General features: G+C 38.7%; 2 protein-coding genes and 1 pseudogene across 5 annotated transcripts; all 3 read left to right on the top strand.

Annotated features, from left to right (window-relative positions):
- The first annotated feature begins 37,095 nt into the window (after positions 1-37,095).
- LOC107785963 (uncharacterized) lies at positions 37,096-42,587 on the top strand. Of its 4 annotated transcripts, none has more exons than XM_075250466.1 (4): positions 37,096-40,180; positions 40,247-40,306; positions 40,430-41,347; positions 42,449-42,587. In XM_075250466.1, exon 1 carries the CDS (start codon positions 37,203-37,205, stop codon positions 40,176-40,178), a length of 2,976 nt encoding a protein of 991 aa, XP_075106567.1. In that variant the 5' UTR covers positions 37,096-37,202; the 3' UTR covers positions 40,179-40,180; positions 40,247-40,306; positions 40,430-41,347; positions 42,449-42,587. The 4 variants fall into 4 exon arrangements, with proteins under 4 accessions (XP_075106567.1, XP_075106566.1, XP_075106565.1 ...); XM_075250465.1 differs by having other exon boundaries at positions 40,247-40,334; XM_075250464.1 differs by having other exon boundaries at positions 37,096-40,334; positions 40,430-40,642; positions 41,208-41,347.
- Positions 41,713-43,468, top strand: LOC142161756 (phosphate transporter PHO1 homolog 9-like). Its single transcript, XM_075248571.1, has 5 exons — positions 41,713-42,094; positions 42,449-42,585; positions 42,972-43,043; positions 43,127-43,256; positions 43,374-43,468. Exons 1-5 carry the CDS (start codon positions 41,713-41,715, stop codon positions 43,466-43,468), a joined length of 816 nt encoding a protein of 271 aa, XP_075104672.1.
- On the top strand, positions 42,736-49,756 carry LOC107797704 (phosphate transporter PHO1 homolog 9-like; annotated as a pseudogene).
- Positions 49,757-72,089: the final 22,333 nt, after the last annotated feature.

The raw sequence follows: 72,089 nt of genomic DNA, 5'->3' as shown, positions 1-72,089 counted from the left end.
AGTCAAGAACTAGCCTAGACCAGCCTTAGCTACAGAGATTCGGAGTTTCTTGGGATTGGCAGGCTACTATCGTCGGTTCGTAGAGGGGTTTTCATCTATTGCAGCCCTAATGACCAGGTTGACTTAGAAGGGTGCCCAGTTTAGAGGGTCAGACGAGTGTGAGGCGAGCTTTCAGAGGCTTAAGACAGCTCTAACTATGACACCGGTGTTAGTTCTGCCCATAGGTTCAGGGCCTTACACCATTTATTGTGATGCATCTCGCATTGGGCTTGGTGCAGTGTTGATACAGGAGGGCAAGGTTATTGCCTATGCTTCGAGGCAGTTGAAGATTCATGAGAAGAACTATCCAGTGCATGATTTAGAGTTGGTAGCCATTGTTCACGCATTAAAGATTTGGAGGCATTATCTGTATGGCGTGGCATGTGAGGTGTTCACTGATCACAAGAGTCTTCAGTATTTGTTCAAGCAAAAGGAATTGAATTTGAGACAGAGGAGGTGGTTGGAGTTGTTGAAGGATTATGATATCACTATCTTATATCACCCGGTAAAGGCCAATGTGGTGGCCAATGCTTTGAGTAGGATGTCAGCCAGTATGGGCAGTCTTGATTATATTCCAGTCGATGAGAGGCCGCTTGCTTTGGATGTTCAGGCCTTGGCCAATCAGTTTGTGAGGTTGGATATTTCTGAGCCTAATCATGTATTGGCCTGCACGATCGCTCGTTCTTCGTTATTGGAGCGTATCCGTGATCGGCAGTTTGATGATCCCCATTAGTGTGTCCTTAGAGACACGGTGCAGCGCGGAGGTGCCAAGCAGGTTACCTTAGGTGATGATGGAGTTCTAAGATTGCAGGGTCGAGTTTGTGTGCCTAATGTGGATGGGCTTCGAGAGTTGATTTTAGAGGAGGCCTATAGTTCTCGGTACTCTATCCATCCGGGCGCCGCGAAGATGTATCAGGATTTGCGGCAGCATTATTGGTGGCGTAGAATGAAGAAGTATATCGTAGCATATGTGGCCCGGTGTTTGAATTGTCAGCAAGTTAAGTACGAGCATCAGAGGCTTGGTGGTTTATTTTAGAGGATCGAGCTTCCCGAGTGGAAGTGGGAGCGGATCACTATGGACTTCATTACTGGACTTCTGCTGACTAGGAAGAAGTTCGACACAGTTTGGGTCATTGTTGATAGGCTGACCAAATCAGCGCATTTTATTCATGTGGCAGTCTCCTATTCATCCGAGAGGTTAGCTGAGATCTATATCCGGGAGATTGTTCGCCTTCATGGTGTGCCTATATCTATCATTTCGGACCAAGGTACGCAGTTCATCTCGCGTTTCTGGAGAGTAGTTCAGCGAGAGTTGGGTATGCAAGTTGAGTTGAGCAGAGCATTTCATCCTCAGACGGACGGGCAGTCTGAGCGGACTATTCAGATATTGGAGGATATGCTCCGGGCTTGTGCTATTGACTTCGGAGGTTCATGGGATCAGTTTTTGCCTTTAGCAGAGTTTGCCTACAACAACAGCTACCAGTCGAGTATCCAGATGGCTTCTTACGAGGCTTTATATGGTAGGCGGTGTCAGTCTCCGGTTAGATGGTTTGAGCCGGGAGAGGCTTGGTTGTTGGGAACAGATCTGGTTCAGGAGGCGTTGGATAAGGTCAGGATTATTCAGGATAGGCTTCATACAGCTCAGTCCAGGCAAAAGAGCTATGCGGACCGCAAGGTTCGAGATGTGGCTTTTATGATCGGTGAGCGGGTATTGCTCCGAGTGTCGCCTATGAAGGGCGTGATGAGATTTGGGAAGAAGGGCAAGCTTAGCCCTAGATTCATTGTCCCGTTTGAGATTCTGGATCGAGTGGGGGTGGCTTATAGACTTGCATTGCCACCGAGCTTATCAGTCGTGCATCTAGTATTTCATGTGTCCATGCTTCGGAAATATCACGGCAATCCATCCCATGTGTTAGATTTCAGCACTGTCCAGTTGGACAAGGACTTGTCTTAAGAGGAGGAGCCGGTAGCTATTCTAGACCGGCAGGTTCGTCAGTTGCGGTCGAAGAGTTTTCCTTCTGCTCGTGTCCAGTGGAGGGGTCAGACTCCTAAGGCATCGACCTGGGAGTCTGAGTCCGATATGCGAAGCCGTTATCCATCTTTTCCCCGACTCAGTTACTTCCTTCTTCTGTCCGTTCGAGGACGAACGTTGTTTTAGAGGTGGAGAATGTGACGACCCAAAAGGTCATCACTTGTTTTAAAACGAAATTTGCATGTTCTCAAGCCTTGAAAACCTCATTTAGAGCCACCTCAATTTGCGTGCGCAGTCCAGATGCATAGCCGGAAAGCTTAAATATGATAACCTATGAAAAACGATAAGTTTTGATTTTAAAATGAGCTAATTTGACTCCGGTCAACATTTTGGGTAAACGGATTCGGACCCGTGATTTGACGGTCCCGAAGGGTCCGTAGGAAAATATGGGACTCGGGCGTATGCTCGGAATCGAATTCCGAGATCCCAAGCTCGAGAAATGAATTTTTAAAGGAAATTATTTTCTGGAATTGTTTAAAGAATTTTGAAATGAAATTTGACTAGAACATGATGGTATCAGGCCCGTATTTTGGTTCTGATGCCCGGTACAGGTCTTATATATGATTTAAAATATTTTTGTGGAATTTGGTGAAAAACGGATGTCACATGATGTGATTCGGACTTAAATTGCAAAATTTATGTTTAAAGAAGTTTTCAGAAAATTTCATTGATCTCGAGATTTAATTTGATGTTCATGAGGTTATTTTGATGATTTGATTACACGAGTAAGTCCATATGATATTTTTGAGTTAGTATGACATTTGGGTTGGATCTCCGAGGGCTCGGGTGAGTTTTAGAATATTTTTACACTTAGGAAAAAGTTGCAGATTCAGAGAAGTTGCAGGTCTCTGAAGCCAGGTCTCGCGGTCCGCGGTGGAAGCTTCGTGGCCGCGGTGGTGACTCCGCGACCGCCGTGGGATTTGTGCGGTCTGCGGTGAGCAAGGCCAAGCCTTCGCGGCCACGCTCGATTTCTTGCGGTCTGCGGTGGAGCTCCGTGGTCGTAGTCCTTTTTATGCGGTCCACGGAGAGGGTCTGAGAGGAGTATATTAAATAGACTTTTCAGTTATTTTCCACTTTTCAAAACCCTAAAACATAAGAGGCAATTTTTCAAACAATTTTTCTTCTCCAAAGCAATTGTAAGTCATTTTTAACTAGTTTTCTTCAATCATTAACATCTTTTAACATGACTTCAACTTTAAATCAACGATTTTCATGGAGGAAATTGGGTGTTTTGGGTAGAACCTAGGTTTTTCAAAAATTGGGGATTTGGACCTCTATTTGAGGTCTGATTTCAAAACAAATTACATATTTGAGCTCGTGGGGGAATGGGTAATCGGGTTTTGGTTCGAACCTCGGGTTTTGACCACATGGGCCCGGGGGCGATTTTTAACTTTTTGGGTGGAACTTTGGAAAACTCATTTTCATGCATTCAAATTGATTCATTTAGCGTTTATTAATATAATTAAGTAACTTGTGTCTAGATACGAGCAAGTTGGTGGTGGAATCAAGAGGTAAAGCAATAGTTGAGGCTTGAATTGCGTTCGTGACATCGAGGTAAGTGTTTGGTCTAACCTTAGCTTGAGGGATTAGGAGTTGTGTCCTATTTGCTATTTGTTCCTCGTTGAGTACGACGTATAGGCATGGTGACGAGTATCTATGCTTTGGTGTCAAGCATGACCGTGAGTCTTATATTGTGATTTTCATGATTTCGTTGTATTATTCATGCTTTGGTAAAGATTTCTATTTGTTGTGTAAAGTTGTGAAAAGAATTGTGACCTATGAACATTGAGGAGCGTTGGCTCCAGTTGTATAACGAACTGTGAAAGTATAAGTGATAATCGAAACTCTAGAGCATTGGCTCGAGTTGTGAAGTGAATTGTGAAGTAAAAGTGAGAAGGAAAAGAGATCATTATGTTGCCCCCTTGTCGGGCTATTGTTGAGTTGAGGTTCCCTTGCATTGTATTCTTAATTGATATTACGGACGCTTAGGTTGATGATTCTTCGTGTTAGGTGTTGTAACAAGTTTGGTTATAGCTGGGTAGTTAGGTGTTGTAACAAGTTTAGTTATAGCTGAGGTAGTTAGGTGTTAAAACTAGTTGAGGTATAGTTGAGCTAATTAGATGTTGGAACAAGTTTGATTATGGTTGTTTCTCCCTTGCTGGGACGTATATACTTGTACTGTTGAGTTCTCTTACCAGGATAGATGTTGAAACTATTGTTGATCCCTTGCTGGGACGGTTAATTATGATTATTGTTGACTGTATATTTGGAATGGGCTGCACGCTGCAACAAATATTATATTGGATCGGGTTGCACGCCGCAACAGTTATATATGTGGATCGGGTTGCACGCCGCAACAGAAATTATATTGTAGCGGGTTGCACGCCGAAACAGATATTATATTGGATTGAGTTGCACGCCGCAACAGATATTATATTGGATCGGGTTGCACGCTGCAAAAGTTATATATATGGATCGAGTTGCATGCCGCAACAATGTTAAATGATAAGGGATCGGGTTGCACGCCGCAACAGTATTGTCATTGTATTGATTGTAGACATCGAGTGTTCTTTCATACTTTATTAAGTTTCTGATAGAACTGATATGTTTCCCCCACCCTTTTAAACTGTTATTACCTGTTTATATTTCCGCTGTATATTATATAACTGCACAGGTTTATCTGGAGTCTGGTCCTAGCCTCGTCACTACCTCGCCAGGGTTAGGCCAAACACTTGCCAGCACATGGGGTCGATTGTGTTGATGCTACATTCTGCACTAATGTGCAGATACAGGAGCGGCACTTGGTCAGCAACATTAGGGGAGCCAGCCTTCAATCCACCGAGACACCGAAGTAGCCTTGCAGGCGTCCGCAGGCCCGGCGTCTCCTCTATCTTTTATTATGTCCTGTTATCTCATGTATCCTAGACAAATAGTGTTATTTTTCTTTCAAACTGTTGTATGTAGTACTCTTATAGTCCGCAGATATTATGACATCAGTTTCTGGGTAGAGGCATGTGTTGACTTTTGAAACATTTTGGTTTTATATTTATTTAAGGCTTCCGCTTAAATCTCATATTCCGTTGTCATTTAGATGTTTATCACTTGTCAATATAAGTTGTAAAAAGGATTAATAGTTAAAAATTTCTAAGTTCGTGGCTTGCCTAGTTTCTACGAGTAGGCACCATCACGACTCCCGAGGGTGGGAATTCCGGTTCGTGACACTTTCGCATTTGCGAAACAATTGTCGCATTTGCGAAGAAGATATCGCATTTGCGATCATAGAGGATTTAGGCGTGCATCGCATTTGCGATGGCTACTTCACATTTGGAAAGATGGGTGCCCAGGCCAACTCTCGCATTTGCGGTGCATGGCTCGCATTTGCGAGACTGGCTTCGCGCAGATCAGAAACACACCAGCTATTTTTCAAAGTTCAAAATGCACCCGTGGCCTATCCAAAACTCACCCGACCCCTCGGACACAGAATTTCATTTTAAAACAAGTGAGAATATATTAAATTAATTTAAAATAAAATAAATTAAATAATTGAATAATATTCCAAAATATTATTTATAGATTTAAATAGTAAAATAGTTTCGAGTAAGAGAATAAAAGCGTAAAATATATTAAATTTCAAGAATTAAAAAATAGTATTTATCGATAATTATTAAAAGGATAATAAGCAAAATATTAAGTCAATTAGTAAACCGAAAAACTCATATGAAAGTATAATAATATTAAATAATAAATAATTTAATAATTATAAGCAAAGAACAAAAAAATTGTGTAAAATTTAAAAGAAGAAGACTTATTTAAGATTTAGACAAAAAAAAAACTAATACTGAGAATTTTATTAAAATAATATAATTTAAGATATTTAAACGAGACAAATCACCACATGACATAGTTAGTAATTTTTAATATTGATAATGAAATGAAATTCAAGTACTAAAATTAACCTATTGGATTATATAAATATAGAAGAAGAAAACAGATTATCTATTATGAGATTTGTGAAATGGTTTCATGTCTTCCTTCTTAATTAATATCTAGTGATTATCTATAAATTTATCTGGAAGGTTTATATTTTAAAATTATTTATACATAATTCAAATAATCCAAATCACAATCCGACATGATTTGTGTCCGCGCATCGCGCGGGTACTAATACTAGTATTATATTAAAGGAGAGTAGTGAAGCATGTGGTTAAGCCAAGTGGCAAGCTAAAAAGAAGCCACTTGGAAATTTTAAGACAACATTAATAATTAGAAACTATAAATGGAAACATAATTAATGAAAGTATTTTAATAAATTTTATACATAATCTAAATAGATATGAGACAAATCTGATCTATATATCTATATTTATATATACATATTTATAACTAATGGAAATCCACCGCTAATTGATCAAGCTTTATAATTAATGGAAATCCACCGCTAATCTCAGCTTTAAATTGTTGGATTCTATTTGTATAACATTAATAAAAGTTATTAATTGATATTTTTTTTGTATCTAATTAATAATTGGATTTTTTGAATTGCATAAAGTGTCACCGAATTGTATAACTAAATAGTACTAAATATCTTTTCATTTTTTGTTTTTAGATTCTTTATAATTTTGTATCTAGAGAATGTTTTGTGTATAACCAAATAAGTTTTGTATCTGATCTTATTTGGATACAATATACATTACTGTAGGTATGTTTAATTAAATATTGTGTATAATTCAGTTATGGTAGGTATCCTTTTTTGAGAAAGAATCAATTAAATTTAATTTTGTATCTTACACATTAATTTTAAGATGAAATAATAATTCTTTAATTTATTTGATTCTATTTGTATAACATTAATAAAAGTTATTAATTGATATTATTTTGTATCAAATTAATAATTAGATTTTTTGAATTGCATAAAGTGTCACCGAATTGTATAACTAAATAGTACTAAATATCTTTTCCTTTTGAAGGAACATTCTCTAGAATTTTGTATCTAATTACTAATTTATATTTTGGTTAAAGAATTGCTGGAGCTGTCACCGAGTTATGTAAAGAAATAATATTAAATACCTTTTCCTTTTGAACATTCTCCAGAATTGTTTATCTAATCTAATTAATAATTAAAATAAAATTTATATACTGCATAAAGATCTGTCATCGATTAATATAAGAAAATATTACTAAATATCTTTTCCTTTTGAAGAAACATTCTCTAGAATTTTTCCCTGATTAATAATTGAATACTTTTTATGAATGGTATATTAGAACTATGACTGATTATATAAGGAAATAAAATTAATACTTTTTCCTTTTGAACATTTTCTTGATTTGTGTATTTACTTAATAATTGATTTTTTTTATAATGAATTTCATATTAGAGATGTCGCTCATTTATCTAAGAAATTAGTATTAAATATTTTTTTCCTTTTGCAAAACCTCCAAAATTGTGTATTTACTTAATAATTATTTTTTATATATTGCATATTAGAGCTGGCACTGATCTTTATAAGGAAATACTATTAAGAATCTCTTTTAATTAGGGTTTTGCTGCTTATAGTTTTTAATATATTAATCATATGACCTACTACAAAATACCTTACGTACAATTCATTATAAACAAACCTACAATCAATTAGAAACTGTAAAATACGGTTGCAAAACATTAACTATATCAGTGAAAAATCGAGTATCGAAATGAGTTGGAGTTGATAGATATGACACGTTCCATATCGTGATAAATTAGACAGCCCCTTGAATTACTTATTCAGGATAAAAAGATGGATACATTTTTAAGTGCTATTAAACTTTTTCATTACCATGTAATGTGGATATTCAAGTTGTTTTGTATTTTCTTTAACTTATGCGTATATTTAATCCACATTAATTATGATTTTGTTAGGATCTAGATATATAGAGATTTATTATGGTTTCATTTACAATTTGAATTGGTGTAAGGCAATACAAATTTATCATTGAAAATCTATTTTCCTTTATGATTTTATATAAGAAATCTGCATATGTGATTGAATACATAAATAACTCAAGATTTTAATTTACATACGAGTTTATTTGTATTTCTTTGCATATTCAATGAAATTTGCTGATTTTGTGAGTTTTTACTTTTATAGTTTGGTATTAACTATTGTTTTCTTATGTTAGTTTGTACAAATTTTATGCTTAATGCATAATAGAAAAGGATTTTTTCTTCTTGGCAGATTTTGAATTCAAACGGCTAAGCCATTTGTAACGACCTGACTGGTCTTTTTACCTTTTCGGACCTCGTTCCCCTAAATAAAACTTCTCACACTTACTTCAGCTAATTTACGACTTGTGGGGACGGTTAGTTCGGGGTTTGGAGGAATTTTGAGTGATATATGCCCATTTGAGTTCTTAGAATTTTCTTAAAAGACTAAGTTTGACTTTGGTCAATATTTTGAGAAAACGGATCCGAATTCGTGATTTGACGGTCCCGGAAGGTCCGTGGGAAAATATGGGACCTGGGCGTATGCCCGGAATCGAATTCTGAGGTCCCTAGCCCGAGTAATGAATTTTTATTAGAAATTGTTAATTTGAAGTTTTAAGGATTTAAAGAAACTAAGTAATGATGGATTTCATGGGTATCGGGCTCGTATATTGGTTCCAAAGCCAGGTACAGGTACGAAATATCATTTAAGACTTGACCGTAAAATTTGGTGTCAATCCGAGTAGTTTTAGGGCATTTTGGCCCGTTAGAGGAAAATTAAGAACTTGAAGTTCATAAGTTTGATTCATTTGGTTTTAGGGGGTGATTCCTAGATTTAGAGTTATTCCGGGTGTTCCAAAGGTTCGAGTAGGTCCATCTCATGATTTCAGACTTGTTGGTATGTTCGGGCAGGGCCCGGGAGCCCCGAGCGTCAATCGGACGAGGCTCGAGTGAAGTGAAAAATTTGAGAAAGGGTTGAAGGTTGCTGCTTCTGTCATAACCGCACCTCCGGTTGGTGGACCACAGGTGCGAGATCGCAAAAGCAGTCCGTGCATCGCACAAGCAGCCCAGGGCAGGCCAGGCCAGGAACCGCAGATGCGGCTCCCTAGCCGTAGAAGCGGCTACGCAGATGCGGGCTTCAGACTGCAGAAGCGGTCCTAGCCTTCCCTCCCCCTTTTCGCAGATGCGGTCTCATTCTCGCTGATGCGGGACCGCAAATACGAAAATCGCTGGGCAGTGAGGTTCATTTAATACGGGTTCTAAGTCATTTTTATCACATTTTCACTCTTCCATTGGCGATTTTGGGAGCTTTGGGGAGAAGACTTTCACTTAGCATTGTGAGGTAAGTTTATTCCACCCATCCTTAGTTTAATACTTGCGTATTAGGTAGATTAAACACTAGAAATTACGTAAAATCAAGGGGTTAGAGGAAGAACTAAGGTTTTAATAAAACTTAGATTTAACCACAAAAAATATTATGGAATTAATTAGAAATTATATATTATTGATCATTAGGTTGTAGAGAATAACTTCCTTCGAAAAATCTCGGAATCCGGGCACGTGAGCCCGGGGTCGGAATTTAGGAAACTTGTGTTAATGGTTGAAAAATTGCTTAAATAGCTAGAATTCGATCTTGTAAGTCTATATTGACTAGTTCTTACTTCATTTAACTAGTTTGGGATTATTCGGCTCCGAATTGAGGGCTTGGACTTGTTCTTGACATTTGGAGGTGCGTTTTGGAGCGATGTGAGTCTCCTTTCTAACCTTGTAAGAGGGAATTGTCCCCATAGGTATAATAATTGAATTAATTGCCATTATATGCTGGGGCTACGTGCGCACTAGGTGACGAGAGCCCGTGCATAGCAACTATTATGTTAAGTTCGGGTAGTTTAGGGCCCAAAAGCATGCTCTATGTGATATTCTTGTAACTTGATGTTAAATTCGGAATTGTATAAATTATTTGATTAAGGTAAATGCACCTAGTGAGGAAACCTTATTCTATTTGGTCCTTAAAAGAGAATTTGGGTATTTCCTATGAATGACTACTCCTCAGATATACCTTATCATCCGCTTGTGACGATTTTATTTATGTTTGACCGTGTCACACGTGTGATTCGCGAGCGGGTTAATAGATGCATCTATGATTCGAGTCGTTCAACCCTCAGCAATACACAATTTATTTTTATGTTGGATCGGGCCGTACGTTCCTCGGTGTTATTTGTGCATGATTTGCTTAGCACTTTCTCTGTGGACTGGACTTCATATCTGCTTAATATATATATGGACACTCATGATGATATTTGGAAAAGAACTGTCATTCCATGCTTATTAATACTAATAGAACTGTTATTCCATGCTAATTAATGCTAATAACTTGTGTTATTCCTGCTTATTATAAATTCTCCTCATATTATTTGACCTTAGTAAGTATCGAGTCGACCTCTCGTCTCTACTTCTTCGAGATTAGACGGGATACTTACTGGGTACATGTTGTTTATGTACTCATACTACACTTCTGTACTTAATTGTACAGGATCTGAGGCAGGTGGATCTGGTTACCAGTCTGGTGCGCATCCTTGAGCGGACCCGAGACTTCTACGATGAGTTGCTTCCCTTCCATGCCGTTTAGTAGCCTGAAGAAGTCTTTATTATGTATTTACTTTTGCAGTCTATCTTGATTCGGATAGTAGGATAGTGCGATTCATTTGTATATTCTACTAGTTGTCGATAACTTGTGACACCCGGTCTTGGCACACGCTCGAGTAGACATTTATTTTTGGGTCGTATTATTACTTTGATACAATATTGATCATTTCTGACCTCAACTTTAAATCTGAGAAATCTGTTGTGCTTAGTTTTGGTAAAGGTAAAATGAGAACTAAATTATACTTCCGCATCGGCTTGCTGAAAATGGTGTCGGGCGCCATCATGACCGACTATGGAAATGGGTCGTGACAACATGGTATCAGAGCACTAGGTTCACATAGGTCTCACGAGTCATGGGCAAACCTAATAGAGTCTTGTAGATCGGTACGGAGATGTCTGTATTTATCTTCGAGAGGCTATAGGGTATTAGGAAAGGCTACTCTTTATTCATCTCCTATTTTGCAGTGGTTGGTATACTAAATTCCCTCTTCTATTCTCTCACAGATGGTAAGGACACGCACGGCTGATGTTCCGGACCCGGAAGGAGTTGTTCCCCCTATTGCTAGAGGCTGAGTTAGAGGCTGGGGGAGGGCTCTGGCCCGTAGTAGGGGACGAGGGTGTCCCAGAGTTATTCCAGTAGCACCACCAGCGGATCCTGCGGGAGATCCTATTGCTGAAGAGCTGGGTGAGGTGCCCGTGGCTGAGCCTACCCCGGCAGACTTCATGACAGCACCGGAATTTTAGGAGGTCATGGGCCATATGCTACGGTTCATGGATTCTATGACTCAGGCTAGTTTATTTTCAACAGGCCTAGCTACCTCACATGCAGGAGGGGGAGCACAGACCCCTACTGCCCAGGCTCTAGGACATGTAGCTGCAATGTATCAGACTCCAGGTGTACTACCCATGGATGGGGCTCAACCAGTTGCTACAGTGGCACCCCCACCTAGGCCAGCTGCGGATGGTGATCCGCAGAAGTTATTAGATAGATGGAATAGGCTTCACCTCCAATCTTCAGGGATGAGTGACATGAGGATGCCCAGGACTTCATCGACAGGTGCAGGGACAGACTGCACAACATGAGGATATTGGAGTCGCTTGGAGTTGACTTCACTACTTTTCAGTTTGAGGGCAGGGCCCATAGATGGTGGCAGTCCTATGTTCTTGGCAGACCAGCGGGTTCTCCTCCCTCACTTGGGGTCAGTTCACACATTTATTCCTGGATCGGTACATTCCACCCTTTGAGAGGGAAGAGCTGCGGTATCAGTTTGAGCATCTTGAGCAGGGTCAGATCTCGGTGACCGATTATGAGGCGAGGTTCTCCGAGTTGTCTTGCCATGCACTCATGATACTTCCCACAGATGCAGAGAGAGTGCGGAGATTTGTTACGGGGTTGCACCCTACTATTCGATCAGGCATGGCCCGAGAGATGGAGATGGGTACTGAGTATCAGCTAGTGATTGAGACTGCTCGCAGTATTGAGGGGTATCGCCAGAGGGGTAGAGAGCAGATGCAGCAAGACAAGAGGGCTAGATTTTCGGGAGAGTTTAGAGGTGCCCCAGCTAGGGGTAGAGGTCACTTTAGGAGGGGTCAGCCCAGCAGACCCCGTATTCAGCACCACCACCCCCTCCCCGAGGTGCTCTAGTGAGGCCTTATTTCAGTGCGATGCCGAAGAGTTCTTACCACCCACCAGTTGTCCAGGGTTCCTCTGGCGGTATTTTGGATATCAGGGTCCCTTTAGTGCCGTGCCAGAGGGTTCATATCGCCCACCAGCCATCTAGGGCTCTTCCAGTGGGTATTTAGGGCAGCAGACTCAGACTTCAGGGCAGCAGGCCATGGTACCGAGAGTATGCTATGAGTGTGGAGATCCGGGTCACATGAAGAGGACCTGCCCTAGACTTCGGGGTAAGGTAGTGCAGTAGGGTCAGTAGCCCATGATATCAGCACCAGCTGCCCAACTACTTAGAGGTGGAGGGCAGGCTGATAGAGGTCATCCTAGAGGTGGAGGTCAGGCAGGGAGAGGTCAGACAGCTATTGCTCAGTCAGGTGGAGGCCAGCCAGCTGGCACTCTTGCCAGATTCTATGCCCTTCCGGCCAAGCCAGATGCATTGGCCTCAGATGTCGTCATCATAGGTATTATTTCCATCGGTGTAGGGATGCTTCAGTATTATTTGATCCAGGGTGTACTTATTTATATGTATCATCCATGTTTGCTTGTTTCCTGGTTATTTCTCCTGAGCCTTTGGGCACTCCTATTCATGTTTCCACTCCTGTGGGCGATTTTGTGGTTGTGGATCGGATCTACCGGTCCTATGTGGTCATATTTTGTGGTTTCGAGACTAGAGCAGGTCTTTTGTTGCTTGATATGATTGATTTTGAGGTCATCCTAGGCATGGATTGGTTATCTCCATATCACGCCATCCTCGATTGCCATGCCAAGACTATTTCACTAGTGATTCCAGGGTTGCCGAAGTTAGAGTGGAAGGGTTCCACAGTCGATACACCTAGTCGGATTATTTCTTTCCTGAAGGCTCGGCATATGGTCGAGAAGGGGTGTTTGGATTATTTGGCTTATTTAGCTTATGTCCGAGACACCAACATAGAGTCTCCGATGATTGATTCAGTTCCAGAGGTTCGGGAGTTCGGTGATGTTTTTCCTTGTGACCTTCCTGGCATGCCTACAGATCATGATATTGATTTCTGTATCGATTTGGCTCCAAGCACCCAGCCTATATCTATTCCACTGTACTTTATGGCTCCTAGGGAGTTGAAGGAGTTGAAAGAGCAGCTTGAGGAGTTATTGGCAAAGGGGTTTGTTAGGCCCAGTGTATCGCCATGAGGAGCACCAGTGTTATTTGTGAAGAAGAAGGATGGGACCATGCGGATGTGCATTGACTATCGCTAGTTGAATAAACTCACCATCAAAAACAAGTATCTGTTGCCTCGTATCGATTATTTGTTTGACCAGTTGCTGGGTGCTAGGTGTTCTCTAATATAGACATGAGGTCAGGGTATTATCAACTGAAGAATCGGGACTCGGATGTTTCGAAGACTGCATTTCAGACTAGATATGGCCATTATGCGTTTTTGGTGATGTCCTTTGGCTTGACTAATGCCCCAGCAGCATTTATGGATTTGATGAACAGGGTATTCAGGCCTTATATTGATTCCTTTGTTATCGTCTTCATTGACGACATCTTGATATACTCACGTAGCTTGGGGGAGCACGAACAGCATCTGAGAGTAGTGCTTCAGACTTTGCGAGAGCAGAAGCTATATGCTAAGTTCTCCAAGTGTGAGTTTTGGCTAGAGTCAGTGGTATTCTTGGGGCATGTTGTGTCAGGAAGGGGCATTTAGATGAATCCCAAGAAGATTGAGGCAGTTCAGAGTTGGCCACATCCTACTTTAGTGACCGAGATTAGGACTTTCCTGGGGTTAGCAGGTTATTACAGACGATTCGTGCAGGTCTTTTCATCTATATCATCACCTCTGACTAAATTGACCCAGAAGGGTGCTCCATTCCGTTGGTCTGATAATTGTGAGGAGAGCTTCCAAAAGATCAAGACAGTTTTAACTACAGCACCAGTCCTTGTATTGCCTTCAAGCTCGGGGATGTATACGGTGTATTGTGATGCTTCACGCGTTGGCTTGGGATGTGTACTGATGCAGGAGGGGCAAGTTATTGCATATATGTCGCGTCAGCTGAAGGTTCATGAGAAGAATTATCCTGTGCACAATATAGAGTTGGCCGCAATTGTTCATGCTCTTAAGATATGGAGGCATTATCTGTATGAGGCATCATGTGAGGTTTATACTGATCATCGCAGCTTACAGCATTTATTCAAGCAGAGGGATGTTAATTTGAGGCAGCGCAGGTGGCTTGAGTTATTGAAGGATTATGACATCACCATTCTTTATCATTCGGGCAAGGCAAATGTGGTCGCGGATGCCTTGAGTAGAAAGGCAGAAAGTATGGGTAGCTTGGCATTCATTCCAGCAGCGAAGAGGCCACTAGCTTTGCACATTCAATCCTTGGCTAACAGACTTGTGAGGTTGGACCTTTCAGAGCCTAGCCGAGTTCTAGCATGTGTGGTTGCGTAGTCTTCATTATTAGGGAAGATCAAGGCCCAACAGTTCAATGATCCACATTTGGCGGTTCTCAGAGAGATGGTACTTCAAGGAGGTTTCTATTGGCGAGGATGGTGCTTTGCGGATTCAGGGCCGTCTATGTGTTCCTAATGTTGATGGTCTAAGGGAGAGGATTCTAGAAAAGGCTCACAGTTCGCGGTATTCCATTCATCCGGGTGCCACGAAGATGTATCGTGACTTGAGGTAGCATTACTGGAGGCGGAGGATGAAGAAAGACATAGTGGAGTATGTACCTAGATGTTTGAATTGCCAGCAGGTCAAGTATGGACACCAGAGGCTGGGTGGCCTACTTCAGCAGATGCCTATCCCTGAGTGGAAGTGGGAGCGCATCACCATGGATTTCGTAGTTAGGTTGCCGCGGACTTTGCGGAAGTTTAATTCAGTATGGGTCATTGTGGATAGGTTTACCAAGTCGTCTCACTTCATTCCAGTGGCGACCACTTATATAGCGGAGAGGTATGCTCAGATTTATATTCGGAAGATAGTCCGGTTGCACGGTGTGCCTGTTTCCATCATATCAGACAGAGGCCCTCAGTTCACTTCCCATTTTTGGAGAGCCGTTTAGAGTGAGTTGGGGACCCGTGTAGAGCTTAGCACAACATTCCATCCTCAGACCGACAGGCAGTCGGAGTGGACAGTTTAGATTTTAGAGGATATGCTTAGAGCATGTGTGATTGAATTTGGAGGGCAGTGGGATCAGTTATTGCCTTTAGCGGAGTTTGCGTACAACAATAGCTATCAGTCCAGCATAGAGATGGCTCCATACGAGGCTTTATATGATCGACGTTGTCGTTCTCCTATCGGGTGGTTTGAGCCCAGTGAGGCTAAGTTTTACGGTATAGATTTGGTATAGGATGCCTTGGATAAGGTAAAGTTGATTCAGGAAAGGCTTCGCACAACTCAGTCCAGACAGAAGAGTTACGCGGATATACTTGTTACAATACCTAACTACCCAGCTATAACCAAACTTGTTACAACACCTAACACGAAGAATCATCAACCTAAGCGTCCGTAATATCAATTAAGAACACAATGCAAGGGAACCTCAACTCAACAATAGTCCGGCAAGGGGGCAACATAATGATCTCTTCTCCTTCTCACTTTTACTTCACAATTCACTTCACAACTCAAGCCAATGCTCTAGAATTTCGATTATCACTTATACTTTCACAATTCGTTATACAACTGGAGCCAACGCTCCTCAATGTTCATAGGTCACAATTCTTTCCACAACTTTACACAACAAATAGAAATCTTTACCAAAGCATGAATAATACAACGAGATCATGAAAATCACAATATAAGACTCACGGTCATGCTTGACACCAACGCATAGATACTCGTCACTGTCACACCTCCTTTTTACCTACATCCCCTGGAAGGATGTATATAAGGGAGTTCTTCCAATTTAAGTGACAATCAAAACAGGATTGTTTATTTATTAAAAATTCAGAGTTGCCACTTGGAATAATTTTATGGTGTCCCAAGTCACCGATTCAAATCCCGAATCGAGGAAAAGATTGACTCTGTATTACAGTCCGCGAACCAGAAATTCGGGTAAGGAATTTTGTTAACCCGGAAGAAGGTGTTAGGAATTCTCGAGTTCTGTGATTCTAGCACGGTCGCTCAACTGTTATAATTGGCCTATTATCTGATTTTAAAACACTTTTAAACCTATGTGCATTTTTAACTTTTGAAAAACCGCTTTTACTTATTTAAAGAATTAATTCAAGGTCACTTAAAACATATCGCAAGCCACACCACATGAAATGCACCCGTGGTTCACGACACGCTCTATTCAACCTTGTTGGAAATTAGAACCAAGTCACATGAAATGCACCCCCGGATTTTAACATGCTTATTTCGTTATTATTATCCAAAAATTATGGCAGGGTCACATGAAATGCACACCCGAATTTTAGGAAATTAATTTCAAAACAGGCAACTACGATGTTCTATTAATTTTCCGAACTTCTCATTTCAACCATTTCGCATTAGCTCAACCCAAATCTATCTATCTCATAAATATACACAACAGGATTCCCAACCCCTAATACAACACTTAAACAAAGAACTCGGGATATTGAAGTGAATAAACAGACTAATGAAAGTAGCTCACCACAATTAAGATGAATGTAGTATTTACGAAACAGTAAACAAAGCCTATCAAGATTGCATTAGATGCATTTCTGGGAAAACCTTAACAAGAAGCTAAACAGAACATACTTCTTCAAAGTATTCATACCAGCAACTCCAAATTCATGTCATCAAGACCATGTATATGAAATTAAAGGGAGATAGCAATTAACAATAGTGAAGACTTCATAAACAAAGCATCGTAAATAACAGAAACAGAATATGTAAATGAAAGAATCGAAGCTTAGACCTTAAACCGGAAACAGAAAACAACGATCGCAAATCGAACCTCGACGAACTCAAACCAACCTCAGCTCAGACAAAACTCCATCTGGCCACTAGCGAACGCACAAGCTAGACCCACGGCAAGGAGTGTGAATCACGCCATTGTTTCTGTTCGTCTGTTTCCTCTATGTGTATTAGAGATGAGAAACTTAGTTCATTTTCACTCTGGTTCCCTCCCTATGTATACGTGCTCGATCTGGACTGGAAGGGGAAATGATGCGACTATTTTGTTGGTGTTGGCTGGTCGTTTGTGAGGTGAAGCTTCGCCGGAGATGGTAGCTTTGCGGTGAACGGAGGCCCAGCGACAACAACTGTTTGTTTGGTGTCTCTAATGGCTGAAGAAGAAGACGTTAAAGGGTGTGAAGGAGACGACGAAGTCAGGGGGTGGGTCGTTGGTCTCTTCTGTTCAATGGCTGAAGCTTTTTTCTTAAGGCCTGCTGGTTCTCGTTTCTCATGAAGAAGAAGACCTCTAGGGTTCTTTTTATTTTAGGTTTTTTGGTTCAATCTCCATGAAGAAGATGAAGGAGATTGAAAACTTATGGTAGGGTTTCTATAATTGGGTATTTTATATGGAAGTGGGAAAGAAAGATGGCCATTGGATTAGAAGGAAATAGATGGCTAGGATTAAATCTTGCACTTAAATGGGCTAATGGGTTGGGAAGAATGGGCTAAGGGTAATTGGGTTGGACCATGTCTTTTTGTGTTTCAATTTTGGGCTAAGAAGACTCCAAAAATTATTAATTAAAATCATAGCTAAATTCCCTTAATATAAGATAACTATACTACATGATGCAAAAATAAATTCTAATTAATTAAACTAAACTATATTAAAACATGAAACTATTACATATATTTTTTTTCTATTTTTCAAGATTATATAAAGATAAAATTAAGGTACTATTTTTGTATTTTTTTTTCTTTAAATTTATGAAAGATACGTAAGCTAAAATATTTTTTTGTAATTTTCCATTTTCATGACGAAAATAAAGTAAAGAAGTCAAAAATAGTTGAAATAGCTATATTAGGCCTAAATTAAATATTTACATGCTAAAATATGAAAATTCTTGGGGAGGGTCAAAAATCACATGTCTACAGCTGCCCCTATTTGACTGAAAATGCAAAGCATTTTCGGATAAAGAACAACTAGACAGGTTTTTTGACCCGACCCTTATTTGGAGAGACTAAAACTAAGAGAAAAGGGGAATGTGACCGAGCCCTGGTATCTGAGCTGCATACATATCCTTGGCTATAAAGGAATCAGGCCACGTGTAGTTCAGAAGTGAGTGGGATGATGGAGTATGCCGAGGTGGAGAGTCAGTCGAGGTGCCGTTCCGCCGAGGTTCCGGTCCGCGATCCTGATGTTACACCAAAAATCAAAACATGAAAAAGACTAGCTAAGCCTATCAACTATGAATTACAAGATTCCTATCTATAAGTCTTCTAAAGCTTGATCTTGAGTCTTGAATGATTCTTCATGCAGACTTTGGATTTGAACCTTGATGCTTGCTAGTTGTAGGTGCTAGATCGTTCTTCTTCAGCTTTTCGGATCAAAACCGGGTATGCAGTGCTTGTGACCTCGGCCATGTCTTGAGAAGCTCATATCTTTCATCAACTTCTGCATTTGGATTAACTTCTTGCCTTTCTCTTTTTTCTTTGTTGTGACTAACTTCTGTTGATCACCTCGGACTGTTGACTCGCATTCCTACCGCGAGCTTCTTTTGTTGCTGACTTGAATTGCATTCTGAAGTGAATTCCCTTGTTTTCCAGGTGGGTGTCTGATTGCCAAATCTTGGAATGTCTTCCTTCGAAACTACTTTCCCTTGAAACTTGAACTGTCTTTCCTTGTTCTCCAGGTGGGCGCCTAATTACTAAAACTTTCTGTATTCTCTTGTTCTCCAGGTGGGCGCCTGATTACCAAAACTTGAAATGTATTCCCTTGTTCTCTAGGTGGGCGCCTGATTACCAAAACTTAAAATGTATTCCCTTGTTCTCTAGGTGAGCGCCTGATTGCTGAACTTGAAATGTATTCCCTTGTTCTCCAGGTGGGCGCCTGATTGCTGAATCTTGAAATGTTATCCCTTGTTCTCTAGGTGGGCGCCTGATTGCTAAATTTGAAATGTATTTCCTTGTTCTCCAGGTGGGCGCCTGATTGCACGAAATAGACAAAAACAAAGAAAACTTCTGCCCCAGTTTGGTGTTGGGCGCATCTGTGAGTGTTAATTGAATCATGTTACTAGAAAATCTCAAAGAATTTTAAAATCTAGATCATGTTATCCAGGAGGGTCCTGAAAACTCCTAGTTATATGATAGTTTTAAATCTAAGTTATATTTCCTAAAGGTACGACTTCCACTAAATCTTGTTATCTATGAAGACCTTAAAACTAAATCTCATTATCCTCCAGGTGGGCGCCTGATTGCTGAATTGGAAATGTATTCCCTTGTTCTCTAGGTGGGCGCCTGATTGTTGAACTTGAAATATATTCCCTTGTTCTCTAGGTGGACGCCTGATTGCTGAATTTGAAATGTATTCCCTTGTTCTCCAGGTGGGCGCCTGATTGCAACAAAATAGACAAAAACAAAGAAAACTTCTGTCCCAGTTTGGTGTTGGGCACATATGTGAGTGTTAATTGAATCATGTTACCAGAAAATCTCAAAGAATTTTAAAAGCTAGATCCCATTATCCAGGAGGATCCTGAAAACTCCTAGTTATATGACAGTTTTAAAGCTAAGTTATATTTCCTAAAGGTAAGACTTCCGCTAAATCTTGTTGTCTATGAAGACCTTAAAACTAAATCTCATTATCCAGGAGGGTCCTGAAATTTAAAATCAAATCTCATCTTAAGGGTGAAAATTTCAGAGCTAAATTCAACTTCCTAACGGTGAAACTTATGCTAAATCTTAGCATCTAAGGGAGGTATTAAACTAAGTCCCATTATTCAGGAGGGTCCTAAAAATTTCAAATTGAATCTTATCCTAAGCATGAAAACTTCAAAGCCAAACTTATATTTCCTCAAGGTAGAGCATATGCTAGATCTTGTTACTCATGAACGTTTTGAATTTTAACTAAGTCCCATTGTCCAGGAGGATCCTGAGAATTTTTAAGATTAAATTCCATTATCCAGGAGGGCCCTGAAATTTTAAAATTAAATCTCATTATCCAGGAGGGTTCTGAAAATTTAAAAACTAAATCTCATTATCCAGGAGGGTCCTGAAAACTTAAAACTAAATCCCATTATCCAGGAGGGTCCTGAGAACTTAAAACTAAATCTCATTATCCAGGAGGGTCCTGAGAACTTAAAACTAAATCCCATTATCCAGGAGGGTCCTGAGAACTTAAAACTAAATCACATTATCTAGGAGGGTCCTGAGAACTTAAAACTAATTCTCATTATCCAGGAGGGTCCTGAGAATTTTTAAGATTAAATTCCATTATCCAGGAGGGCCCTGAAATTTTAAAATTAAATCTCATTATCCATGAGGGTCCTGAAAATTTAAAAACTGAATCCCATAATCCAGGAGGGTCCTGAAAACTTAAAAACTATATCCCATTATCTAGGAGGGTCCTGAGAACTTTTAAAACTAAATCCCATTATCCAGGAGGGTCCTGAGAATTTAAAAACTAAATTTCATTATCCAGGAGGGTCCTGAAAACTTAAAACTAAATCCCATTATCCAGGAGGATCCTGAGAACTTAAAACTAAATCCCATTATATAGGAGGGTCATGAGAACTTTTAAAATTAAATCCCATTATTCAGGAGGGTCCTGAAAACTTAAAAACTAAATCTCATTATCCAGGAGGGTACTGAGAATTTTAAATTAAATCTCATTATTCAAGAGGGTCCTGAGAATTTAAAAACTAAATTCCATTATCCATGAGGGTCCTGAAAACTTAAAAACTAGATCACATTATCGAGGAGGTCCTGAAAACTTAAAAACTAAATCTCATTATCCAGGAGGGTCCTGAGAACTTTTAAAACTAAATCCCATTATCCAGGAGAGTCCTGAGAATTTAAAAACTAAATCCCATTATCCAGGAGAGTCCTGAAAATTTAAAAACTAAATCCCATTATCCAGGAGGGTCCTGAAAACTTAAAAGCTAAATCCCATTATCCAGGAGGGTCCTGAAAATTTTAAATTAAATCCCATTATCCATGAGGGTCCTGAAAATTTTAAATAAAATCCCATTATCCAGGAGGGTCCTGAAAGTTTTAAATTAAATCCTATTATCCAGGAGGGTCCTAAAAATTCCTGATTGAATCTTGTCTTGAACATGCAAACTTTGAAACCATCTTCTATTCCTTGGGGTATATTTGTTCTAGATTATGCTATTTCTGAATTTTAAACTAGGTCCCATTTTCCAGGAGGGTCCTGAAAACTCCTAATTGGATTCTGTCTCAAACATGCAAACTTTTAAGCCAACTTACATTCCTTTGGGGTACATTTATGCTAGATTATGTTACTCACGATTGTTTTGAATTTTAAACTAAGTCCCATTTTCCAAGAGGATCTTGAGAATTTCAAATTAAATCTCATTATCCAAGCGGGTCCTGAAAATCACAAGTCAGACCTGTCTGGTTCTTGCCTTTCCCCAGCGGAGGATTTCTCCGGAACAAACGAAATTTTCTGCCCCTGTTTCAAATCAAAGAAAAATTTTGTCAGTTTAAAATATGGTGGTTGGTTTGTGGCCTTGACTTTGAGGGCGGTTGCTCCTTCACTTCTCATGATAACTGATTTTCACCCGAAGACCTTGCTTGTTCCTTAACTAATCACTTTATCTGCCATTCGTATCACAGAAAATACCTCTTCTCCGTTCAGACCCATTACCCTCTATCTGTTGCATTACTCATGAACTGACATTTACCGGCCTTTGTGTCTCACATGAATCCCAAAGCACGTCAATTACCGTCCACTCAATGTGCATGTTGTTCTTTCCTGACTTAACCCACCGGCATTGGCCTTGAGGTCTATTGCTCCTTCACTTGCCATGATAACTTTGATTTCTGCTTGGAAGACCTTGTTTGTCACTGGTTAACCACTTTCTTTGTTAATCTTATCATAGAAAAAACCTTTGATTCGTTCACCCTACACCCTCCATCTGTTGCATTGTTCATAAATTGATATATACCAAGCCTTTGTGTTTTACCGAAAATACCTTTGATTCGTTCACCTAACACCCTCCATCTTGTTGCATTATTCCTGAATTGATATGTACCAAACCTTTGTATTTCACAAGTATCCCAAAGCATTTGATGTGTTACCGGCTCAATGCGCTTTTTGTTCTTTTCTGACTTATGACATTTGATGTGTTAGCCAGACCCCGTTTTGTGCAATTTGGACAGCTGGTGGCAAATTTTGAAGTCATTTCTCACTTGTTCTAACCGCACAGACTCAGGAAAAGGAAGTAAACAAGACAAAAAGGATCGGAGTAAAGGACAATGAAAAGAGATAATTCCTAACAAGAAAACTACAAAGTAGAAACCTATCAGATGTGGACACCAACTCTAATGACCGTGACATGCACCTGTGGCATGTTCTGTAAAGCATGTCTGATGTTCAACTCCTATTATACCCCAAACCATGAAACTGGGTTTCCATGCTCCGATTATCCAATCTGATTCACAATCCTTATTCGACATGTAGTGCCCGAGGGGTTTTCACCATCAAGCCTCTCTTGTTTTGTTCTTTTTCTCAACTTACAGTCGTCTCAAGGTGCCCGTGAAGGTTTTCACCAATAAGACTCTCTCATTTTTTATTTCTCTCTGCTTTCATCCCCTTACGGTGCCCGTGAAGGTTTTCACCAATAAGACTCTCTCATTTTTTATTTCTCTCAGCTCTCGTCGCCTTACGGTGCCCATGAGAGTTTTCACCAATAAGACTCTCATTTTCAATTTTTCCTGCTTGGACCAGAGTGTTGCCCTTGATATGATTCCCCTCTACCTGCTTGACTCGGAATTTTTCGAAGACTGATCATAAGGTCTTTCTTTGGATCGTAACGTGGGCTTTTAGACAGGGTTAGAAAGAAAGGGTATAAAAGGCTCAAAACAATTCAACTGGGTTCAAAATTACAACTTTTGGAATCAAATTTACTGCAACAACCACAACTTCTGCCCCAGTTCTTGCTTGGGGACTTTTGGATTTTATTTCAATAGGACCGAACTGTGAGGCTGCCTACGTATCTTTAAAAGGAATCAGGTCGAACGTAGTTCATATTATTACTTTGTTTGTTGTGATTTTTCTTTTCTCTTCTTTCCTTCTTTTTCTTTTTGTTGTTGTTTTTATTCTTTTTTTTTCTTTTTTCTTTCTTTTCTTTTCTTTTTTCCTTTTCTCTTTCTTCTTCTTTTTCTTCTCTCTCTTTTCATTCTTTTTATTTTCTCTTTTTCCTTTATTCATCTTTCACGCTTGCGTTTCTAATCTTTGCTACTAATTCCGAAAGAGGGGTATGAAAAAAAATAGATAAGGCTCAAAGGGGTAACGGAAGATAAAGTGTTTAGATAGCAGAACAAAATGCCTTCATCATTCCAATCTCCAAAACATGCAAAGTGCAAACTACACAATTAAACAAACCAAGGAAAACCTTTGTAACATCTTTTGATTGCACTAGACTTGATAATTATATCCACACATTCGTTTTCTACATCTGTTAGTTACCAAGCCCCATGAGACAACACCCTCACTCTCATTACCACAAACGGCCCCCCACAAATTTGGGGCAAACTTGCCATTATCTTCACCTGATGCAGCATGATGCATTTCAATAGTGTATTTTTATGTTCTACCTGCCCCAGTTTCACACAATTCGGGCTTGAAGTGATCTCAAAATGCCTTTACTTATTTCCCTCAAATGTCCTTACATCTTCAACATTGTTTCATTGCTTCGTGATTAAACTATCTTTTAAAACCAGGCTGAGAGTTACGCATGCATGTTATGTCACTAGAGTCAACAGGAAAAGAACTATAAAAAAAAAGAGAACTAAACGAAAATGACTAGAAATCACAGAAAACAGAAAATTACATTAGACAGATGGTGAAAGGGTTTGGACAACAAAACAAACAAACCAAACTGGGGTTACAAACATAGAACAAACCTAGACAACACTAAACGGGCTATTATGACTAAACAAACTAAGCAAAATAAAAGGATAGAAGGGTTTGAGTCACAAGACAATATCCGAATTACAACCCTGAAATAACCCAGACAGCAGAAATGACAACAAAATAAACCACCAAAACTCCTCCCTTGCAAACCAAGAAAAGAGTGTCTTTCTAATCATCAAACTCAACATATTAGCCACTAACTTCTGCATCAACAATGCTAAGACTTTCACCAGCCTCCATCACGTTATTTTGAACCGATTGTCTTTGGGTTCCCTTTGCCTGCTCATTCTTAGGATCAACCTCTAATAGCACTGAAAGCTTCATAGCACGTGGACCTCCAAGGATCCCAGAAGAATTCTCACATTCCTTTTCAAAATAAATCATACCCACCATATGCGTCTCATTATGCACTGGTGACAGACTTTGGCTAGTGTCTGCTGCATCTGGATTTTGCACGACAATGTCTCTTGCATCAATAAGCTTCTAAATTGCGTTCTTCAGATTCCAACACTTCTCTATGTCATGCCCCGGGGCATCCGAGCAATATGCGCACCTTTGAGAAAAATCAAACTTCTTTGGAAGAGGGTCTGGCATTTTTATCTGGGTAGGCTTCAACATGTTTAATATCCTTAGCCTCTGGAACAGACTGGCATATGACTCTCCTAATGGAGTGAAGGTCTTCTTCTTCCGTAACCTCCCATTCTTAAAGGCTTGATTGGGCCGGAAACCTGATCTAGGGGGTTTTCGGTAGGCTCATGGAGGTAGATAGGCATTTTGTGGAGCTGGGTACTGGGAGAGTGATGTACGATTTTGGGAGTTCTGTGGAGAGAAATGGCATTGGGGAGGATCATCTGGTGCATAAGGATATCCACGGGGACGATGTCGAGGATGGAAGTATTGATCGGGAAAGCCTATTGGATCATCTTCTTTATTTCTCTTTCTTCCACCCAAGCTTACTGGGATGTTCTGAATGTTTTTCGAACAACTCATGATTTGGCCTGACTTGATTTCCTCTTCTATTAGCTCCCTCATTCTTAACACATCATTGAAAGGCTTCCCCAGGGCCGGGATCAAATGACTGAAGTAGGTGGGCCCCTGGGCTTGTAGGAAAAGCTCAGCTATTTCTTCTTCACCAATCAGGGTATTGACTTGAGCAGCCTGCTCCCTCCATCTGAGCCCAAACTCTCTAAAGCTTTCCTCCGGCTTCTTTCCCATCCTAGATATGAAAGAGCGGTCTGGGGTAACGTCTGATTTGTATTGAAATTATTGAACAAAATCTTGAGCCATGTTACCCAATGTAGGCCACTTACCAACATCTTGACGAGCATGCCAGTCCAAAGCTGCCCCAGTCAGGCTCTCACTGAAATATGCCATCATCAAGTCATCTTTCTCTCCAACACCTCTCATTTCATTGCAATAAGCCTTCAGGTGGGTTACCGGATCCCCACACCCATCATACAAGGTAAATTTTGGCACTTTAAACCCCGCGTGCAGGTGAACGTCAAGGGACACAGACAGTTTCTTGTAAGCCATGCTTCCCTTGTCTCCCGTTCCTTGCTTGTTCTTTATGGACTGTTCTATGCCTTTCAGCCTCTTGGGTGTCCCATCTTTCCCTTTTCTTCCTGTGAACTTTTCATTTTCAACATGAGGCTCATCCCTTGGACCCCATTTATATGAGTAAGGAACCTTGTGGGCAACCTCTGAGGGGTAATATTGGGCATCATGAGCTTGGAGATAAGCGGGTGGATCTGGGGAGTATGGAGGATCATCTGGCATTGTGTCCGGAGTTTGGGTAAGGGCAGCATCTAGGAAGCTAGGTGGTGGCGGGGGTGGCGCCTTCCCAGTCATCCAAGCCTGATACATGTCAGCCATGTGTTGTTTTAACATCTTTACCTCTTCAACCAACCCATTGTCCTGTTCATCCAGCTACTTTCGAGCGTCGGTATCAACCAACTCAGTTCTGTTGTTGTCTGCCATTGCCTTTGACTTTATGTTGTAGAGAAGAGTTACCACTTTAAAACCACAAACCGACAACCCTTCTACTATGAATATAAAAAAATGAAGCCATCACGTTAGCGTTAGAGCATTTAACATAAGATAATCTCACTTTATGTGCAATGCACCTAGCCACAGTTATCGATTCTAAAATGACTTCGAGGGTATAAAGGTCAGTTGGCATCATCCCAATTTGTTCATTTCAACCTCTCTTTTCTTTGCTTTTCTAGTACTTGCTGGCTTGCCCATTTTCCTTTATTTCTCTTTTTGTTTTTTTAATCATCACCCTTTCTTTCTCTCATATCTCACATCCCACAATTCCACCTCTTTTTTCTTTTCTTTCTTTTTTCCTTTTTTTTCTTTTAATAAAAAAAAATGATTCGATCGAACCCTATGTAGGTTGTCTACGTATCACGACGCCGCATGAATCATATCTTTGCGTAGTTCAGGAAGATCGGAAATAAAGTAAACAAACTAACGTTCTCATTTTCTTTTTTTCTTTTTTTTTTACCTTAATGACTAATCCGATGAGAAAAGAGAAATAAAAGAAGCAAAATCCTTTTTTTTTTAATTTTCTAGACTTAATGTTCTATAACCTATTCTAAACTCAAGCTTAACGGATTTTTTTTCTTTTTCTTTTCTTTTTGGAAACAAATATTCTATTGAGGAAAAATCATAGAAAAGAAAGATATATTTTTTTTGACTCCCTTTTTTTTCTGAATTTTCATTTGATATCCCTGAAGAAAAACTTCGTAACGAGAAATGAAAAAGATAAAAACTATTTTTGGATTTCAATTTTTAATTACCTAAAGGAAAAATTTTAAAATAAACAGAAGATATGGTATGTTATTTCTTCTATGTACGATGTCCTAAAGTTCTTGTAAAATAAAAAAGATTTTTTTTTTCATTTTTCATTAATTCCCCAAAGAAGAACCTCAAAAGAAAATCTTTTGGATTTTTGGAATTAATACCTTAAAGAAAACCTTTTAAAGAGGTACTAAAAGAAAATTCTCTTCTTTTTTGGATTTTTAGTCTTAATATACTAAGGGAAATATAAAAACAATTATTTTAAGTTCTAGGTATTAATTGCCTAAAGGAAAAGACACCTCAATTGATTTTTTTTTCAATTTCTAGGAGTAGTATTTCTAGAGAAAATTCCAACGGAAATATAAAAACGCAAAATATATTTTTTGGATTTTGATTCATAATACATTTTCAAATACAAAAAGGGAAATAATAACAAAATACTCACAAGCTTAACTAGACTATGACAGACTCAAGAAAATAAACTAAATGACTGTATACTACTATACAGGACTAGAAAGTAAAACATGAACAATAGACTCAAAAATATAAAATGGCTCCTCGAGCAGCTCCTGAATGCAGTGATCCTAGGGTATCTGTCATGCTCAAACTCTGGTAAGTAAATCCTCACCTATATAAGAAAACTTAAACCAACACTATGTGAGACAATAACATTCCCTACTAGACAAATGCAAGACATAATTTAGGCTATTTTTGCAAAATGGCTTATTTGGCCAAAAGGTGGCTAGAAGTGCAAAATTTGGCTAGGACCCCGCAAAGCCAAGAACCTAAGATTTACTAGGAAGACCGGACCCTATGTGAGTTGCCTACGTATCACGCCCCGAAAGACGAGAATCAGGTATGCGTAGTTCGGGCAGATTGGATACGAGCGAGAATAAATAAAACAACTAATTTAGAGAAAATATATTTTTTTTTTGAAAAATCATGAAACATGTAAATTCTTTTGGATTTTCTTTTTCCTCTTTTTTTTTTTTTGATTTTCGGATTTTTGAAAAATGATGAAAAAGTACAAAATTTTTTGAATTTTTCAAGCTCTTTTTTTTCTTAACAAAATGCAACAGAAAACATAATTGGGCCCCACTCGCTTTATCTTCACACTTCACCCTCTCTTTTTCTTTTTTTTTTCTTTCTTCTTTCTTTTTTCATTGTTTTTTTTCATTTCTTCATTTACCCTCAGCTATCATTGGTCCGCCAAATGACCCTTTTACCCTTGAATAAATGCAACATGTAGCACATAAGATGCATCAGGATGGTCTTTTATTTTTTTGGGGTATACCTGTCCTAGACGGACCCAACCCCTGTGTTGAGTCCCCTAAGTCAAGTGCACATGATGCAAACAAGCGTTCCTACTAGGGATTCGACATGAGGCTATGTTATACTAGGTTTAAAAATATGGGTTTATTTGTTCTAGACCTAGCTTACCCGAGCGGACAGCTCAAGCCGAGGGGAGGCAGCGTACCGGGAATACAGAAGTTTCACCGGCTTTGCAACTTGTCCGAACCTCGTTCTAAAATTTGGGATATGACTCTAACAGAAGAGAAGTCACACGAAGTGCACACTTCTCCATGATTTAGAAGACTCAGAGAGAGGAAGGGTTTCGTAGCAGTTTATATACAGTTCAGATAATATCAAAGCAGTAAAAGCAACATTTAGCATATTAGGCTCAAACATGCAATAAAATCAGATAATAAATATAGCCAAATATAACAATTATTCTAAGCTCGAATTCTTGAATCCTGAACCAGAGATTCTGGGTTCGATCCCCAGCAGAGTCGCCAGAGCTGTCACCTCCTTTTTACCTACACCCCCTAGAAGGATGTATATAAGGGAGTTTTCCAATTTAAGTGATAATCGAAACGGGATTATTTATTTATTAAAAATTTAGAGTCGCCACTTGGAATAATTTTATGGTGTCCCAAGTCACCGGTTCAAATCCCGAATCGAGGAAAAGATTGACTCTATATTATAGTTCGCGAACCAGAAATCCGGGTAAGGAATTCTGTTAATCCGGGAGAAGGTGTTAGGCATTCCCGAGTTTCGTGGTTCTAGCACGGTCGCTCAACTGTTATAATTGGCCTATTATCTGATTTTAAAACACTTTTAATCCTATGTGCATTTTTAACTTTTGAAAAACCACTTTTACTTATTTAAAGAATTAATTCAAGGTCACTTAAAACATATCGCAAGCTACACCACATGAAATGCACCCGTGGTTCACGACACGCTCTATTTAACCTTGTTGGAAATTAAAACCGGGTCACATGAAATGCACCCCCGGATTTTAACATGCTTATTTCGTTATTATTATCCAAAATTATGGCAGGGTCACATGAAATGCACACCCGAATTTTAGGAAATTAATTTAAAAGCAGGCAACTAAGACGTTCTATCAATTTTCCGAACTTCTCATTTCTGCCATTTCGCATTAGCTCGACCTAAATCTATCTATCTCATAAATATACACAACAGGATTCCCAACCCCTAATACAACACTTAAACAAAGAACTCGGGATATTGAAGTGAATAAACAGACTAATGAAAGTAGCTCACCACAATTAAGATGAATGTAGTATTTACGAAACAGTAAACAAAGCCTATCAAGATTGCATTAGATGCATTTCTGGGAAAACCTTAACAAGAAGCTAAACAGAACATACTTCTTCAAAGTATTCATACCAGCAACTCCAAATTCATGTCATCAAGACCATGTATATGAAATTAAAGGGAGATAGCAATTAACAATAGTGAAGACTTCATAAACAAAGCATCGTAAATAACAGAAACAGAACATGTAAATGAAAGAATCGAAGCTTAGACCTTAAACCGGAAACAGAAAACAACGATCGCAAATCGAACCTCGACGAACTCAAACCAACCTCAGCTCAGACAAAACTCCATCTGGCCACTAGCGAACGCACAAGCTAGACCCACGGCAAGGAGTGTGAATCCCGCCATTGTTTCTGTTCGTCCGTTTCCTCTATGTGTATTAGATATGAGAAACTTAGTTCATTTTCGCTCCGGTTCCCTCCCTATGTATACGTGCTCGATCTGGACTGGAAGGGGAAATGATGCGACTATTTTGTTGGTGTTGGCTGGTCGTTTGTGAGGTGAAGCTTCGCCGGAGATGGTAGCTTCGCGGTGAACGGAGGCCCAGCAACAACAACTGTTTGTTTGGTGTCTCTAATAGCTAAAGAAGAAGACGTTGGGGGGTGTGAAGGAGACGACGAAGTCATGGGGGTGGGTCGTTGGTCTCTTCTGTTCAATGGCTGAAGCTTTTTCTTAAAGGCGGCTGGTTCTCGTTTCTCATGAAGAAGAAGAAAGCATTGGATTTTTTTAGTTGTCTCAATTTTGTTCTTGCGTCATTTTTTTTGCTTTTGAGTTGTAGGAATTGAAAACTTATGGTAGGGTTTCTATAATTGGGTATTTTATATAGAAGTGGGAAAGGATGATGACCATTGGATTAGAAGGAAATAGATGGCTAGGATTAAATTTTGCACTTAAATGGGCTAATAGGTTGGGAAGAATGGTCTATGGGTAATTGGGTTGGACCATGTCTTTTTGTGTTTCAATATTGGGCTAAGAAGACTCCAAAAATTATTAATTAAAACTATAGCTAAATTCCCTTAATATAAGATAATTATACTACATGATGCAAAAATAAATTCTAATTAATTAGACTAAACTATATTAAAACATGAAACTATTACATATATTTTTTTTTCTATTTTTCAAGATTATATAAAGATAAAATTAAAGTACTATTTTTGTATATTTTTTTATTTAAATTTATGAAAGATACGTAAGCTAAATTTTTTTTTTTGTAATTTTCCATTTTCATGACGAAAATAAAGTAAAGAAGTCAAAAATAGTTGAAATAGCTATATTGGGCCTAAATTAAATATTTACATGCTAAAATATGAAAAATCTTGGGGAGAGTCAAAAATCACATGTCTACAGTCACCATGCCTATACGTTGTACTCAACAAGGAACAAATAGCAAATAGGACACAACTCCTAATCCCTCAAGCTAAGGTTAGACCAAACACTTACCTCGATGTCACGAACGCAATTCAAGCCTCAGCTATAGCTTTACCCCTTGATTCCACCGCCAATTTGCTCGTATCTAGTCACAAATTACTTAATTACATCAATAAACGCTAAATAAATCAATTTGAATGCATGAAAATGAGTTTTCCAAAGTTTACCCAAAAGGTCAAAAATCGCGCCCGGGCCCACATGGTCAAAACCCAAGGTTCGAACCAAAACCCGATTATCCATTCCCCCACGAGCTCAAATATGTAATTTGTTTTGAAATCGGACCTCAAATCGAGGTCCAAATCCCCAATTTTTGGAAAACCTAGGTTCTACCCAAAACACCCAGTTTTCCCCATGAAAATCTTTGATTTTAAGTTGAAATCATGTTAAAAGATGTTAATAATTGAAGAAAACTAGTTAAAAATGACTTACAATTGATTTGGAGAAGAATGAATCCTTGAAAAATCGCCTAAGTGTGTTTATGTTTGAGGGAATATGAAAAATGGGTTTTAAAATTGGTTAAGTATAAAAGTTGCAGGTTGCAGGTATGGGAATTGCGAACCCCGACCCCTGATAAGTCGGGAAATGCGAAACATATTTGCGAAACTATTGTCGCATTTGCGACTTCGCATTTGCGAAGAAGACATCGCATTTGCAAAGAAGACATCGCATTTGCGATCCCTGGCCAATAGGCAAACCTTCGCATTTGCGAAGAAAACCTCACATTTGCGAGCCAAGGCAGGCCTGGGCTGGTTTCGCAATTGCGATCCAGCCATGCGAAGCCTGCAGGCCTCTCTATACCAGCAAAATTTTTCTGCAATTTCTAAGTTCAAAATGTAATCCGTGGCCTATCCAAAACTCACCCAACCCCTCGGGGCTCCAAACCAAATATACACACAACCACAAAAATATCATACGAACTTATTCGTGTAATAAAATAACCTCAATAATAACGAATTAAACCTCAAAATGATAGAATTTTCTCAAACTTCCTAAAACATCAACTTTAGCAATTTAGGTCTGAATCACGTCAAATAACATCCGTTTTTCACCAAATTTTACAGGAATGTCTTAAATCATATATAAGACCTATACCGGGTGCCAGAACCAAAATACGGTCCCGATACCATCATGTTCTAATCAAATTTCATTTCAAATTTCTTTAAACAATTCCAGAAAATAATTTCCTTTAAAAATCCATTTTTCGGGCTTGTGTTACAACCCATATCCACACTCGTTAGTTCATGCCATATATTAGTTAACATAAATCCAAGAAGGAATTAACTTTGAGATGATAAGAAGTTAATCCTATTGGTCTTAAGTGATACAAGGGTGTATAAGGGTGATTAACAGGTATTAAAATTTAAACGAATCAAGGATGTTGTAACTCGTATTTTCAGGTAAACCTAGAGGTTCTTAATAAACTCAAGAGGTCATGTATTAAGGTATTTGAATCATATAATATCCGTATCATAAGTCTTTAAGTCAAACAAGTTATGAAACAAAAGTCGACAAACATTGTCGCAACTTAGGTTCATAATTTTACTTAAACATTAGGTTAAATGTTTTTACGCTTTTCTCCTAATTTGCAAGGAATTACGGGGTGATCTACCCACAAAATTAAAGATCTATGAGTCTAGTTTCCAACGCATTAAACCGTTTGTCAATACAATCTCGGAGTATAGAGATATTCATATTTTCGCAAGCCTGCGCAGATTGGTAGATGACAAGTAGGTGCATCACCTACTTGCCAAAATGATAGGACAAAATTAAAAGCCTTAAGTCAGACAAGAGAGGACTTTTAAGGGGTTATGAACTCAGTTATTTCATCCATTTTTCAGACCCTCAAAACCAAAGTTAACCCCTGCAACTCCTCCCCAAAAATCCTACACAAACCCTAATCGACTTTCCCTCTCTTTCAAGTTCTATTTGAAGGTAAAACCTAGAGTTTGAAGAACCAAGGGAAGGGCTGAGTTATCCAACAAGTAAGGTAAGTTACTTCCATCTTTCATACATTTTTCTCTGCTGTGAATTCATGTTAATTCGTTTTATACATGTAAGAACTCATGGGACGGTGATCGGAAGCCGTGAGTTCGAGTTATTCACTTGTAGCAGACTGTTTTGTGGACTATTTTGTGTTGTTATTGGGCTGCGTGTTTTACTACTATTTTGTGGAGTTTTGGAGGTGGAAGGGTGTGGAGAAACACCATATATATGTAGGGTTGTGGGCTGATAGTTATTCGTAACATTTCCGGGTCATTTGACACGACTACGGTGGCCGTCGTATGTATGATGTAATTAGGTTGTGCGTGGACTGTTTTGGGAGGCTCAATATGTTTATTATTGATGTTGTTTGGGCTGTTTGGTGATTGTTTTGAATGGTGTGAAGTCATATATATAGGGGAGGTGTTGTCCGTTTCAACGTAAAATAGGTTGTGGTCGATACATAATAGTTATGACGCATAAATGATAATGATAGTATCGTTTCTCCTATTGTAGACTAAGGAGTTATGACAATTGCATAGGTTGTGATTGGGGTAGTATATACAAGGTATGTGAGGCTATCCCTTTTCTTCTTTTGCACGACTCCGATTGTACATAATGTAATAAACGAGCTTCCAAAGATACTCTACTCTTAGAAGCTAGCAGTACTTACATTGCTTTCCCTCTTATGGAATGATTGATGTTAATGTTGCTTCTCTTATTCTTATGTTATCAATGTTGTTGGTACTTCCTGATTCTTATAAGGTTCGTAATGAAGAGTTAGTCCTAATAACGTGTACAGAGGATACCGACTTTACGTCACTCCGAAAGGTTTAGAATGCGATTCCATGAGTCGAGCATGCATTATATATATGTATCTATTTTACTCTACTGAGCCGCGCTATAGTCGGCCGGGTACGGCACCTATTGTGCAACCACTGATCAGTTGGGTTTTACCGAGTTCCACATGGCCGGGTACGATTCTACCGAGCCTTATGACGGCCGGGTACGTTTTTACCGAGCCCATTATGGCTGGGTACGATATGATGATGCCTACAAAGGCGTATGTTTTAAAAGTTTATGTATACATACATATGTATCATGCATTTCATGTCAGTAGCCCTCAGAGGTACTCAAATGTTCCAGGTTGTATATTCTCTATCCCTACTAACATTACTGTTCGTATTTATGGTTCCCTGCCTTACATACTCAGTACTTTATTCGTACTGACGTCCTTTTGTTTGTGGACGCTGCATGTCGTGCTGCAGGCCCTAATAGACAGGCAGGTGCAACTCCCCCACCACAGTAGGTTATCCAGTTCAGCAGTGATTGGCGAGATCCCTTCTCCGGACTTGCCGTGGTCTTGGTATGTATTTTTGTTATAGACATTATGGGTATGTCGGGGCCCTATTCCGGCTATGTTGCAGCACTTATGTTCATTTAGAGGCTCATAGACAAGTGTCGACTCATGTATAGTTTGGTATGCCTTGTCGGCTGGTTTTTGTTGTATAGTCTTTCATGGTAGCGTGGTAGCTCGTACCTTATATGTAGTTTCTTGATTGTCTGGTCATCCCCTGCTATGTATGTTCATGCCATGATATTTTATTGTTAGTTGTCCATGATCCATGTCTACCATTTATATTGATCTCGTCAACCCTAAAAGATAATAAAAAAAAGTTAGATAAAATGTACGTTGGTACTCGGCAAGTATGGTCGGGTGCTAGTCATGGCCCTCCAGTTTGGGACGTGACAGCTTGGGACCTCGGAATCGACTCCGGACATACGCCCAAATCCCATATTTTCCTACGGACCCTCCGGGATCGTCAAACCACGGGTCTGAGTCCATTTACCCAAAATATTGACCGAAGTCAAATTAGCTCATTTTACAGTCAAAATTTATCATTTTCACAGATTTTCACATCTAGGCTTTCCGGTTAAGCGTCCGGACTGTGCACGCAAATCGAAGTGATGCTAAAAGAGGTTTTTAAGGCCTCAGAACACAGAATTTCGTTTTAAAACAAGTGATGACCTTTTGGGTCATCACATATTATCATAGTTTCATATGGCTTTTAATTAATTTACCACCTTATTTAGTATTATTATCCATTACTATCCTTTAATATAATATAGATAAATTTGGAAATTTTTTAATCTTAAAATAAATATCTATTTTATTTTAAAAATATTGCTTGGATTCTTAAGTTCTTTAAATTTATCAATAGTATTTTTATGTATTTTGTTTCACTTTATTTTATTTTCTAAACTAATTCTTAGCATAAATATTCTCACACTATTTTTAAGTTCTTATTTTATCTGTTAGACATAAGTTGTGTGGTATTATCCACAATATCATCTTTCTTATCATAATAGATAAATAACAACTTTCTCATCTCAAATTTAAATAAGTTTTATCATTTTTTTTATGATGAAAGTTTTGATTAATTTCTCTCTGTTTAATCCTTATTTTTGCTATTCTATTATTCAATACATAATATTATTACATTGTTATGTGGCTTTCATTAGCTTGTTTAATTTAATATCTATTTCTACCACACTCATTTTATTATTAATCATAAAACTTAATTTCTTATTTGTTTGAACACATTATATCTAATGATAATATTTTCACTATCATTTAATTTCTCCATGTACTATTTCTAAAAATAATAAAATTATGAAATGAAAGAAAGAAAGCAGATCAAGTGGTTAGTTAATAATTATATTTGGAAAGCTATCAAAATTTATTTAGTATAGGAATGTGAGTCAATTTTAATTGATTTCTACCATAAATTAAATCTGATGAAATCTAATATGTTTTAATCCTTATTAAATTTGTCTAAAAATCTATTTAGATTATGTCTTAAAAATACTAAGTAGAAATATTTCTATTTAGATTATTTCTCCATGTACTATTTCTAAGTGACATTTTCTGAATATAATATAATATAATATAATATAATATAATATAATATAATATAATATAATATAATATAATATAATATAATATAATATAATATAATATAATATAATATAATATAATATAATATAATATAATATAATATAATATAATATAATATAATATATATATATATAATATTTAAGTTTTTTCTTATCTTATAAATAACTTTATACTTTATGTAAGATCTTATTTTACTGCTTGAATTTTTTTAATTTTTGAAGTCAATAAATCTTTAATATCTTAAGTAAGTTTTATTTTATATTTAAACTTACTTCAAAGTATAAATAGTCATAGGTTATCTCAATTTACGTCTTTCTATATTTTTTATTTTTTTCTATTTTAGTTTTTTAATTAATTTTTTACCTCCATATTTCTAGCTAATTTAGAAGAAAATCTATGAGTGGATCAATATATATATAAAGAGAGAGAGAGATTAGATTTGTCTAAGATATATTTAGATTATGTATAAGATTCATTAAACTACTTCTTTTAATTATGTTTCTATTTATAATTTATAATAATTAATGTTGTCCTACAATTGTCAAGTGGCTTTATTTTAGCTTGCCACTTGGCTTAACCACAATGCATACTACCCTCCTTTTAATATAATATAGATTAGCTAATATAGATATATAGATTTAGATTCTAATTATTTCTTTTCCTTTTTTTTTTGGTTCTTTTGTTTTTGTTTCTAGCATTGCATGTATAAATCGTGTCAATTGTTACAATATTTTAATTAAAAATTAAGATTTTCCAAATCAAATACATATCATAAAAACTACTATTTGTTTGAATTATAAAATACAATTAAAAGGGTACAAAACAAGTCAGCAATAGTAATAATCTTATTCAGTTTGAATAAATTTCTAAACTTCCAAAGGGGACCGTATTATGCTAGTCAGAATTAGTTGTGATTAATTTATGAGGTACAAATGTATATATTAACAGAAATTAAATCGTTTGTCTTTACTACGTTACCCTTATTAACCTAAAAAATGCGGAACCCGCCGTCTCTTTCCTCCCCACGTCGCCGGCGGTCTTTTCTCAGTTCCTGACCAACGCCATGAGCAAGCATAGACTTGGACTACACCATTGGTTGTGCTTCTCCTATCTCTCTAGAACAATAAAGAGACGTTTTACTGCTTGCCATTTACCTAGTGAAGCAATATCATGTGATGTTCCCACATCCTCCCCAATTAATAATCACAAGACCTTGTGTTTTTCACTTGTAGAGCAGTTAATACTTCGCGGGTTATTCGGTTTAGCTCAGAAAGTGATTCAGAGAATCATCAAGCAATCCTCATCAGTCTCTGAAGCTATCTCAGCCGTTGAATTCTCCATTTCTCGCGGTATCGAGCCTGATGCAACTAGCTATAGTTTTCTCATTCGACAACTCGTGGCATCTGGTGAAACCCAAATGGCTGAAGATATTTATGTATATTGCATTTTGAAGAGAGGTATTGAACCGAAAGACCAGTCTTTATTGAATTCAATGGCCATTTGTTATTGTAATTTGGGTAAATTAGAGGAAGCAAAATTGCTTTTTGATAAACTATTGGATATGAAATTGAGGCCTTGTAGTAGCACGTGTAATGCGCTTATTAAGGGATTTTGTGGCCAACATAGCATCTTGGATGGGTTTGATGTTTTTGTAGTGGCTGTTGATGCAGGAGTATCACTAAGTTTCAGTTGTTACAATAGGTTAGTGGATGGCTTGTGCCATCGGGGGTTCTTAGATGAGGCACTCTATGTGTTTGATGTAATGTGTGAGAGAGGGGTGACACCCAATGTTCATTTGTTTAAGACATTGGTTCTTTCGTTGTGTAAGAGGGGTCGAGTCGAGGAAGCTGAGTTGTTGAGCATGGATATGGAGTCTTATGGTTTTGTTCTGGATAAAATCATGTACACAACTCTTATTAACGGGTATTCGAAGAACAAGAAAATGAAAATGGCTATGAGGGTGTTTCTTAGAATGCTTAAGTTGGGATGTGCACCGGATAAGTATACTTACAACACGCTGATGCACGGGTTTTTTAACTTGGGCATGTTGGACAAGGGTTGGGTGCTACATCAGCAGATGGCTGAATTTGGATTAGAACCTGATGCAGTAAGTTACCAAATCATGATTGGCAAGTATTGCAAGGATCATAAAGTTGATTGTGCGTTGATGCTGTTAAATAACATGATTCAGTGCAACGTTGCTCCCAGTGTGCACTCTTATACTGCTTTAATTGCTGCGCTTTGTAAAGAGAATCGGTTAGCAGAAGTAGATGTCTTGTACAATAAGATGTTGGATAATGGATTGGTTCCTGACCATGTTTTGTTTTTTACCTTGGTCAACAATCATCCAAGAGGGTCAGAGATTACTCTAGCATGCACATTTTTGCGGGCAATTGCCAAAAATGGTTGTGGTATTGACCTTTCTAACATCCCTAGCACTATCAGTCAAAAAGTTACTACAGATATCATGTCTGATATTGATCATCTCTTGGGAGAAATTGTGGCAAGAAACTTATCTCTGGCCAATGTTGCTTTCAATATATACATGGTTGCTTTATGTTTAGGAGGAAAACTTGATTCTGCTCTTCTTTGCATGGACAAGATGGCAAGCCTTTCTCTTCAGCCTTCACTGTCAGCTTATAACTCTATGATCAAGTGCCTTTACCAAAACGGACTACTTGAGGATGCCAAATCCTTTGTTGAAGTTATGCAAGATCAAGGTCAAGTTCCAAATCAAACAACATTCTTGATTATGGTGAATGAATACTGCAAACAAGGTGACATACAATCAGCATTTGAAGTTCTGGACCAAATGGAAGAGAGTGGATTGAAGCCTAGTGTTGCGATATATGACTCCATCATTGGGTGTTTGGGCAGACAAAAGAGAATAGATGAGGCCCTTGAAGTTTTCCGGAGAATGCTCGAGGCTAGAATTTATCCTGATGAAACTATGTTTGTGACAATGATTAATGCTCTATCAATAAATGGACGAGCTATTCAGGCCCATGAGCTCTTCGACAAAATGTTGGAAGATGGAGTTCAACCAAGCCACTATGCTTATACTGCTCTTATACATGGGTTAGTTAAGAAGAACATGATTGAAAAGGGCTGTGTATACCTTGATCGAATGATAGAAGAGGGTTTCATGCCAAATACTGTTCTTTATACTTCTCTAATAAAACAATTTTTAAGGAAAAGAGAGTTTGAATTTGCATTTAAGTTGGTTGATTTGATGGAAAGAAGTGAAATTGAGCAAGACCTGGTAACCTATATTACTTTGGTCAGTGGCGTCTCTAGAAATATTAGGTCACTTCATGGGAAGCGGCTTGTTCCGCAGAAACAGTATGAAAAATCCAAGGAAATGTTGTTTCGTCTACTTCATCAGAGTGCTATGTTTTCTAGGGAAAAATGTTTGAAAATCTCAATTAGCTCTCAGGAACAAATTAAATTTCTTGCACTTAGGCTGATAAACAAAGTGAAGAACACTCCCCTAATGCCAAATTTGTACTTGTATAATGGCATAATTTCAGGGTTTTGCTGGGCAGAGAAGACGCAGGATGCATATAAGCAACTGGATATGATGCAAAGTGAGGGCGTCCAACCGAATCAAGTTACTTTTACTATTCTAATTGATGGGCATTTCCGAAGTGGCGAAATTGATCTTGCTGTTAGTCTCTTCAACAGAATGAATGCACAGGGTTGTTCTCCTGATAAAATTGTGTATAACACTTTAATAAGAGGTCTATGCAAGCATGGAAGGCTCATTGATGCTCTTTCGATCTCATACACAATGCTCAAAAAAGGATTTGCCCCTTCTAAGGCATCATATGAGAATCTTCTCACTTCTCTTTGTGCTAGTAATTGGAGTGTTCATGCACTGAAGATATGTGAAGATATGCTAGCCCATAAATATGTCCCTTGTGGCCATAATCTTAAATTGTTAATTTGTATGCTAGATGAAGAAAATAAGTCGCATGAAGCTCGTCTTATGAATGATTTGCTCCTTAACAAAAGAAGATTTATGGTGTACACAAGCTAGAGGTTGGTTATGCAATCTCTCTGATATTGCTGGGCTTCATCCCCTTACTGATGCGTCTGCATGAGCAGGATATGGACTTTTCTGTGGAGCTATACCTTCTAGCTTGAGTACCCTCAGAACTCCCTTTGGTAAACTGTTTTAAGCCACTGGCTACGTGTATGTCTTAACTCTTATTTTTGTTTGATGTTTCTAAGTAGTCTGGTATTCTCTGGATTCTGACGTTGAGTTGTTGATGACTTGGTGGTTCTCAGGTGTGCATAATCCTATTTGAAATGCATTCTTAGCAGAACTCGGGAGCTAATCTACGTGATTATGCTCCATAGCCAGCCACTCTACTAAGAGGATTCTATACCATGCCTTGTTTAAATTCTTGGTACCTTCTTGTTCCAGCTCAAAAGGAACTGTGCGGTTGTTCTTGGCAAGGCCCATTTCATTCCTCCTATTTAATTGGTTATTGAACACGTGTAAGTTTCTGTACTTGATGTTTTGCTCTTCGTTCAATAGAAGAACACGTGTTAAGAAGTTGCCATTCGTGTCACTAAATAGCTCCCTCCCGTTCGTCCATCAAACAAATGCAGAGATTGGGACTGGAATGTTCCATTCCCATTTTCTTCCTTGTGATAGTAAATTTAGCCGTTTCTCTTTCCTTTTTCTTCTATTTCTCAATTTGGATCTATTTGCTTTTTCTATTTCTTAATTTTTCTTCTCGGAATTTGTCGTAACTTCCTAGATTTGATGCTTGCATTTGGAGGTAATTAGTTCTCTTCTTACCTTTTTCATCTTCCTATTTTTCTGCTTCTCTGAAGTTTGATGTGCTTGGGTTCCTTCTATATTAGTTATGTTGCCTTTTCGCACTACTGGCAAGTGTTTCATGGTTTTTTTCTTCTTTTAATTTATTATTACTTAGATTTTAGTTTTACGTTCTCTAATTTTCTTCCTTTCATCGTTCTCTTCTTTTACTTTTGCCTCTTCAGCCATGACCCTGTTGTTGCTTTGCTTCCATTAGCTCTTATTTGGTGTGCTTAATAGTTGGATGTAACAGCGCTTGGGTAGCATACTATACAGATGGAGATAAGATGGAGCTTAAATGTTGGAAGCGCCAAATGATGCTCTGTTGTTTAATGGAAATCATTGCATGCATATGAATAAAACTGGATGCTTCGAGAATGGTGAGGGGTCATTTTACAGATGCTCAGAATGTTTTTGATTTATTTACATGATGTCTCATATCTATTTTAGTGATAGTTTGATTGATAGTATTGGTTGGAATGTTGTAAAAGGGTACACCGACGATCATAGTAAAAGGGGTCACAACTGATGTTAAATTAATTTTGGAGAAAGAAATATCAAAGAATTATACTGATCAGTCCACAAAGTGTTTGATAACATGTCCCTTAAGAAAATTGTATTATCTGTTGCATTTTTGTTCTTCTGAACATTCTTATAAGTCTTATTGAAATTCTGTGATGTTGTTTATATTCTACAGTTGATTTACATGGCAACCCCAAAAGGTTCTTTAAAAAGAAGGTTATCTATGTATAGAGCATTTAGTGGATTACAAAGTAGATACAACAGTTTCAAAAGTTCATCTTTGAGTAATAATAATGACAAAGATGATGAAGTTATATTGGTGAATTCAGTACAACAAGAAGGATCTGAAGGTCAGTATCAAACTATGTTTCTTATGTCATCTGAAAATGGTGGAGAATATGAAATGGTTTTCTTTAGAAGATTGGATGAGGAATTTAATAAAGTGTTAACTTTTTACAAGAAAAAAGTAGGGGAAGTTAAGGATGAAGCTGATGAGTTGAGTAAACAAATGGATGCACTTATTGCTCTAAGAATTATGGTTGATAAACCTTCAATTGAAATGGAAAGTTCCCAAGTCAATGATCCTATTCATTTTAGAAGTCCAAGTAAGTCCAATCTTAGCTGCTGCTGGTACTTGCTTTGTTTCTACATCCCATGATTTGCCATTTTATTTGTTTGAATTTTTGATTTTACACTACCGGAAACAGTCTCTCCGCCTTTTTAAAGGTAGGGATAAGGTCCGCCTACACACTACCCTCCCAGACCTCACTTGTGGCACTACACTAAGTTTGTTATTGTGTTGTTGTAATTCTTGATTTTACACTACCGGAAACAGCCTCTAAGCCTTTATAAAGGTAGGTACAAGGTCTGCGTACACACTACCCTCTCCAGACCCCACTTGTGGAAATACGCTGTGTGTTGTTGTTGTTGTTGTAATTCTTGATTTTACACAAATATAGGTAGGTTACATATGGAGGCAATTCAAGAAGTAGAGCTGACAAGTGAAGAAAGTCTGGAAAAGGAAGCAACATCAGAGAGAAGAGATACAGCAAAGATGAATGAATTTAGGCCTGCTCCACTAGAGATCTTGGATCATGTAAGAATCAATGTTGAACCCGAAACACCTGTTTCGAATTTAAGAAAAGTTATCAGGACTTCAAATTCGAACTTATCGTTCAGCAGAGAAGAGCTCAGAAAAGCTGAAGAACAAATAAGAAAGGCTTTTGTTGAGTTTTAACAAAAGCTTCGACTTCTAAAAAGCTACTGGTAATGGCGCATTTTTTCGCCTGCATAAATGAGGAATTTAGTATTGTTTGTCTTCAACTCAACTCATATTTAACTACTTAATGTGCCAGTTTCTTAAATATGTTGGCATTTTCCAAGATCATGAAGAAGTATGATAAGGTACTACATTGAAGATTTGGCAATAGAAAGTACTCGTATAAAGTTTGGCCTTTTTAACCTTGCAATTTATTGATACAGGTAACCTCAAGGAAAGCTTCTAAATCATACCTAGAGATGGTTGATAAATCTTATCTTGGTAGCTCGGATGAGGTATATTTCTTTCAGTTTCAGAAACTGTTTTCCTTTCAGTTGAAACTGTAGTTTGAACTTCTCATTGATCTTTGCTATCATAGGTTTCTAAGCTCATAGAAAGAGTCGAGGCCACATTCATAAAGCATTTTGTCAATGGAAATCAAAGGAAAGGAATGAAAACTTTAAGACCGCAAGCTAAAAGAGAAACACATAGAGTAACATTTTTCATGGGTAAGCATGCATCCTTATTAGCATTAACTGAGTTCATTGCATTCAGTTCGAACTATGTAATACATATGCAAATCAACAATGTTCAGTTTTAGTAACTGATATACTTTTCACCTATAGGTTTGTTCTCTGGCTGCTCAATTGCATTAGTGGCAGCTATTGTTGTATCGATACGTGCAGGAAACCTTCTAGAGCACAAGGGTCGTGGGCAGTAGATGGATAACATATTTTCACTCTACAGGTGAACTAACCATCTGTCTTTTACAAAATCGTATTGATTCTTTCCGTGTCTTTCTACATTAAGCGAAATCATGTTTTAAGCAATACATATGAGTAATAAAGTCGTATCGTTTCAGCCTATTCGGATTCATTGTCCTCCATATGCTCATGTACGCGGGGAACATATACTACTGGAGGCGTTTTCGGGTCAATTATCCCTTCATATTTGGCTTTAAGCAAGGAACATAACTAGGTTACAGACAAGTTCTTCTCCTTGCTTCTGGTCTTGCAGTACTTGCATTAGCTGCAGCATAGGCCAACCTGGATATGGAGATGGATCCAAAAACAAGAAGTTTTGGGACAGTAACTGAGCTAATACCACTTGCCCTGGTGGTTGTAAGTCTAGAAAAAACATTACTTCTTCTTCTACTTTCATTCTATAACTGATCTATACAATATGTTTTCAAAATATTTCATACCCCCTAATGATCTTAATTTTTTTCCTTCAGGTTCTGCTTCTAATAACTTTTTGTCCTCTGAACATCATATATCGTTCAAGTCGTTTCTTCCTTATAAGATGTGCCTGGCACTGTCTATGTGCTCTCCTTTATAAGGTAACAGCAGCTTATTTAATCGATATACAGATTCACGCGCATTAGTAATATCACAGGAAGTACATAGATACTGAAACGTCTTACATCATTTTGTAGGTTACTCTACCAGATTTCTTCTTGGCAGATCAAATTACCAGCCAGGTTTGACACTAATTTTTTTTTTTGTAAATGTGAAACTTCTATATTATACCAAAAGAGGATTCAAGAAGTTGATAATTCAGTCAGTGTAATGTGCAAATTTTTCATTACTTATTTTAGCTCTTGAGAGCATCAGTAGCTTCGCTTATCTTTCTGCTAAATCTTTACAGTAATGTGAAAGATTAAGAAAAGGGTCTCATCTGTATAAAAATGGTGCATTAGGAGTGAAAACAAAAGAGGTAATTTTGAAGGAATTTGAGGGCAGTAGTGGGAAGATTGAGAGGAGAAATGGTGCGAAGATTTATTAAATCGTGCATTTGCTTAATCAATACTTATTTTACAGTGAAAAACAAATCTTTCTACAGTTGGTATGCTCTTGTTTTCAGCGATAAAAGACGGTTTATGTCATCATTGGTGTTACCACTAAACTTCACGAAGATCTAGGGAACTTTCCTGTTAAGTGGTGTGGCGTTCAACAAAGTAGGTGAGAATCATGAAAGCTCAAAGTTTCAATCTTTGCATAGACAAAAAAAACATAATGTGATTTCTTCGCATATTGTCTAAGTCTTGATAGATAGAATTATCCGATATTTTTTGCTAGTAAGAGACAAGCATGTACCCACTGAGTAGTCTCCGGGACCAAACATCACAAGTTGTTATTTGTTGGGACGTGGGGTGCCTTTAATAGCAGTTCAAATAGTTCTCTGCATGAGAGAACAAAACCAGCTAAGACATAGTCCCTTTTAACAAGTTGATTGTTGACCATATTCTCTTATGATGGCTAGACGCCAAATCCTCTATAAAAGACCAATCTTTTCATTTTTTGGATTTGGTAAAACAAATAAAGTCCATTTTTTTCCTCAAGAAAAAGCATAGAGTAATCAATCAGCTTTGATAGAGATGAAATTTGGGAAAGAATATGCATCCCAAATGGTCCATGAATGGCAAGAAGCTTACATGGATTATAATTCTCTTAAGAATGAGTTGAAAAAAATCTTGAAATTCAAAAAGAAGAATGCACCATTACCACAAGTTGCAGTCACCCCAAAAGGCTCTTTAAGGAAAAGGCTATCTATGTACAGAGCATTTAGTGGACTACAAAACAGTTTCAAAAGTTCTCCTAGGAAAAATAATGAAGATGAAGTGACAGTAGTGAATTCAGAAGGTGATTTTGAAACCACTTTCTTTGTGTCTGTGAAGAAGGTGGAGAATATGAGCTGGTTTTCTTTAGGAGATTGGATGATGAATTCAATAAAGTGCTAACCTTTTACCAGGAAAAAGTAAGAGAAGTGAAGGTTGAGGCTGATAAGTTGAGTATACAAATGGAAGCACTTATTGCTCTAAGAATCAAGGTTGATAAGCCTTCAATTGGAATGCACACAGCCCAAGTGATGGATCCTTCAAGCAATGATAATAGTAGTACCTTGTCTCCAGCATCAGTGGATCCTATTCATTTGACTAGTCCAAGTAAGTGCAGATACTTTGGCTACTATGTTCCTGTTCCATCTTTTTTGGAAAATATTGGGGGGAGGGGATTACCCCTTGCTATATTGAGTATCTTTATTTTATCCTTCGTTATATTTAGGGGTGGAGCAAGCATGTTAAATACGGGTTCAGTCGAACCCAATAACTTTGGTCTAAACCACATATTTGTCTTAAAAAATCCTTAGTACAATATATTAATTTAGAATCCAGTAGCTTAAACGAACTATAATCCCAAACCCATAAACTTCAAATTCTGGTTCCGCCTCTGGTTATATTTGGGGTCATTCATACCTTTGTCGCAACAAAACCATTCCGCATTTGCTTTTGAAAAAAATGGAGCTTCAACCTTTTAGTATAATGTAGAGTGACTTTAAACCATAGTCAAAAGTAGATGTCTCAATTTAGACCTTTTTCCCGTGTAGTATTTTGACACTTGAAATCCACTCTTTTTATGCTGGAACTTCGTTAAAGTCAAGGGCAAATACGAGACGGTTTGACATCCCAGCTGTTGCCACTTGCTTTATTGCTCCATCCAATGATTGCCCTTTAATTTGTTCGAATTCTTGTTTAACCCCAATGTAGATAGTCCAGAAATGGAGGCAATTCAAGAAGTTGAGATGAACACTGAAGAAGTTCTGGAAGAGGAAGCAACAACAAGGGAAAAAAATAAAACAAAGATGAGTCCCATGGGTTTTAGGCCTGCTCCACTAGAGATTTTGGACAAATCAATGTTGAATCGGAAACACCTGTTTCGACTTTAAGAAATTGCTGCATGACTTCAAACTCAAAATTATCATTCAGCAAAGAAGAGCTCAGAAAAGCTGAAGAGCAAATGAGAAAGGCTTTTGTTGAGTTTTATCAAAAGCTTCGACTTCTAAAAAGCTAGCGGTAATGGTGCAATTTTTTCTCCCAAATGAGAACTTATAGTTTTGTTTTTGTCTTCAACTCACACTTAAGTATTTTAATGTGCCAGTTTCTTAAATATGTTGGCATTTTCCAAGATCATGAAGAAGTATGATAAGGTACTACTACTACACTGAAGTTATAACTATTTCACAATAGAAAGTACTTTTGCCTTTTAACCTTGCAATTTATTGATACAGATCACCTCAAGGAAAGCTTCTAGATCATACTCGGATATGATTGTAAAATCTTATCTTGGTAGCTCAGATGAGGTAAATTTTCCTTCAGTTTCAAAAGTTGTTTCCCTATCAGCATTATTCCACTTGCAACTATAGTTTTAACGTCGCATTGATCTTTGCTTTTTTAGGTTTCTAAGCTCACAGAAAGAGTGGAGGTCACGTTCATAAATCATTTTGTCAGTGGAAATCGAAGGAAAGGAATGAAAATCTTAAGTCCACAAGCTAAAAGAGAAACGCATAGAGTAACATTTTTCATGGGTAATTATGCATCATTATTAGCATCAACTTCCTCTTCCTATGTAATCAGAGGTCAAAAGGAGGATTTAGGGTGGATTCTGCCAGTTCAACCGAACCATTGTTCAGTTTGAACTATGTAACCATATGCAAAATAAATTTGTAAATGTATAGATATAATTAGATCATACTCATTTGAATCAACTAACTCTAGATCCTTGATCGCCTCTATCAGAGGTTACAAAAAGTTGGCTTAGTGCATCATAACCATAGTTTGAGATATCTGGATTGACCTGTCATCTCACTTTCATCAGAATCATATGTTCATTTTAGTAACTGATATACATTTTACCTGTAGGTTTGTTCTCTGGCTGCTCAATAGCATTAGTGGCAGCTATTGCTGTATCAATACATTTAAGAAACCTTCTAGAGCACAAGGGTCGTGGGCAGTATATGGAAAACGTATTTCCACTGTGCAGGTGAACTGATTAACCATCTGTCTTTTACAAAGTCGTATTGATTCTTTCCCCTTGTGTTTCTACATTAAGTGAAACCATGTTTTAAGCAATACATATGAGTAACAAAATTGTATCGTTGCAGCCTATTCGGATTCATTGTCCTCCATATGCTCATGTACGCGGGGAACATATACTACTGGAGGCGTTTTCGGGTCAATTATCCCTTCATATTTGGCTTCAAGCAAGGAACAGAGCTCAATTACAGACAAGTACTCCTCCTTGCTTCTGGTGTTTCAGTACTTGCATTGGGTGCTGGACTCTTCCACCTGGATATGGACATGGACCCGAAAAAACGAAGTTTTGAGACAGTGACTGAGCTGATCCCACTTGTCCTGGTGTCTGTAAGTCTAGAAAAACATTCTACAACAGATCTATACACAATGTTTCAAGTTACAAACCCCTAATGTTTGTAAATCTTATTTTTCCAGGTTCTGCTTCTAATAACTTTTTGTCCTCTGAACATCATATATCGTTCAAGCCGTTTCTTCCTTATAAGATGTTCCTGGCAGTGTCTATGTGCTCCCCTTTATAAGGTACCAACAGTTTGCGTGAGAGATATAGAGACGCGCATTAATATCACAGGAAGTACATAGATACTAAAGTGTCTCACATCATTTTGTAGGTCACGCTACCAGATTTTTTCTTGGCAGATCAAATTACCAGCCAGGTTTGACTCAAAATTTTTCTTTTTAAATATGAAACTTCTATATTATACCTAAAGAGGATTCAAGAAGTTGATAATTCAGTCAGTGTAATGTGCAAAATTTGCATTACTTATAGGACTATAATGTTCTCTTGCATTTCATTTTCAGGTTCAGGCAATTAGGAGTTTGCAATTCTATGTTTGCTACTATGGGTGGGGCAACTTCAGAACAAGATCAAATAAATGTCAAGAAAGCAGTGTTTATCAAATCTTATACATAGTCGTTGCAATTATTCCCTTTTGGTCTCGGTTCATTCAGGTATTATAATTTTTGCACACAACAAATCATCATATTCCCATTTCCCCACTATATATATCTTGACATTTATTTAATATGGTGCATTGTATGATTTCATGATATATACAGTGCCTTCGCCGCTTATTTGAAGAGAAAGATTCGATGCAGGGGCTTAATAGCCTTAAATATCTCTCAACCATTGTTGCTCTTATAATGAGGACACTTTATGATCAGAAGAGAGGGACCTTTTGGAGAGTAATGTCTGCATCAACTTCAGGAATTACTACAGTTGCAAACACTTACTGGGACATTGTCATAGATTGGGGTCTATTGCAAAGGAATTCAAGAAACCATTGGTTGAGAGACAAACTACTTGTGCCACACAAGATTGTCTACTTTGTTGTCATTGTAAGTGCAGAAACAAGTTATATAATAAAGCTCTTCCGGTGAAAATTAAGTTTTTGATGATTGAACTCTAAATGCAGGTTCTTAACATAATTCTGAGACTAGTATGGATGCAGTTGGTTCTAGATTTTCAAGAACTACCGTTTCTGCACAAGAAAGCAATGGTTGCAATAGTTGCCTGTCTAGAGATCCTTCGTCGAGGCATGTGGAACTTTTTCAGGTGGTAAGCATTATCTATTTGATTTAACATATATTCAATGACAGTGTAAAGAAACTTTTACATTATCAAGTCATTTAAAAGATAACAACAACCAACTGTCCATAATAGTATAGCAGATATTTGATTAGTTAGCCAGCTACTTGTGTATTTATTTGACATCTCGTAAAAGATAGTGTGCTTCTATCTAACAGTAGTTTGCTGTTTTCACTGTTCAGGTTGGAAAATGAGCACTTGAATAACGTTGGGAAATATCGTGCCTCCAAGTCCGTACCACTACCTTTCAACTACGACGAAGATAAGAGTCTATAGCTATGTTTAGCTGATACAAGTGGGCGGCTGCCTTCAGTCCACACGAAGATCTAAGGTAATCCTGCAGGCGTCCGCGGGCCCTGGCGTCTCCCTCTATCCCTTTATCTTGTTTCCTCTACTTATTTCAGAAATAGTGTATCGTTTATTTTCCAGACTTTGTATGTAGTATTCTTAGACCATCCGTGAGATTGTGACACCAGTTCTGGGCAGTCGATGTTCCAACAATTGTATTGGATACATATTTAGATAGTTATTATTTTTCTCCCACTTATTATAAATTCTGCTATCTACATGTTATTGCTTCATAATTGTTAAAGGATATAAAATGGGTAAAAAGGTTAATGGTTCAAAACAGTCGATTTGCCTAGCTTTCATTAGTAGGCGCCATCACGACTCCCGAGGTGGGAAATCTGGGTCGTGACATAAACACTATAGATATCGTTTTGATATGCAACATCTAACACATTCTCGACTTTTATCCTACCTACAGGTTTAGTTTTTATTACAACTCGAAATTATTCCGCCGCAATGGATAAGGAGCATAATATACTTGCCTAACATTATGTGCAATTACGCAAAGATCATAGCGATCATACTCCCTCGTATGATTAACCTCAATTATGTTGTATTGGCTGTGTACTCTTGTACCTCTTGTTGGATTTGGGTCAAACCACTTGCATCTAAAGAGTATCAATTTCTTATATGGCCAACCTGTATATTCTAGCTCTATTATTTCTTTGAGCACACCATAATAATCAATATCTCCAACTTGATTGCCATCGCCACCTTGAACTCACACACCGCTGTTGTTGCTATTTTTATTTTTAGAGCAATCCTCTATATGAAACTTATAACCATTCACTACGTACTTAGATATTGTTGTGACCTGAAGCCCAGGTCCCCAAGATATATCTATCAAAAATTGATTTACACCATTATTTGGATTATTTACCTATATAGTGTTAAAAAAATTCATAAGTTAGCATAACTTACAAATATTATTTACCTACATAGTGTTAGAACATTATCAGGATAAACTTATAAATTGTTTGAACCACGTATCAAATCTCGTATATACAACATCATGGCCAAATTGACCCACAAAGTGACTGTGACACATCAAATATTTTTAGTAGTTGCATCAAGATGTAATCACAGTAAATTTTATATTTTGATAACTAATAAATCGATACTTGAGAAATGGTACAACTTCGGGACAATTTAGCAACACATAAAGTGTAGCTGACTTGTATACCATATCACTCAAACTTCTCTTTCTAACATCCTTAGACACTGGTGGATATAATGGATCATTTACACATTCGACCGTGTGCCTATTGGGCCTATTCCTAGAACATGACATGTTACTCTCAAAATAATATAGGATATAAAATTAAAATTATAAAGATCTTAATATAAAAATTAATTATATACACAATATATGATAAATTAAAAGTCCAAAAAAAAATAAAAAGATGAATAAAATAATAATAAATCTAATTTGGTGTTGATGAATAGTGTTGCACCAAATTTGGTGCAACACTATTCATGCACTGTAATGGTGCAAGATTTGGTATTGCATTGGAGCAAAAAAAATACCAAATTTTATGCCAAATTTAGATTTGGTGCAAAAAATAGTGCACCCTTGGAGATGCCCTAAGACTGCCAATTCTCTCGTGAATCTAGTCCGGACTTAAATGATGTGTTTTCAATAAACGATGAGTTGATTCTGTTACATGAAAGCTAGTGTGACGGTTCCGAGACGGTGCAAGACTAAGTTGCAATAACTATTCTCTTATATTAGAAGCAAGAGTTGCGCTTCATCAGCTGCCTGTGTCATCAACATCGCTGCTTCAGATTCAAAGGATAATCAGGTCTTTTTAGTTAAAATGGGGCACCATTGTTGGCCAAAAAAGGAATGTAACTTTAGATGCAGTACAAGCTTTTGTGTACCTTGACCAAATTACCCATTTGCTTATCTCATCATTCACAACAGCCATAACTTTTTGATGCTCTACGTGGCATGATGAAACTGAAGGGCTTTTTTTTTCTTTTTTCTTTTTATAACTTTTTCTCTTCACTTCTTTTTTCTCTCGGCTTCTTTTTAATGTTAAGATTTTACATTTAGAAATAACAAAGCTACTAATTTATAACATAACAGAGCTTAATCTAATTTATAACTAATAAAGCATGGCATTATTAATTATAACTCTAGCTAGTGATATTGAGTATTTTGGGTAGAACTTAGATTTTTTAAATTTTGGGATTTGGACCTCAATTTGAGGTCCAATTTCAAAATAAATTATATATTTGGGTTCATGGGGGAATGGATAATCGGGTTTTGGTTCGAACCTCGGGTTTTGACCATGTGGGCCCCGGGACGATTTTTGACTTTTTGGGTAAAACTTTAGAAAAACTTATTTTCATGCATTAGAATTGATTCAATTAGCACTTATTGATATAATTAAGTAACTTGTGGATATCATCCTTGATTGTATATTACTGCTCTTCCTTTCCGCTGTATATGGTTTAAACTGCACAGGTTTGTTTGAAATTTACTAGAAAGATAGTAATCAAAAGATGCTTTAGTTATTGATATCTTCTCGACTCTATATAATGCCTCATCAAGAAAAAAGCTCGAATATACCATATATCACACTAATTCAAATTATACTATAATAAATTAAAAGATTAACTGGGAAAAGTGACCTCAAAATTCAATCTTTAGTCAATTTCGACCTCGACTCTTCAGTGTTTACAAATGCAGATATGGTGTGGCTGTGTGGGTGAGACGTAAGAGAAAAGAAAAAATAGGTGGCCGTTTCTCCATCTTATGACATCAGATGAGGCCCACATGCCTGGAATTATATTTTGTGGCCCATAATGCACCCAAATGGCTTCCTAAGAAACAAAAAATAGACAATCGAATGTCATTCCACAGGTTTCAAATTCAAAAGTCTCAGTCCATCATTATTTACTTGTTTCTGTTTTTTTTTTCCCTTTTTAAATCCATTTTAAACAAGTTCACATGTTACATCTACCGTTTCATAAAGTTGGAATATTCACTTTGCAAAATGACAAGAAAACCTCGGTAGCCACTAGCCATATTCTTCCTTACTATACACGCCTTCCCGCATTACCTTTCTTACTATTGTGACAAGCTCCTTACCTTTTCTCGTATTTAAATATTTCAATCAAATACAAAATAAAATAATCTCGTACTTAAGCTTTGAACATAGCAATTGAATTCTTCACTGATATGAAAGAGGAATCTTGTAGGACGAAAACTAATTTAGAGAAGAGTTTAAGAATGTTAAAAAGTACGTTGGATGCTGTCTAACATCCTATTTATAATACCAAGTTGTAGTATATGTAACAAAGCAATAAATTACAATATCATCACATCCTAAAATTCACATGTATAGTCAAAGGTTGAAGTAATGAAACTGAATTAAACCTTGTACAACATAATCTGATTCATCTATTCTTCGTGTAATACCTTTTATCCCAATGTACAATGTACTACTAATACAAGATTGTCACAACACCGATTGGGCTCCACTGACTTTCAAAAGCCCAATATGGAGTACAGCCCATATTATGTTTTTCAGGAACCCTAATGGGATTTTTACCTAGCTATACTATAATAGAAACATATTTACTATCTTTATTTAGGTTCCTTATTAATTACTTTATATACCTATATTTATTAATTTTATACAAAACCATAAAAAGGAGGAAATGAAACATACCCTAAATATTGTATCCCTTACATATAATCCCCCTACATTTAAGATACTCTTCCTTTTTCAAAGGATTACAAAACATCATTTGTCTTTATACTTACCCACCGTAAGGAACCCACTGATACCCAAAATCATCACCTCTATTTCATACAAATCAATCAATATCTCTCTGTCTCTCCCTGATACAAATCAAACTGTTATCTCTCTAAAATTGTAGCATTATATATTTCTCTGAATCAATTCCACCAACAACCATTAAAAAGCTTCAATTATTGACAAATCCATCAACATTATCCTTGAAATTGTAGGTGGAGGGGTCTGCCATTGTATTACGATTGTATGATAAATGTATCATAATTGTATTTAAGGTATATTTGATACGTCAATACCTAAGACAATTCTGATACAATATACTAATACTATTAAAATACAATATTTTATTATAATTTAAGTTTAGAGTTGGTTCTAGGTGGATGTTTTAAATTGAAACTTGAAAAAGATGAAGATCAAAGTTGTATCAAAATTGTATCGCAATTTGTACCTAAAACAATATATGATACAATGCTAATACAAATATGATACGATATTGTATTAGTTTAAGTTTAGAATCGGTTTTAAGTTGTAACATAATTGTATCAGAATTGTGAAGAATACTTTCGAAATTGTATCAAATTTGTATCTGAATAATGAGTAGTTGTGAGTTCATGACGAATTTCACAGTTTATATCACAAATATATGATAATTATATATTAATTTATTAGTATTATATCAGGTATTATTTTGGATATTAATGTATCATCTACAAGTTAGATACAATTATGATACAAGTATGATACAATTATGTTTTACGCATTGATATATCTGATACAATTCAAATGCAATTACGATACAGTTATCATACAATCCCGAATATTTTTTCATTTTCAGTGCTGTCCGGTCTCCCAACCAAAAACGATGCAATTGATGATTTAATAATATAAAGTTGTCGCCAATGGTGGGAAGAGAGAAGATGCAGATTCTGGGTGTAGATTAAGGAATTATGATGTAAAAAAAAGGAGAGAGAAGAGGAAAGGGAAAAAAGGAAAGGATATAATTGAATCCGTTAATTGAAGGCACAAATAATGAGATGAGAGCCTTTTAAGGAGAAACCTACACAATTTGTAAGAAAAACCTAGATAATTATTAAAAATTACAAAACATAAAGAATATTGGTAAATAAGTTTCTAATATAGTATAGCTAGGTAAAAATCCCAACTCTAATTGGGGGTTGCAAATACGGGACATGTACTCAGAAACGAGAGGAACGTACATAAATTTTGAGCCCAAGATTCATTACCTCCTGGTTTGGACCTTTAATAGCGTTCCTAAGACATCAGCCCACTATCATGTTGCTCCCACCCTTTTCAATTTCCCTTTTTGAAGAATATAGTCTCTCACTTAATCTCTTAAACAAAAAATAGCAGGCGAATATATAATATGTTTTTTATATATAATACATGTATAACTATTTATAATAATATATAATATATGTATACCGGCTAGAAACAACAAAAATTAAAACTGGCCGGCTATTTATGTAATAATCCCTTTCTGTTTTCCAAGATATGTTACAATTGAAGAGAGGGTATGCTAGGAAAAGTCTCTATACAGCAAATAAAAGAGGCATTTGCATCTATACTCGCTTTTTGGGTCACCTTTTAACTTATACCCGTTTTGCAAAAAAAAAATTGCAAGCGTACCCACTTTTCGCGTAACTTCAGACATACGAGCCTAAAGTAGCAAAAATTTATGTCTGAAGTTTGAACTTAAAAATGTTTTGCCTGAAGTGTAGAAAAACTTCAAATATTTTTGCATGAAGTTTGACCTGACTTACAAAGGCAATTACGCAAACTTCAGTTTCATAATGTAAATGGCAAACTTCAGTTCAATAAAACTACAACATGTTTTGGCTGAAGTTTTTGTTTGTAATTGCTGAACTTCAGCATTCTAGCAGCTGAAGCTTTGTTCTTTATTTGCTAAACTTCAGCATGTTTTAGCTGAAGCTTTGTTCTGTATTTGTTGAACTTAAGCATGTTTTAGCTGAAGCTTTTTTCTTTTTATGATGTACTTCAGCATTCTAGAGCTGAAGTTTGTTTTGTATTTGCTGAACTTCAGCATTCATAGAGCTGAAGTTCTAAACAATAATGAATTTAATAAATCATGATTAGCAGCGATTGATGCTGTTCATTTCAAAGATTAAAGAATGAAAAATATTTTCGACATGAAAACAAGTTACCACAGATAAATTAGAACCAAAAATCAATGTGCCTGTAAAGCTAAAATATCAAAGAGGTTAAATTATTGTGAATAAGACCAAACTGAACATAATGGGACAAGCAGATATATATGAATCATCAGGCTAGAACGTATAACAATATCTCAAGCTTCAGCATTCAGAAAACGAAGGAGGAGAAGGAGGAGGAGAAAAACGCCTGGAGTTGTTTAAACAATGGGGACAAGTTAAAACTTTTTTAAAAAGTGGGTATAGGTTAAATGGGGGCGACCAAATAGGACGCCCCGTGCAATTTTTACGAATAAAAGGGCTAGGGACCGCAAAAATATTTTTCACACCAAACACACCGAAAGCTTCTCTTTCACCTATCAACCCAAAGTATTTTGATGATAACCTACTGATGGGTTTTCAATGTCTTTTCCTTATGCTTCTTATGTTTTGATAATCTAGTAAACTTGTTGTGAAGAACTAGATAGAGAACCTGGCCCACATGGTATACATTTCAACTGACCTGCTCCAAGTCTGAAAATCAGCAAATGAATGAACGACCACAGGGAGGAACACAACAGAGACCAGGTGACCTAGCCCCTTAGGGTTTTTCGACATAAGTACAAGTCAGTGACTGTCCGCAATCATTATAAAGAGGAACACAACAGGGACCTGGTCCCTTAGGGCTCTCTAACAGAAGTACAAGTCAACTGTACAGTTGGAACGCAGCAGCAGAATGTGACCATCTCGCAACTGTTACAGAAGAGGAACATAACTAGGACCTGGTCCGTTAGTGTTCTCTGACAGAAGTACAAGTTGACTATCCAGCTAGAACACAATTGCACAGAAGTGGCTGTGCAGACAGTACAACAGTCACTTCTCATTGGGAAGAAGCGTGTACCAAGAATTGACATCACTATCTATTGTAATGTTTGTTGTGATATAACAACTTGGTGTAAGGCACAACATCTTTGTGCATTCAGTGATATTCTCTCAAGCATAACCGTATTCATCCGGCATTGAAGTTACTGGTGTGTCAAGAACAAGAAGACAACTCCACTAAGGATCAGTTTCTTAATGAGTTTATGTACATCCGTAGTTGAGTTGTAATCTTGTCATTTGCTCTTCATTGTATTTCCTAGTTTACTTTCTTAGAAGCTTTGTCTTAGTAAAAACCAAAAATCCGTAAACTTCCGAGTTTAAGTTATGACTAGGAATAGTCATAAATTTAAAGCCTTTGTAACTAGGAGAGTTATTAAGTGGCTTGTGGTGAGAGCATCACAAGTTAGTTAAAGTCTTTGTAATAGGGTTATTGCAAAGTGGCTTGTAATAGAGAGATTGCAAGTTAGTGAATTTAAAAGCTTACAAGTGTAGGTTTTGGTTTTTTGATTCCCTTGTGTGGGATTTTTCCACGTAAAAATCCCTTGTCTTCTTTACTTTCAGTTTCTATAGCATTCTCAGCATTATCTCATATAGGACCAGGTACTCTACAGTTTGGTGGACTCATATAAATTAACAATTGGTATCAGAGCAGGTTCTTTCTAAAAGATTAACACCTAGAAAGGATCTCAATGGCTGCTCCACCCAACTTTGTGGAAGGACAATCAACCTACAGACCTCCCAGATTCAATGGTCAATACTATGGCTAGTGGAAGACCTGCATGCATGATTTTATGATGGAAGAAGATTCAGAACTGTGGGACATTATTTGTGATGGTCCACATGTCCCCATGAAGAAGCTTGAAGAAACAAGACCAATGGTGCCGAAAGGTAGAAAAGAGTACATCGACAATGACATAAAAGCTGTAGAAAAGAACTACCATGCCAAGAAAATCTTGATGTGTGGCATATGACCTGATGAGTACAACATAGTCTCAGCTTGTGACACTGCCAAAGAAATATTGGAAGCATTGCAAACTGCACACGAAGGAACCACTCAAGTCAAACAGTCCAAAATTGACATGCTCACCACGAAATATGAGCTCTTTAGGATGAAGGATGATGAGTCTATACAAGATATGCACACCAGATTCACCTCCATCATAAATGATCTTCATTCACTTGGAGATGTCATTCCCATAAACAAGTTTGTAAGGAAAATCCTCAGTGTTCTACCTGGTTCTTGGGAAAGTAAGGTAAATGCCATCACTGAAGCTAAAGATCTACAAACTCTAACCATGGATGAGTTGATTGGTAATCTGAAGACATACGAGATGAAAAGAAAGAAAGACAGTGAAAGGAGAGAGCCTAATAAGGAAAAGAACCTGGTACTCAAAGATGAAAGAAGTGACTCAAGTGATGAAGATAGTTACATGGCCTATCTTACTAAGAGATTTCAAAAGATGGTTCGAAGAAATGGTGGTATACTAAAGTGGGGAAGTTCAAGTAAAGCAAGGAACAACGATCTTCGTCACAGATGTGGAAAGCCAGGGCATTTCATCAAAGACTGCCCACTCGCAAAATAGGAGCAATATAAACAAAATCCTGAAAAAGCTGCAAAAAGGAACCCGGTTCCAGACAAACAATTCAATAGAAAAAGTGCTGCTGACAATATTGTTAAGCAGGCTCTTGCTGCTTGGGGAGACTCCTCTAGTGAATCCGAAAGGGAACCAGATGCAGAAAACAGTTCCATGATGGTAGTAGAAACTGAAGCAACGAAGTATGATTCACTGTTCGCACTGATGGCTCAGTCTGATGATGATGAAGAAGATGAAGACGATGAGGTAAACTTTAGGGATGTTCAGAGAAATCTGAAATCCTACTCTTCTAAGAAGCTAAGGTCATTAGCAAATGTCCTAATTGATGCTTATTATAGCCTTGTTAATGATAAGAATATCCCGAACATAGAACTAGGAGAGGCCGAGCAATCTAGAGATGATTTGGTGGTCTGTGTAGTGGACCTCAATGAGACCATAACTAATTTTGAAAAAGAAAAGGAAGCCTTGAATGAAAGAATAACTAGTGTGGAAAATGAGAGAGACGACCTGATGGTAGTAGTTGTTGATTTAAAAGAAATAATAGAAGGTCTTAACAATGAGAAACACACCTTAGAAGGAAAAATTGCAACTACTGAGGAAGAGAGGGATGACCTTTTAGTGATATGTACCGATCTAGAGGAAACCATTGAGGACTCAATAGAGAACATAGGAATGTGAGTCTTGGGAAAGAGAAGGAAGTATATAGTGAGACACACATATTGCTTGAAAAGGAATTAGATGTTGTGAAAATCAGTCTATGTGGTGAACTCGAGAAGAATCAACAACTTCAAGCTGAATTGGAGAAAGTAAGAATTGATCTTGAGAAATCTCTGAAGTGGACCTGGACCTCATATGTTGTCACTGCCATGTATCTTAACAATAATGGAAACAGGCAGGGCATCAGGTTCCAAAGGGAGAAAACTCCTTACTACCCTCATCGCAAGTATGTCACTGTCCCTAATAACTGGCTATGTACCCACTGTGGGAACAATGGGCATTTTAAAGAAAATTGCTAGGCCAGGGTTCGGTCTGTTCAGAAAAACAAAGTGTTTACTGATAAAGTGACTACTAACAAAGGACCAGGTATCACTCGCAAGAAGAGGATGTTGCCTGCATGGACTAGGAAAGCCCTTATTCATCTTTTCTATCATAACAAGGGAGCCAAACTAGTTTGAGTTCCTAAATCTAATCTTTGATTTGCATGTGTAGGGAACAATGAGAGGAAGCGGACTGCAATGGACTATGGACTGTGGATGGTCAAAGCACTTGGCTGAAAACATCATGAATTTCTTCTCACTGAAAGCCCTGTAGGAAGGGAATGTATCCTCAAAAAGAAAGGAGAGGGTACATTCTCAATAAATGTAAAATTGGAAAGTTTTTTTTGGCACTTAGTTGGGAACGTGTACTATATGAATGGCCTAAAGTACAAGTACCAATCTGATAACTGGACGAGTGGTCTCAGTGGATAAAGGAAACAAGAACATCCACTCGGTTGACTATGAATCTCCAAAAGATGGTGGTATGAGATGGGTGAAGTCGGAAAATTTGCATGAAAGATTGGTGTATTCAAGCTTCTCACCTCCGAATAAATTAACCCAGAAGGACCTAGTGCATGGTCTGCCAAACTCAAGAGTCACCTGGACACCGGTTCACAAAATAAAGGAGGAGACTCTCGAGGTGTTAATGGTTCTTGTCAAGAAGATTCAAGTGAAAGCAAAAAAAGGGGGATCATGCACAATTTCTCTACACCAAGGACTCCACAACAAAATGGTATTGCTGAAAGAAAGAACGGAACTAGAAAATGTGGCATAGATAATGCTCATCGACTATGGAATCGCCAATAAATTCTGGGCAAAAGCGGTAAATATTGCTTTCTACTTGGTGAACAGGTGTCTGATCAGGTCCCTCCTGAATCAAAACCCTCTATGAGCTGCCAAATGGAAGAAAATGCCTTCTTGACTAAAAGATAACTCATCTGAGAACCTTCTTGACTGAAAATGCCATGTTCTCGACAACGGAAAAGATCAGCTTGGGAAGTTCAATGTAAAAGACAAAAGAAGGAATCCTTTTGGCGTACTCTCTACAAAGCAAGGCCACAAAGTCTACAACAAATGGCACACTAAATGGAAGGAAGTGCTCATAGGGTATTCAACAAAACACCTTCATCTAGCCAAGGAAGAAACGGTGATGATCAAATGATGAACCAACTCTGGTCCCTGGGAAACATCTGAGGCTTCAAATAGGGAGGTTGATAAGTTAGGATTTTAACATGTTTTATGCCCCTACTTGCCTTTTCTTTGATCATATATTGTAACAAAATAGTCCTAAAAGGCTCACAAGTTGTGCTTGATCACAGATTTGATCGATAAAGTGATGAAATGTCAAAGATCGACTCAAAAAGGAGTGAAACCTGCTCAAGTATCAAAGACCAAGAAATAGTAAGAAAAGAAGGCCTAGTGTGGACCGCACAAAGTGGAATGCGGCCGCATTAGGTGGTTCAGAGAGTTGGTGAATCAGGACTAGAAGAAGCGTGGCCGCGGTACACATCTCGCGATCTGCGGTGAAGGCTCCGCGGCCGCACTACTCTTTTGTGCGGTCCGCGGTCATGAGATTCAGAGAGATGAAGTTTGCAAAGCCAGTGCCATGCGGTCCGCAGACGTGGTTGCCCAGACCGAGCCAGTTCCTTCCGCGGCCGCGGTCCGCGGAGTCCAAGTTCAGAGAAGTAGAAGTAAACCCAGTGCGGCCGCGGTACATTTAATGCGGCCCGCACTGACCCCCCAGGGGTATTTTTGTCCAGTTTTTTTAGCCTAGTATAAATAGAACATTTTACCATTTTTTTAGGGAATCAGATACATCAGTGGAAAGCTGCGCTCGTGAGAACATATTTTGTATCCATTTTTGGCACTTTTGCTTTACATTTACGATAGATTCTTGTAATTTAATTTTAGCAATTAATTAATATGCTTAGTTCTTCATTGACCCAACAAGGAATTGGGATGGGCTCATGAGAAATGATAGTCCCAATTAACGGGTTAAACCTCGAGAGAGTAATTACCCTACTTGAACCCTAGTTGCTTGGTCTAATTTGCCTACCCATTTGGTCTCGAGAGAGTCAATTGGGCAAAGTCACTTTCTCTACCGAGAGGTGTGGAGTGGGTATAATTTTGCAACGGTTATAGCATAAGCCCCAATTATGTCAATCGTACCTTAGTAACATCTACCTGTCAATTAGACACTTAGGTAGTGTCACGACCCTAGTGCCCTTCTTCCCATTAGATACAACTTAGCAATATTCTCGTAGCATAATTTAGTGTTAATTAATAGTTTTATAAAAATAGTTATAATTCGAAAACCCAAAAATGTTTGAAGTGACATTAGGAGTACAAACACATCTCTAGGCTAGACAGATAATCCAACTCCACTACTAGCTCCCTGAGGAAATCGATCCCGACCCTCATATCGGGTAAAAGCTATTGTGACCCGCTCTTCCTACCTTAATATAGTGTTGAGTTGGCAGCGATCACTTTTTGGTGCCATTGCCGGGGAGCTTACGGTGTGGACTACCTGTTTATTTAGTTTTGTGTTTTGTTTCTCTTTCCTTCTTGTTTACTAATTTTGTTTGTGTCGATCAATCAGGTACAAATGTCTCTTAATGCAAATGACCCTCTCGGCAACGTGATAGCGGGGGAAGAGGTAGAGGATTTAGAACAAGATGAGGTCTTACCTTAAGTTCCACAGAGGGGCCGAAATGCCAATATAAATGCAAATGAGAACAACAATATTCCAGACCCTCCTCCACAACCACCGAGAGTGGCTCCCAGAGTTTTACCAAATCAAGGATACGTCAGTGCTATTGTGCCCCCCCTCCCAAATTCAGGCGGGGAACTTTCAAATCACAAATTTTATGTTGACCTTGCTCGAGTAAAGAGGGTATTTCACGGGCGCCTCCGATCAAAATGCCTACAAGCACTTGAAGGGGTTCGTGGATACATGCTGAGGTAGCAAGAAGAAAAACGTGTCCGAGGATGCGTTGAGATTGAGGCTTTTCCCGTTCTCTCTTCAAGGTAAAGCATTAGATTGGTTAGAAAGGCTCCCCAATCATTCTATTACAACATGGGATGAATATGTGGACAAATTTATTGCCAAGTTCTTTTCTCCAAGTCATATGGCGGCTCTTCGGGATGAAATTCTAGCCTTCAAGCAAGAGCCAACGGAACCTTTGCACGAGATATGGGAAAGATATAGAAAAATGGTGAAAGAGTTCCCTAATAATAACATGACCGAGGCTATGATTCAACAAACCTTTTATAGGGGCATCAACACCACGAATCAATGCATTGTGAACCAATTAGCCGGAGGGAACTTTATGAAACTTTCTTACCAAGAGGCATGTGATGTACTTGATGAAATGTCCGACACCTCTTCGGCATGGCAAAGCCGAGCAAATGTGCCCCAAGGTGACCCTACGGTCATCCATTTGCACAAGAAATTGCATGATCATGGCCAAGCTATTGCCGATCTTACAACAACTATGAATCAATTGGCAAAGGTGCAATTGCAACAAGTCCAAAACCCGCGCCAAGTCAATGCAATGGAAGGTGTTTCTATGTTGAAAAGGAGGCAAAGAGGGCAACATCCTCAAGGTAATTGTGAACAATATGACAACAACAATGATGGTGATGGTTATTCAAATGAGTGCTATGATGACCAAAGCGAAGAGGTCCAATATGTCAATAACTACCAAGGGAATAGAGGCAACTCTTCGAATCAACAATGGAATCCTCAAGGAAATTGAGGCAATCAACAACAAGGCGGAGGTAATTGGAATAACAACAATCAACAACAAGGTGGTGACAATTGGAATAATAACAACCAAAACAACAATTGGGGTAATCAAAGCAACCAAGGGAATTGGAATGGTAATAACAATAATTGGGGCAACAATAACAATCAAGGAGGGTGGAACAATAGCGGGAACCAGGGCAACCGGGGGCAAGGCTTTTAAAGACCCTCCATGTACCAACAACCGAACAATCCACCCCCTTTCCTTCTCAAGGTCCTAGTTCCTCCGGGAGTGATATGGGGAGAATTGAAAGCATGTTCGAGCAAATGATGAAAAAGAACCAATATTCTGATGCCCAATTAGCTTCTCATAGTACATTTATTCGAAACTTGAAGGTGCAATTAGGCCAAATCTCTCAAGCGTTGAATACTCGTCCCAAGGGTGAGCTACCGAGTGATACGATAGTGAACCCGAAGGGTGGGAATAATAATCATGTGATGGCGGTTACAACAAGAAGTGGGAGAGACAGTGATGTGAATGCCTCAAAGCAAAAGCAAATTATGGGAGAAGATGTTGAATTGCGGGATGATGATGTACGTTTGATTGTTGATGATGTGGTTAATCAAAATGTGAACAATGATGTGCGGATTGATATTGATGATGAAGTCGAGGTAGAGACTCAAGATGCCGTGAACCCATCTAGGGAACACGTTATTGACATGCCCGGGCCGAATGTACAAAAGGCCAAGGCACCTTTGCCTAGGCCACCTCCACCTTATCCTCAACGGTTAGAAAAGCAAAAGAGACAATCAATTCAAAAAGTTCATTGACATGATGAAGAGACTCACAATCAATGTGCCTTTGGTGGAGGCACTTGAGCAAATGCCGAGGTACGCTAAGTTCATGAAAGATTTGGTAACAAAGAAGAGGTCAATGGAGTGTGAAACAATTAAAATGACTCATCAAGTGAGTGCCATAGTGCATTCAATGGCACCTAAGCTTGAGGACCCCGGAGCTTTTACTATCCCTTGTACTATCGGAAGTGTGGATTTTGCCAAGGCCCTTTTTGACTTGGGGGCTAGCATAAATTTGATGCCGTACTCGGTCTTCAAGACTTTGGGAATTGGACAACCTCGACCCACCTCAATTAGACTTCAAATGGAAGATCGATCGATGAAGCAACCTTTGGGCATAATCGATGATGTACTTGTCCGAGTGGATAAGTTTATACTGCCGGCTGACTTTGTCATATTGGATTGTGAGGTGTACTTTGAAGTGCCGATTGTTCTTGGTAGGCCTTTCCTAGCTACGGGGAAGGCATTGGTTGATGTTAAAGTGGGTGAGTTGACTTTCCGAGTGGGGGATGAGAAGGTGGTATTCCATGTTTGCAAATCAATGAGACAACCCAATAGCACAGAGGTGTGTTCATTTGTGGACATTGTCACAGCTGTGATAGTGGATGACACAAGTTCCATGATCCATGTTGAAGATCCTCTTGAGGCCGTGCTTCTTAATATGGATGTCAATAATGATGCTAGTAGAGTGGAGTGCATGAATGAATTGCATGGTATGGGTTCATATTCATATGAGCCTAGGAGGCTATCCCTGGATCTTGAAAACCGCAAAACTCCACCAACAAAGCCATCGATTGAGGAGCCACCGGTGTTGGAGTTGAAGCCACTTCCTCCACACCTCAGGTATGAATTCTTGGTTTCAAATTCTACTTTACCTGTTATTCTTTCTTCTTGCCTTACTAACATGCAGTTTGAGGCCACCTTGGCGGTTCTTCAAAAGCGGAAAAGGGCAATTGGATGGACTCTAGTTGATATTCGGGGAATAAGCCCCGCATTTTGCATGCACAAAATCATCTTGGAGGAGGATGCAAAGCCTTCCTTGGAGCATCAAAGAAGACTAAATGAGGCGATGCAAGAGGTGGTGAAGAAAGAGGTTATCAAATGGTTAGATGTTGGGGTGGTTTATCCTATTTTTGATAGTTCGTGAGCTTCTCCGGTGCAATGTGTGCCGAAAAAAGGTGGTATGACCATGGTGACCAATGACAATAATGAGCTCATTCCCACTAGAACGGTCACCGGGTGGAGAGTTTGTATGGATAACCGAAAGTTGAACAAGGTAACTAGAAAAGATCATTTCCCATTGTAATTCCTTGACCAAATGCTTGATCGTCTTGCGGGCCGGGCTTTCTATTGTTTTCTGGATGATTACTCGAGGTACAATCAAATTCTAATTGCCCTGGAGGACCAAGAGAAGACCACCTTTACATGTCCTTATGGCACATTCGCTTTCTCTAGAATGCCATTTGGATTGTGTAATGCTCCGGCGACCTTCCAACATTGCATGATGGCTATTTTCACCGACATGGTGGAGGATATCTTGGAGGTCTTCATGGATCATTTCAGCGTGGTTGGGGATTCTTTTGAGGAGTGCTTGGTAAACTTGGATAGAGTGTTGGCCTGATGTGAAGACACCAACCTTGTTCTCAATTGGGAAAAGTGCCATTTTATGGTAGAAGAAGGTATAATGTTGGGTCATAAGATCTCGAAGCGAGGAATTGAAGTTGATAAGGCCAAGATTGATGTTATTTCGAGGCTCCCTCCCCCTACTTCTGTCAAAGGGGTGAGGAGTTTCCTTGGGTACGCGGGTTTCTACCGGAGGTTCATAAAGGATTTTTCTAAAGTGGTACATCCGTTGTGCAAGTTGCTAGAGAAAGATGCAAAGTTCTTGTTCGATGAGAGTTGTATGCACGCATTCGAGCTTCTTAAGCTCAAGTTGACTTCTACCCCCATCATTACTGTACCAAATTGGAGCTTGCCTTTTGAGCTCATGTGTGATGCTAGTGATGTTGCGGTTGGGGCTGTTTTAGGCCAAAGAATCAACAAGATGTTTCATCCGGTGTACTAAGCAAGCAAGACCATGAATGAGGCTCAAAGAAACTATACAGTCACCGAGAAAGAATTGTTGGCTATTGTGTTTGCTATGGAAAAGTTTTGACCTTACCTTATGGGGCCAAAGTTATAGTGCACACCAATCACGCTGCCCTTAGGTATTTGATGACCAAGAAAGACTCCAAGGCAAGATTGATGAGATGGGTGTTACTTCTTCAAGAGTTGATCTAGAAATTGTTGACCGGAAGGGTAGTGAGAATCAAGTGGTGGACCACTTGTCTCGTTTGGAGTAGTAGGGGAGGCCTTGTGATGGCCTTTAGATCAATGATTCATTTCCCGACGAACAACTCCTTGCAGTGTCAATGAAGGATATGCCATGGTTTGTCGATGTTGCCAATTACCTTGTGACCGGAATAATCCCGTGTGAGATCTCTTCTAACCAAAGGAAGAAGCTCAAGCGGGATAGTTTGGATTTATATTGGGATGAGCCATACTTGTTCAAGATTTGCACGGATGGTGTGATTCGATGATGTGTCCCGGAGGAGGAACAATTGGGTGTTTTGGAGGCTTGCCTTTCCTCTCCCTATGGTGGCCATCATGGCAGGGCGAGAACGACTTCTAAAGTGCTTAGTTGCGGATTTTACTGGCCTACCTTGTTTAAAGATGCAGGCGATTTGGTGAAGAGATGTGATGAGTGCCAAAGAACCGGCGGAATTTCTAAAAGGGATGAGATGCCCCTCAATACAATTCTCGAAGTGGATATTTTTTATGTTTGGGGCATCGATTTCATGGGTCCTTTTGTGAGCTCTTGTGGGAACACTTACATTCTCATGGCGGTGGACTATGTCTCAAAATGGGTTGAAGCCGTGGCTTTGCCCAACAATGAAGCCCGAAGTATTATGGCATTTTTGAAAAAGAGTATCTTCACAAGGTTCGACACTCCTCGTGCTATCATCAGTGATGGGGGGTCCCACTTTTGCAACAAGGCTTTCGACACGTTGCTTTCTAAGTACGGTGTCAATCATAAGGTTTCGACCCCCTATCATCCTCAAGCTAGTGGCCAAGTAGAAGTCTCCAACAGAGAAATTAAGAGTATCTTGTCTAAAACTGTCAATGCTAATAGGACCGATTGGTCGAAAAAGTTGGATGACGCTCTTTGGGCTTATAGGACGGCTTACAAAACTTCTATTGGTATGTCACCGTACCAGTTATTGTTTGGAAAAACTTGTCATCTTCCGGTGGAATTAGAGCATAAGTCCATGTGGGACTTTGAGGAAGTTGAACTTAGAATGGGATGTTGCGGCAAATCTGCGGGTTGAACAACTTAATGAGCTTGATGAGTTTAGATTCCATACCTACTCTAGCTCGTCCTTGTACAAGGACAAAATGAAGTACCTTCACGACAAATATGCTCGGGGCAAGGAGTTCAAGGTTGGAGATATGGTTCTCTTGTTCAATTCCCGGCTACGTCTGTTTCCGGGTAAGCTCAAGTCAAAGTGGAGTTGGCTGTTTGAAGTTGTGTTTGTGACCCCATTTGGTGCTCTTGATCTAAAGAACAAGAATGGCGAAGTATTCAGAGTCAATGGACATCGGGTCAAGCATTATCTTGGGAAATTTGATGATAGCCACGTGCTGGCACTTCTCCATCTAAAGTAATGTGCTGTTAACATGCGTCGTGTCGCGACATTAAATCAGGCGCTGTGTGGGAGGCAGCCCATGTCTTTTTCTTTTTGTTGTTTTTGTGTTTTTCTTGGTAGTGTAGGTTTGATTTTTGAGCTAACTGATTGTGAGGTGTTGCAGGGATTGAGTTGATGCAGTGCAAAATAGCTTGAAAAAAGTTGAATAGCCTCTGTAGGTTGCTAGTGCGGCCGTAGTGCACTTTGTGCGGTCCGCACTGGTGATGGTGAAAAGTGGTACTCTCTGAAGTTTGCCACCGCGGTCGCATTCCATTTAGTGCGGACCGCGGTGGACCTCCACGGTCGCGGTCTATTTTGTGTGGACCGCGGAGGTTGCCTGCTCAAGCTTCATTTTAAACAAACCCAGTGCGATCCGCGGTCGGTTTTGTGCGGCCACGCTGGTAGGTAAGGCTGGGTCCCATTGTTTTTCTATAAATAGAGCCCAAGGGTCACAGCTTACACTTTTCGAAATTTTAACACCCAGACCCTTAAAAGCTACTGTTCACTCTCTCTTCTGATAGTAATTCTTGCTTAGCCTGATTAATTGCATCTCATCATCACAATCTGGTAACATTTCATCATCTTTCTTTGTTTTATATTACAATTTCGTTTTGTTTTTCATGCCCAGTAGCTAGAGTCTCTTCTTCTTCCTGTTTTTATTTCATTTGTTAGCCTAGGAAAGTGTAATGGTTGGATATTGAGTGTTTAGAGACCTTTGTGAACTGGGTAAAATGAGTAGGGACAAGTTAGGTGGAAAACTTGAACAAAAATAGCAAAAACTTAAACCCTAACTTTGTGCCTGTTCAAAGTACTCTTCGCGGACCGCGGTCGTCTTTGTGCGGTTCGCGGTGCCCTGACGCGGTCCGCATTACCATTTTGTGCGGACCGCGATGTTCAAGTGACTGAAAGTGAACCTGTGCCCAGCGCGGCCGTATTGCCCTTTGTGCGGTCCGCACTGGCACACCGCGAACGCAATCCCACTTTGTGTGGACCGCGGTGGGATGATTCAGAGAGGTGATTTTTTGGCCTTTGCCCCAATGCGGACCGCGGTCACCTTTGCGCGGTCCGCGGTGCCCCCAGTGCGGCCGCACCCCTGTTTGTGCGGGTCGCGGTGTTCTGCTCTATACTATTTCTGCAACCTGTGACCTGCTGTCTGCAATTCATTTTCAACCCTTGTTTCACTACCTGTGCTGATACTAACCATGTTAGATGTGTATGCTTGCAGATAATGGTTAAACAACGAGGTGGAGGTGCCAAACAACCCGGGCGAGGTAGTTCCTCTCGGAGAGGGAAGCAAAGGATGGTAAACTCACTCCCCAGGCTAGGAAAAACATAAAAGAAATGAGGAAAGCAATCAAAGCGGTTGATAAAGCCATTGACAACTCGGGGAGTGAGTATGAGCCCCCCTAGGAGATCTCTTCAGATTCAGTCCCTCTTTACATCCCGTATCCGGAGAACGTCATACATAAAGGCACTCCTTCATCTTCCCCCGATGCTCGAGCTTCAATCAACATTTCTTCTGGGTCGTCTGAGGGCTCAGCGGCAGGTAGTGGGGATGAATACTCTACCTCTCCCACAACATCAATATCTGGAGAGGGTGCTAGAGGTGATGAGGGAGATGGGGAGTTAGCGGGGGGTGGTGTGCCGCAGGTTAGGGGTGTTGACCGGACTAGGAATCCCGCTGTTTGGAAGGATAGATTCGTTATCCAGGTGGCGTTCCAGAAGTTTAGGGAATGGTGGTCGGCACGGAAATTGATTTTTGAGAGGAGTTTCATTGACAGAGACCTCCTACCCCTACACCCCAATGTACATAGACAGTTTCAGGCTCGGGTGGGTTAAGAGTTCTTTAAAGATAATTGTGTGAAGGCGAATGAGCATATGGTCAAGGAGTTATATAGCAATGTGTCCCACATCTTGAAGGGCACTAAGGTGACCAAAGTTAGAAACAAAAATGTGGTATTTACCGGGAAGGCACTAAATGAATACCTGGGGTTCAATGATGAAGATGAGTCCCTTTACAATGAAAATTTGGCAATGGGTGAGGAGGTTCGTCCGTGGTTAGCTTCGTACCTGGAAATCCCGAGTATGGTTCCAGAGTGATTGCAAGTAGGGGCCAAAATACTTCGGAGAACTTTCAACTTTGAGGCTAGAGGGTGGTTGACTTTTGTGTGCAGTCGGCTCAACCCCACAACCCATGATCAGACTATTCCACTTGCCCGGGCTGTTCTTGTTGCTTCTATTATGGCAGGATATCCTATCAACGTGATGTCCCGTGTCATTTCTGCAGTGGGGGTTGAGCATGACCGGAACTACCCTTTTCCCAGCACCCTCACTATGTATTTCCAGGACCTGGAGGTGGAGAAAAGACCTTTTGACGTAAAGGTCAAACCTGTGGCTCCGTTTTCATGGTACAGTTTGAAGGGGTCAGACAACCCCAAGGACAAAAATTACAAGCCGCCTGCTTCTGTCCCAACCGGCCAGTCTGAAGAGCCGATTGCGCTAGAGCCCTCCACTGAGCCTACTTCCACAATTGCTGACATGCCTCCCGGACCTTCCACTTCTGCTGGTCCCTCGACTTCAGTTGGCCTGGGGATTCCCTCTTCCCGGGCCCATCCTATCACCGCCCTCAGCTGAGCCAGACACTTCATATCTTGAATAATTGGATGGCGACTACTTCATCGAAGTTGTCCACCTTGACTTCTACCATTGCGACTCAGTCAGCACCACAGCCAGTGCAGGTGCCCCAGTCTATCGAGGATTCACTTAAGGAGATTCATGCCAACCAGCAAAAGATCCTCGATTCTCAGGTTGCCTTGGCTAAGGCAGTGGATTCACATGGCAAGGCCCTGAAGGAGCTTGCCAGGGAGCACAAGAAGCTGCGCAAAACACGGGTTTCCAAGGAGTCTATGAAGGCGCTGAGGGAGGATATTGACAAACTGAAGGCAGACCAGCTGCTTTTAGACTTGCTATTTGAGGATCCAGCCCCAGTAGCAGCACCAGTAGCAAAGACCCAGTAGGAGCAGACACAGAGGCTTCCAAAGAAGAAGAGGAAGCTCCCTAGTGCAGATGAGGCGATCATCCAGTTGGTGGACCCACCGGAGGTTTCCCCCAGTCAGCCACAGGATGTTCCAGATATTTAGTCCATACAGGTCCAGGCCCTAGTCCCAGCAGCTGAGCAGCAGTAGACCGGGAACCAGTGTGAGGTTCCCGTACATACAAATAACCAGGGGACCACTCATGTTCCCATGCAGACAGACGAGGCTTAGGGAGCTCCTATAACCTTTCCTTTTGATTTCTTGATGCTTATTTGTTTAGTTGGCATTGGGGACAATGCCAGCTTTTATTTGTGGGGGTGCACCCTACTTTTTATCCGGATGATTGTATATATAGTTGACTTAGTTTATGTTTCTGTTGATTTTTTTATTTTATTTGATCTGTATATAACTTTACATTTAGTTACTTTTATTGCACTTTTTATCTACTCTTTGTTCTTTATATAAAGTTACATTTTTGTATATATATTCATCCCCCGTTGTATATTCTAATCCCCTATTGTAAATATTCATTCTATTTTCTATTTTCGTACAATTCTTTTATTCTTAGCTTAGTAGATAGGCTCGCAGCCTTTTTGTTTCGGTTTTGGCGCTTTCAATAAACCCTTGGTTTTCTTAATGCCACAGTTCTTTCCAAGGGTGGAGTATTATGCGAACAGGGTGGCTCTTCCCGATGATGGATGACGTGACAACCTTCTTAAGGGTTTGAGTCCGTTTTTATTTTTTCTCTTGTTTTTAGTAGTTTATAGTTAAGGGTACCTCAATCAAAGCTTCACTTGGGCCTAACACATTTGCCTTTGATCCCATGGTCAAAGACAAGGGGTTGTGTTTAGGATGGTGAAAGTAGAGACCTTGAGACTCTTATTTTGACCAAACAAACATCACGTGGTCTTTCGGGACTATTGTGTACTCAATCGTGTCTAAGGTTGTTGAGGGTCTCCGACTCTATGTCTTTAGCAATCCTTGAGTGTGTGTGGTGAGAAATCGAATTGTGAGTCCAAGTCCCGAGCCAATGGTCTAGAACTTGCCCTGAATGTTTGTTAAGGCAAAATTTTGAGTGAAATTCGATTTGAGAAGTGATTATAGGCTCTCCTTGATCCAAACAATAGTCGAACAATTCCATAGCCTACCAATGATATAATCCTTAGCTAACCCTTTTGAGCCTTAAACCTTTTTCTTTCAAGAACCAATGCTACAAGCCTATACCCGTTCTAAATTATACCCTCTCTTGGCACCCAAATCGTCCCTTAAGTAATGGCAAAAGTCTAAGTTTGGGGGGGTGGGAAGAGACAAGAAAGGAAACAAAGTGGTAAAAGGAACAAAAGCAAAAAGAAAGGAAGGCGATGAAAAAGAAAGAAAATAAAAAAGACAAAAAGAAAGTCCAATGTGCAAAGAATAAAACGGGATTCAAGAATAACAAAAGTGAAAAAGGTGTGGAAAAAAAAAAGTAGAAAAAGGAGAAATGCTTTGAATTGCATAAGAAAGAGTGACAATGTGTCTCTCTAACCCCTTTAAGTGAAATACTCAAAGAGTCAAAGAGAATTGTGCCAGAACAAATCAAAAGAAGTGCTTAAGGGAAGATGGAACCCATATAGACCAACAAATTTTCCTACCCTGAACCAAAAGCCTTTACATTGATTCCACAAAAGCCCTATATGATCTTGAGTTGGATGACGCTCGCATTAGTGGATACTTACATGAGGGTCAAGCAT

This window comes from Nicotiana tabacum, chromosome 3, assembly GCF_000715075.1.
Source record: "Nicotiana tabacum cultivar K326 chromosome 3, ASM71507v2, whole genome shotgun sequence".
NCBI classification, from domain to species: domain Eukaryota; kingdom Viridiplantae; phylum Streptophyta; class Magnoliopsida; order Solanales; family Solanaceae; genus Nicotiana; species Nicotiana tabacum.
Note: the sequence above shows the minus strand (reverse complement) of the source record. Positions and strands in the feature narration are given on the sequence as shown.

Coding starts and splice junctions, on each gene's coding strand:
- LOC107785963 (XM_075250466.1), top strand. CDS start 37,203: ATGAGCAAGCATAGACTTGGACTACACCATTGGTTGTGCTTCTCCTAT.
- LOC142161756 (XM_075248571.1), top strand. CDS start 41,713: ATGTATAGAGCATTTAGTGGATTACAAAGTAGATACAACAGTTTCAAA. Junction 42,095..42,448: donor TATTCATTTTAGAAGTCCAA/GTAAGTCCAATC, acceptor ACACAAATATAG/GTAGGTTACATATGGAGGCA. Junction 43,257..43,373: donor TAGAGTAACATTTTTCATGG/GTAAGCATGCAT, acceptor TTTCACCTATAG/GTTTGTTCTCTGGCTGCTCA.